This window comes from Cottoperca gobio, chromosome 7 (genome assembly GCF_900634415.1).
Source record: "Cottoperca gobio chromosome 7, fCotGob3.1, whole genome shotgun sequence".
NCBI classification, from domain to species: domain Eukaryota; kingdom Metazoa; phylum Chordata; class Actinopteri; order Perciformes; family Bovichtidae; genus Cottoperca; species Cottoperca gobio.
In genome coordinates, this window is record NC_041361.1 from 1708488 (window position 1) to 1779593 (window position 71106).

A 71106-nucleotide genomic window follows, 5' to 3' on the forward strand; every position below is an offset into this window, starting at 1 on the left:
GCTGAGTCCTCACTGCGACGGCCCGAGTTCAAAATGCCCCAAAAAACATCTTAAAAAAAACCACTAAATTCACTCTTCACTGATTTCAGCAGTTGCAGCTCAACCGACACTTCAAACCCTTCGAGTGCTTCATCGTCAGCTGGCACTTCAACAGCTTTAAGTGCTTCAACGTCAACTGTAACTCCCATACAACCTCTCATTTGCAGATATTTAATGTTTTGCAACACATTAATTTGTGTGTTTGCACGTGAACTTCTCAGCGTAATTGAACTGTCTCTTCCTATATTGCCTTTTCTCTAGTTGAGGTTCAGACCTCTGTGATTCCGCAGTAATGATTCTCATTTATAAAACATTAACTGATCTCCTGGGCCACGTTGTGTTTGGGAAACAGCCGGATGAAAAACTAGATGAATTTAGTTTAGTTAGTTTGTGTGTCCTTTCAGACACTTGTGTTGCCGTCATGTTAAAGACCTGCGTCCACTCCCTCGCCAGAGACGTGGTGTGTGTTTATGCTGATTTATCAAAGTGTGTGTGTGTGTGTGTGTGTGAGGGATCAGCCTGATCATCTGACGCAGCAGAGGAAACCAAAAAAAAAGAGTTATTGTCTTATATGGTCTGAGCAGCTTAATGTGTAAACACGGCTTCAGTGTGACCGCTCACACTTCAAGTGTTTTCTTTTCTCAGCGTCAAATATCTTTTTGTCACACACACGAGGATCAGACAAACCCAAGAAAATAGTAGCAGGAGCAAAGCCATGCCCGAGGAACTGAAGAAGTAACAACAATAAAGCCCTTAATAGGTTTGTGGTCGCTCCGAGGTTTACTAGAAGTTCTGTGTAAGCAGACTCGTACGGTGGGTTCACTGTTGTGTGTGTCCGACGTGCTGTTTCCCTTCGCTCTGTGACTGCAGGTCAGGCAGCGTTAACGACCCCACAAGGTATTCTCATTGTTTCTTACATGTATTCAATATCACAGAGGGCAATGTAGACATTCTGCTGCCCATCTGATTTGACTTCATGCTGCTTTAGTAAATGAAACGATATCTCTTGCTGTGTTCAGGATGAGTGTGAGACTTTGTGTCTGTGCTGTCGCAGTATGTAGGCTTCTGTCCCCCCGACCCACGATCATCACTGTCGCTCGTTCAGTGGCAAGTTATGCATATGTCTACGTTTTCCTTTTTGGATATTCAGATTGAGATATTCCTGGAGCACTTCAGTTACAGAGTTTATCTTTATATTTCTTTGATTTCTCAAACTCCTCTGAAACTTGACTGACTGGCGCTTTCTGACACTTTCAGGTAGTCGTACCATCATAGCTTAGTGGGACACCTGAATAGTAGTATTAATAATAGGTAACAACACATATTGTATGTAAAATGTGCACACCTGTGTGACGACACATTATAAATACCAGCACACCACCCAAACCTGACCGGGCCACCTGTAAACGTGACCTGGTTGACAGCTGCAGGAAAACCAGCAGCTAAGTCCAGCGTGAGTTCACAGTGTTAGCAGGATGATAAAGAAACACAGCAGCTGACACTGTCATTGACAAAACTTCCATCTTCAGACGTCAAACGGCAGCCTGCGAACTGACGGACCTGCTCGAGTAGACGCACGAGTACGATCATCTCGCCTCATTGCTTGAAATACTTTAGGAACAATAAGTCTCGAAGGTCATCTCTGATAACGTGTGACGTGTTTGGTGCAGTGAAATGAGTTTCCTCTCTGCGTTATTGTGTCGTTGATGAATGGACTGTCTCTCTGGACTGCGCCTCCTCGTCGGTTACAAGAAAAACTAAAAGAAGTCAGACCACAAGTGACCACTTTCTTTTAGCAAGCGTGTACGCGATGGCGCCCCGGGTCACGTTTAAGAACCGCCTACTGACGTGTCGGGGGAAGGAGGCGCCCAGTCCCCGGCTCTGTCCACAACTTCAGCAGCTCTGTGTATTTCCTCCGTTTCTGTATTTTTAAACATTAGTATTTGGAATCTATGTCACAGGAAGCATGGAGAGTGAACGTTGTGCTTTTGATGTTATTATCAGACTGTCAATGAGAGTCAGTGTTTTCTGCACTGATCTGACAGCCGCCCTCTTATCCCCGGCTCTCTGGGGCTCTGCGCGCCTCGCCGGTGGCACGGAGGTCCCCGGGGAACAATGTGTAGACAATAATATATATTTTAGTTTCAGAAAATCTACTCGGAAAAAGCTCACACGCATACAGCCGTCAGGCAGAGAGAAGTTCACCTGTAGGCAGCACTTTGTCATGAGTCATCACATGTTTCTGTAATAATATATGATCTTTAGTAGCAACTGTGTGAGCCGACGTGTGTGTGTGTGTAAGCCCTGTCCAGGGTGTTCCCCGCCTCTCGCCCAATGTCAGCTGCGATTGCGACCCTCTAAAGTACGAGCAGCTATAGCTAACGAATGGAGGATTTCATGGCCTTCTTTAAATCTCTGCTGGAGGTGGAGATGATGTGTGAAATGGAAAATAGTTCAGCAGCAATCAGCTGTTCAGGATTATGGACCAAGATTACATTTCCCTGCCTGTTTGGTGTAGACCAGGCTGGTCCCTGGAGGGAGGAGGAGGAAGCAGAGGGAGACGTTCTTGTGGGACAACAGGCTTCTCATTATCACGTCTCCCCCCCCCCCCTCCTTTTGCTCTCCGTTCCTGTACCTCCTCCCCCTCCGAAACACATCCCACCTCCCTCCAGCATCCCTCCTCTTCCATTCTCACTGTCTCCCCCCAGACACCCCACCCTGTTCTCTTTTTCCTCCTCGCCTCCCCCCCATCCCCTCTTCCTTGTTCAGTTTCTCTCTCCCCCCCGAAACCCTTCCTCTTTTCCCACAATGCCTCTTTCTCAGCGCTGCTGCCAACAATGCCGGGTAATTAGCTCGAGGCTCCTTATATTTGTGTGTGTGTGTTTTTTTTTTTGTGTGTGTGTGTGTGTGTGCTTATGTCAAGTCGTCAAAATCAACAGCATCATCAACATCATCCTTATTGCAATCATCATTATCACTATCATTGTTATCATAATAACAACCCTCATTAGTACCATCGTAAGCATGTCGTGTCGTCAAAGCTTCCTCTGAACCCACACGATACAGCACCGAGCTACAACCTTCTGCCGGTTGTTTCGCACCACCATAAACATCTAGTTATTAATACTCGGGTGTCAAATATGGTCCAAGAAATCTACCGAAAAGCATGACATTTTGAAACAGCACATGTGCAGGTGGGATCTATAAATGAATAAGTGATATGGTTGAATGATATTGATAAACACATTTTATAACGTGTGTGTTGTATCAAGCAATGAATCAGACACAATCTTAGTTAGTGTTTAAATGCAGCCTGGTAACATGTGTACCACAGCTTGATATAATATGATCATATGACAATATGATTTTAAACACTAATATCAAATTGACTCTCACGCTCGATAAAGTCACAACTCAGTTATACCTCCTTGCTCACTTTTATTAAGTTAAAGTATTCAGAAATGCTCTTTACCTCCAATATCTCCTTAATCTGGTTAATATTGTTGTCCATGATGTCATAAGGACAGGGCATCTTCCTTGATCTGCAATCTGTCCTAACTTGTGGACCACACCGAGGAGGAGGAGGAGGAGGAGGAGGAGGAGGAGGAGTGGGATAAGACGATGAGAGGAAGGACTACAGGCAGAAAAGGAGAGAAGATGTGCAGCCTCTGGGTGTTTGGATTGTGGTATCAAATCCTCTGGAGAGAGAGATGGAGACGATGGATGGAGAGATTGGACAGAGTGATGGGATGCTCCTGTATATAGAGAGAGGGATAGAAGCAGGTCACAGTGAGCAGGATGGATGGAAGTGAGGAGAGGTGGAAGGGGCGATGGGGGGAGGAAGTGTGTTGGTTTGTGTCATGGCCCATTTAACCGCTGCCTCTCCTGCCTGCTGCTGAATGTGAAGACTGTTAGCAGGATTATCACCGACTGTCAGACAGCAGTTCCTTTTTTATTTATTTACAGCTTGTAGAAGCAGCCTGTACTCGGCTCACAGCCCCTGCTCACACAGCTTCAGCTGCGTTAGGACTGACATTAGCAACGCATGAAAGACTGCAGCCTCCTCATTCATTTCAATGAGTTTTGACCTCAACACCACCATCCAGCAAGGAACTGCGTTGGCCAATCGAGTGCATGCAAACACACAGTCCTAGTAGAATATTGAATAACATTTTATGGTTGCAACTCACAGAAACAATCATTTTAACTCAACAACAAGGTGGAAAGTAGAGATTTGTTGACGGGAGTTAAAATAATTGACCTGTTCATCATAAGAAAATATCATATTGTGAGTGTGTGTGTGTGTGTGTGTGTGTGTGTGTGTGTATATATTATTTCAATTGTTACCTGGTAATGCGCATGTTTACTAAAAGTGTCAGACCAAAGAAATGACTTTATTTGCTTGTACTTTAGTAGTTTAATTGACAGATTGTTTGGTGTTTTGTCAGCTTCACTCGTGCTGCTACAACAGTGTTGGCAACAGGAGGAGATGAGAGAGGATGTCCTTAAGTTTTTAATAAAAGTCAGTGAAACTTATTTGAACCATATACTAACTTCATGGTGCTTGGCAACAGATGATTATGTGTCCATCCTTTCCGTCGTGCTGGAGGTAATTACCCATCAAACAATGGCAGAGTTGTGTAACGGCAGCGTGACTGATGCGGTTAACAAATGATTTAAGATGACGTTTACTGTTTTTAATAGTCTGCCTTCACAAGAAAAAGTTATATAGCATATGTATGTTTTTGAAGGCACTAATAATTGGGAAGAACTGAAGTGTTCCCTCTCGCGCTGAACCACATGGAGGTGAACGTGTTTGTCTACATTCTGACACGATTTTCCTGCAGTTCATTATTCTGCGTTTGTTTAAAGTCAAACTGGGAAAAACTAATATTTTAGATTGTTTTCATTGTCATTTCATCTGGTTTATTATGTGTTATTGTCTAAATATGTTCCTGATATGACATACCTATGAAATATTAATGCCGACTGGACTGATTGTCGGTTCTCCTGCTGCACTGGCGCTTTATCTACTGCATTGCATTATGGTACCTCAGGGCTGAAGTGGTGTGTGTTTCTGGCCTCCGTTTGTGTGTTTGTGCTAGTCAGCATGTGCCCGTGGCTACAGATTGCAGCGCGTTGTGTGAAATCTGAGGGGGATCCGCTTCGGTCACCAGTTGGCAATCGTTATCCAACCCAGAGATATTCAGCCCCGCACTGCGATAAACAATGGCTAACTATTTACACCTAACAACAGGCAGGAGTAATTACCAGCAGATGATAAAGCTCAATCAGTCGGACGGTTTCAACCTGCCCCAACCTCCTCCTACAGCTCCTGCTGATGTTTGACGTGCGGGTTTGTTATTTAATGGGAATGCGTGCGAGACAGAGAAATTCATGGTATTTACGTGCAGCGGATGGATTATAGTCAGTGTTACTCATTGGTGTAATTCAACCACTCCAATATCTATTTGTTTCAGACATGTTAAGTCATACAATATCTGAAAAAATACTCAATCTCAGTTTTCCACAGCTTGTTCCGACCAGGATCCATAATCCGCAAGTATATCAAGGATGTTCAATAATGACAACGATATAAAAGATAACATCCGGGTCTTCTCACATTTCAGAAGCTGGAATCAGAAAATGTTCAACATTTGTGCTCAATGAATATAAACATAAATGATAAAAGAGTTGCAGCAGTTCACTATCATCAAAGACGAGCTGCGGATTCTCAAATTAAACTTTGAGAAGCTCAAACCAGTATATTTAGAATATTGTGGGAGACTTAAATGATTAATTGATTATTAAAATAGCTGCCGATTTTAATTTACATCGATTTTATTGTCTATTATTTAAACTATATAAAACATGTCAGCAGATAATTATTTCTTTAAATAAACATATTACATTAAGAAACATTATTGTATAGTCTGATATATTAGGATCCATTTAATTTAGAGATTAATAATGTTTATTAATGTCTGCTGTGTGGGGCATTAACTCTTTCTTTGGGAACAAAATATAGAAATGGCGATATTATTCGTTAATTCCTGCAAACATATTTCTGAACTGCAATTTCTCGTCTCTTATTGGCCGTATATGCACCAACCAATATATTCATGATAAGCAAATATAGGCTGAATAATATTGGTTTGCAGATTTATTGTTTGGACTCTGCATGAGGTTATATCCTTGCGGGATGTTGATGTAAACTGCATTTGGATTACAAACTCATAAATACTTATTTCATTAATATACTAAATTATACTATTAAAATGCATATTTCATGTTGAAATACTTTACGGACAGTTGCTGGTGTTGAGTTTCCCGTGCTGACTGCTCAGTGTGACTGAAGCCTTCTCACCTACACACTTCCTGATGTGATGAATTTGGCCGTCGTCAGATATGGTCACCAGTCACGCTCTGTTTCACCTCTCTGTCTGAAGTCCTGCCAGCCAACTCATCAGCCGGCCAACTTGTTCATTAGTCTGCGAATAAACACCGACGTACATCACAGTTTAGCTGTTTCACTGATGCTCTTATGAAGTGAGTGAGGACACTTGGCTGGTGGAGTACACACTTTGGCTGCTGTAGAGATTGAACTTGGGACCTTTTGAGCGTCTGTATCTTTTATTGTGACATTTCTGTGCAATTTTAAAATGAGGACAACAATAACAAATTAGCATCAGCACTAAGGCTGCTCAGTTTACAAGAAGCCTGACGATGTTATGTAAGGGTTTCATGTGTAAGAGAAGTGCTAGAAAAAGAAACCAGAGAATGCACAGTTCAGGAGACGTGCAGGATGTTCTTTTGTCTGTTGTACTGAGTCGGTTTTTACAATTTGGGGCAATGAGATGTTTCTACTAAACTGAACATTGAACATCCTTGAGGTTCATGAAAATTACAAGAGCCTCAAACATTTTAGAGGTATTTTAGAACCATAACCTTCAAGGAAAATGAGCACAGGTCGAACTTAAAGTGATCACGAGATGAGGTGCGTCAAGATCTGCGTGTCTTACCACCCTGGCTACATAGTTTCCTTGGAAAATCTTGTACAAGTGTGCATTGTGCAGCTTTATTGTTACTGATTATTATTATTACTGTATGTAGAGAAACTTATAGTAAGAAGGGCGTTTCCATAAGTGAAAAATGAAGCCTGTATCCGCCCTGTGATTTGCATTTGCTCCCAAGTGTAATGGGTTCTTCATTGGCCAAAGCTGATTAGCCGACAAACAAACCCAAACTAAAACATAATCTCCTTAGCGGAGGTAAAAATCAGATACGGACCGACAAAGGTTGTTTGTATCCAAGGAAAGTTAATCTGTGACTGACGCAGCAGATCTGTTTCTGTGCCAGGGGAATGCACTAAAACTCAGCTGACCTGCCTGTCAGCCAGGTCTGTGTGGCTGACCTTCCCCCCCCCCTGCAGGGGTCATGCTTTCCCCGAATGACGTCATTGAGTCTGTGACGTAGACTGTGAAAGACTCGACGCTGATGTAACGCGGGTTGTTCCTGGTTTAAATTAGGATTTGGCATTTTCCCTGATGACATCACCAGGCTTTGCTGGATAACGTCCAGGTTCTCTCTCTGCATCAAGGTTCATTGCTACTGGGAAATAAAATGTAAGAGAGGTTAATGTCTGAACTTATAAAGAAAGAGAAGGAAGAGCAAGATGTGAGTCAGCATGACTGAGCTTCTCCGTAAACAACGACCACATGAGTAACTGAATCACAGTTTTCCAGGTGCTGTGATGGTGTTATAATTATCCCCATGATTTTGTCCTCATTAGTCACATCATTCATTTTTACTGACTCTGAGCTCCTTCACGCTCCTGCGTTCTACCTGCTGTTAAATGACCAGTAAAAACAGCTTATTAACTCAGCGAATACTAATAACCCCAAACTTTAAAATGTGTATCTTTATGCCCTCAAACCTGCAGGGAGGAGTGCACATCTCCGATGAGTCAGCAAATAAGTACAATGAAACGTTAAAATGACATGCAGTCGAGACTTCATTAAATAGTCTTTCAATTATAAAAGTGCATAATAATCCATAAATAACGTCAAGCCTATAAAATGAGCAGCGAGTTGAAAGAAGTCGCCTCGTCTGTGTCGGAGTAAATCATCACAAGCTTCACAAAAGCAGGACAAACTGCAGGACAGTTGGTTTGGATCGGGAAAATATGTCATGTCCATGTTTTGCATTTTAAGGGTCAGACGCATCTCAGGTTAAAAGGTCTTTGTGAAAAGGATTTTAGAAAATGTACAGTAAACAGTTTATCCCTTTTTACTTTATTGCTGCCAGCAAACGGCTTCATGCATGTAGCACGTAGTGTTCAGACCTGCTACACGTGCGTCTTTTGTGATCTGATCACAAGCTGACAGCTTGAAGTGCGTCTGTTCACATCTGGCATTAGAATGCGCTGGCGTGACGACTTGTGATCGTATCTCACTTCCCCGCTCTATATGCAGATAAACACGTACGTCAGGCGTTTTCATAAAACTGAATTATGACTGCATGCCAAACAACAGCGATGATTGGCAATGTTTTTCCTTCTCATCTTTCACTTTTCTTTATCTCTCCTCCTCGTACACGGGGTGAACTGGTATCATAGTTGAAGTTTGATACCTGATGATGTAGGTCATTGACCCAAAGCTTCAAAGTTTTGCTAAGATTTGAGTGTGGATGCTCTTTTTCATTAACTATTTTCAGGCTAAAACAACCTTGAAATATGTAGCAACAAATGCTGTGACTACACCACCGCTTCAGTACGTGCGCAGCACTGTTTAGTCTTCTAAAATAGCAATATGAGCGTGGTTAATCAGTCTAATACTTGTGTACAAGCAGACACATTTTGACTTGATCTTGGCATTTACTTGCACTTACATTTTTTTAAATCAAAATCCTTCCCCTGTCTCACTCAAACACACACAACACATATACATCAAAATGAATGTAATTGGTGTATGTAATGTATGTTACAGCACTGAGCTGCTTTTGTTCTAAAAACTTTGTACTGAACTTGTTGCCTGAAGCATACAACTTATCAGATTCAGCCCGAAACAGTGACACACCCTCTGGACACGCACACACACACACACACACACACACACTGACAGACCAACGAGGCAGCCTGGAATTCTGTAGCTCTGCAAATAATTTGCTGTCCAAGCACTGCTGGCACTTCTCCATTCAATCCCTGTCTCTCTGTATGTCTCTCTGTATGTCTCTCTGTATGTCTCTCTGTATGTCTCTCTGTATGTCTCTCTGTATGTCTCTCTGTATGTCTCTCTGTGTCTCTCTGTATGTCTCTCTGTATGTCTCTCTGTATGTCTCTCTGTCTCTCTGTATCTCTCTGTATGTGTCTCTGTGTCTCTGTATGTCTCTGTATGTCTCTGTATGTCTCTGTATGTCTCTGTATGTCTCTCTGTGTCTCTCTAAGGTGGAATCTGACTGACATCATCTGTATGTCTTGGGGTGTGTGTGCTTGTCTAAATGTGCATGCCTTTCCAATGAAAACAGAGCTGAACCCCACTCCCCTCCACACCCTTAACAAACACATGATTTATCTCTTTATTTTACTCTGTTCAACACTCCTTCAGACCATGCCTTCGTGGATGTGGATAAATCATGACGACACATTTAACCTGTCTATTGACTGAAACACCAAAAACATAAAAGCACTGTTGAATCTTTTGTTGGTTGACAAATCCTTCAGAAGGAGTAGGACAGGTGGGGAAGTTGTTTAGATCGATATGGTTGTGTACCTTTCTTCTTCTTGTTATATTATAGGCAGTCACACAAGCAAGGTTTTGTCATGACTTTGTGTTTCTGTTGCCAGACTCCATATGCATAAATGTCGCGTTACTGAAGCTCTTAAAAGCATCAAGCTAGCCCAGGCTAACTGTAAATCCATGGCTCCTCTGAGACCCTCCATCTTTATTGTTTTGAAACGAAAGGTTTCCTTATGATTATGAACCCCTGATGATGATGATGATGATGATGACCCTGTCTGTAAAGGTTGACGAACTGTATGATCATGAGAGTTCATTGTGGATTACTTTAGAAAACAGTCTGAAAATTCAAGTGTGGGAGTTTTTCAAGTGCGCCCTCAGTGTAAACTGACCACGCACAGGTCTTCCTGTGGTTGTGTGTAATGCCCTTCTTCATATTCATACAGCTTGTTTACACACTCAGATAATTCCATTATAACCAGATTAAATTAATCTGGTCAGTCACGTAAACACCTCACTCGGGTTATGTCACATTAGGATTATAATGGTGGTGACAACAGAGCTGGATTATACACAATAATCTATCAAAGATACAATCTGCCGGTACACAGCTTAGTTTGGTGTCTGTCAGTTATATACAGGTCAGAGAGTAAAGATGCAGCATTATGTTTGACAGCAGAGTGAATAATACTCTAATATAATAGTTTAGTGTTCTTTTAAAACGATGAAATGTTTATCGATCAACAGAAAGTGAATTCATCAATAATGTACTCGTAATGTATTCTTCAATTAAGTCATTTATCAATCAAAAATGCTTCTTAAATGTGAGAATCGGCTGTTTTTCTGTTTATTATCGTTATCGTTATCGTAGACTGTTGGTTTTAACAACCAGCAAGTAGAAGATGTCACCTTGGCCTCTGGGAAATTGCGATGGCCACTAGGTCTAGATGTATGTTCTCTACTCTATACTAGATATGAATAGATTAATCCAGAAAAGAAACTAGCACATCACTTGATAATGAAAATATTCATTAGCCCTAACAGTACTGTGGGTGGATGCCAGTAGACTCACGTCTCATATCATATAACATGTAAGCATTATGAGTGTTTTTAGTAACATTAGAATGCAAGTCGACCGCTTGTTATGATATAAACTGAACCAAACGGGTTAGGTGTGCCAGAAACATCAACAGAAACAAGTTCAGCTTTGTTTCTATGAAGAAAGAAATCTGAAGAGGGGGAGAAATGTTTGCTAAATCATGCAGAAGAAGAAGCAGAAGTCTGTTAATCTGGTGACTCAAGACACACAACTGTCTGTCTGTGTGTGTGTGTCTGTCTGTCTGTCTGTGTGTGTGTGTGTGTCAGTCTGAAGTCCATGTAGTGTAATCTGTGGAACGTCCAGCATCCGCCAGTCAATGTCAGAGTTGTGGACAGACTGTTCTTACACACTGTTCTTACACACTCTTGGTGTGTGTGTGTGTGTGTGTGTGTAGGATGAGGATTTAGACTACAGAACATTTAATCTATGGTTGATGATTGGTTAATGACAAAGTCTGTGCATGTGTGCGTAGTAAGGATTTAAGTGTGTGCACAGACAGAGGGTGAGAGAGCACAACACACAACTTCCCTAAAAGCCTCTCTGTGTGTGGAACTGTTCAAAGCTTAGCAGACTCTACAAGTTTTAATCATTCTTGTACGTTTATTAACGCACTACTACACATTGTAATAATGCTTTCTGTACAGTCAGAACATGGGACTGTTATGCTCACACTGTGCGGATCAGTTGACCGTTCAGTGTCGTTGACAAAGTGAGAAAGGCAGCGTTGCTTTGTGCAATTCTTCTATGAACTGAAAGTAACCTGTTCTGGCAGCAACCATGTGGCAAATTGGAACTGCTGAAACAGTAAGACGGCTGACTACATTTTCTGGCATGCCAAAAATCTAACCGATTTGTCCAAAAGCATGATTACTGATCCGATCTGGCAGTAATTTGGCCTGATCCTGTCTGCCTGCTGCAGTATGTGTAAATGAATGTGAGGCTGTGACTACACGACTACGTCTTAACTCTAAGTTATAAACCAATATCCTTTTTATAAACCTGTGCAAATCTTAATTAGGCTACATAACCTTTGGTACCAATATTATCCAACAAATTGAATCTGTGCATTTGTAGCTCTTTTCCAATGAGTTAAGAAAGTTAATGTGCAAGACATGTATGTAACTTCAGATGGTATTCTCTCTAATCTCAAACATGTACACGCTACAAGCTTTAATATCTGTCAACATTTGCTCGCTAATGTTAGCCTCAAGGGCTACCGTTGACCTTTTGTTTGACAACACGGTCAGCTGCTCCGGCTTGTCTCTGTCATTGGCTATTTTTGGTCCGGCTCGGCGAGTAATGACGTAATCGTCCAGATTTTAACTCGTAAATATCAAATATGTTTAAAATTATCGGCCACAATGAGTCTGCGAACAGTTCGGGAGGCTTACGACTCGGTCAACCCATCACATTACCGGATAATCTGTGCCGAACATCTGTGCAGAACATCTGTGCCGAACATCTGTGCCGAACATCTGTGCCGGCCGAGGTCCCGGACAAGACACTACTGCGAATGTCGGGAGTGGTGATAAAACTCCTTTAGTCCGAGCCCGTCTTTAACTGATTGGTGGAACTAGTCTGATCATGGGTCAGTGACTACAGCCACACTTTAAAACATGCAGGACAGAATCAGTATTTCTTTACAGGGTGTTAGGGGTTTACAATTGTGCATTGTTACCATATTCAAAGTGGATAAAACGGCATTCAAAGATTGCAACTACAACAACTTCTGTGGTGTCTAAAACAAACATGGTGGCCGACCTAAATTAATATTGATTCTTGTCCCTCCAGACAAAAAAAACTTAAGAGATTTGCAGATAAAGATTAGGCCAGTGTGTGTTGATGTAAGCCAGTGGTGTCTGTCTGTGTGTGTGTGCGTGTGTGTGAGTCTATTCTGAGCTAAACCACTCTGCCTCTCATCAGTGGAAGCTGTATGTGAGGAGGAAGCAGCTGTCAGTGCGCTCCTCGAGGTATAGCAAGAGCTAATATCATTGATCTTGGAGGACACAGCAGGACAGAGACTTAGTGCGACACCACCCTGCCATCACTGTATGGAGATCATCAGCACAGAATTTCACTTTCATATTGTCATTTTAGGAAGTGTGTTGTAAAAGTGTAGGAAAAAAGGAAGGAAGTGGGTTTTTGAAAACCTATAACTCTTTTAATTTTAGAATGAAATGAAGATGCTAGTGAAGAGTTAAAAGTGACATTAAGACGATTATTAGTTTCCTTTGTAGTGTTGTGACAGCCGAGCGAGAGAGAGAAATGAATGTAGGAAGATGGTAGTGACATCATGCAGTTACACTTTTTAGCTCACTTGATTTGTCCAGGTGATGAAGAGGCCACGTTGTACACCTGGTAAACTTATTGTGAACTCATAATAATAAATTAATTTGTGGTGCGATTTGATACGAGGAGAGATGAAATCCATCCCATTGACGGGAAAGGAGCCCTGGTGATTCTGGAGGATTTAAGATCAACACTTTGGGAGTAGAGGATTTATGTCTTTATGTAATTACCTCCAATCACCTGTTTTTAATGTGCATATTGCACATTAAAAATGAGTAAAAACTCAAATGGAAGCAGCTAAAAAACGCTTAATATACGTATGTTTGAGCTAGAAATGAGACATTTTTATAAACATATATAGTTCAGTGTGGTCAGTCTTTAACTGTGCAAAGAAATAACAATATTACGGATTTAAAGAGACGGGTAGATGGACTAGAAGAGAGAAGGAGGAAGAAGTTATGATTTATGCGAAGGAGAAAATGGAGCAAGTGAACAAAGAAAGAAACAGGAAGAATAAAAACATCCCACAAACGTTGTTATACTATTTTAAGCCTACAGTTCTGACAGTGCGCTGCCCTGGTTTATTTTAAACTAAAACAACACCAGCTATTATTAGTGTAACTCTGGGTGTTGTTCATGACTCAAACTGAATCTGCGTCCTAGAAAAATCCGTCACTACAGTCCCCAAAAACAGGCCTGCAGCTGGTTCTGGGCGCTGACATGCAGAGTCACTGTTTCCAGTGCGATGTTAACGGAGCTGTTGATGGTGTTTGGAAGTCCCTGCAACATGCAGTAGGTGCTGTGCTCTCTTAATATTTAAATCAAGTACTATTAGTCGGTGGCGCAAGAAGTATTCACATCTTTTAGTGAAGTTAAAGCAGGAATACCATGTTGGAAGTCCTAGTACAAGTCTTAGCATCACAATGTACTCTAGATGCTGTCACGCTGGGACTACTTGTCACTACTTTATATACTGCTTCATCTATACATCATTTATTCTGATTATATTTTTAATCTAGACTCTCAATGTAACTAAAGCTGTCAGATAAAAGTACAATATTTGCCACCAAAATGTAGTAAAGTAGCATGAAATATACAATACAATTTGTATTTAATTTAAGTAGCTGAGCAAAAAGTTCTATAAAAGCTATTAATCCAACACCGACACACTCACGCCCGTAAATAACAAAGGTTTGAATCATCAGCTCAGGAACCCCCGATCCACAAATAGTCTCAAATGACCTAAATGGAAAACGAATGGAAATACAGAAGAGAGATGTAAAACGAGGGCAGCAGAGGGGAGCGCCGCCCGACGCACGCTTTGTTCCTTCGCCATCGTTTCTGCTCACAGCTCTGATACGATCAGCGGTATGTGTCCCAAACTCTAGGTAAGGGGTACTGACAAAAATGCATCCATAGTAATAATGAAAACAACATCTGTATGGATAACTAATAAAATAATAGATCAGTAAAATAGAGATGCAGTGAAGCAGCATTTCAATCAATATAAAAACTTTATTGTCATCTCGAGCTATACAATGTACAATTTAAACGTTTGTACTGGCTTACTGTAACACGGAATAAGTGGGCATAAATATTTAAAGGTGTCGTGGTGCTGATGCAGAAATATAAAATCTTAAAATATAAATGTACTATATATAAATAAGATATATACTCTGTATAAAATATATACATTTAGGAGAAAAGTTATTATTATTTATGACATTATCCTCTAAATGTATATTATGTGACAAAGAATTAAGTTTGAAATGTGTTTTGTATATTTGTCAGTTTTATAATTTGTGATGATCAGCTCATGATAAAGTGAATAATCCCGTGTTATGATTCATAAACACTAAATACATTCAACAGCATTCGTTAACTAACACAACTTCAGATGTAATATCACAAAATCTGAACATTAAAACATTAAAGGTGTAGGTGTTGTTCGTTTAAAACTCTCTTCTATTCATCTTTCACCAGTGTGAGAAGAAATGTAGTATTCATGTATTCATTCTTTTGTTTGTTGGTAGACGGGACACGCTTCTGTGGAAAGGGCCATCAGCTAAACCCAATGTGACGGCAGTGTAGAAGAGGCTTTGCTGTTTTTGTTACGGTCTGTTGACCTTTTTTAGTTTAGTGGCAACAACATTCACAGAATAATGTCATATATTCAGAAAGTCCTTCCCAGTCTAAAAGTAGGGTGTCCTCATCATCAGCATAGTCCTACTCTGCAGCGAGGGAAAGGGCAGACTGGAGTCTTCCGTTCCCACAGAAGGGAAACTTCCCACAGCGTCCCAGAGAGACGTCACAGGCTGGTTCTCATGGAAATGGGCCACTGGTCAGATAATGAGGCTGCAGATCCACAGTTCAGATACTGGGACACATTCTGTAAAGACTGCACTGACAGCAGACATCACTCTTATCTAGACACTGTTTATGACTACAGTGTTTTCCTAACGGAAGCCTCCAAGCTAAGAAAACAGGGATGCTCAAAGGCACTTCAGCAGAGCCCGGTGTGCTGGCTGCAATAAGGAACATGTGTCCCTGTCACCACCTGTGCCGCCATATTGGTCTTTAACTTAAACTCCACCATCGTCATCCACCCGGGGTATCGTTGACCAATGGGTTCTTTCCATTCCCACACCATAGAAACATTCCACAACTTTCCGGAATGGTTCCTGTGTGGAAATGGTGAGAAGATCACGTCACCGTGGTTACAGTAACTACAGAAGATAGAATCATAAGGCTATAAATAGATTTCTCTTTTGGTGTAATAACACTAGTGTCTAATACTAAGTGACAGTTGGGACTGTTGTGCTCTGGGTCTGGTATTTGTATCCAGAGGAGGCTGAATGATCAACATTTACTTCTATTTAATCTTAAATATTTCCCACATTGCTGACAATCAAGCAATGTGGGAGCACAACGGTTGTTCTAGGAAGAAGCCCCCACTCTTTGAGTCAGAGGGACCTGAAGTGAAGAGGCAGAGCCTTGGTCAGCTTTCGATGCAAAGCAGAACTCACATGCACGTGTCCATCACAGACTGAACTATGTTCTGTGCTCACAGCTGCAGGCTGCGCTGCTGCTGCTGCTGCTGGAGTCATTTTAGACCATGTGCTGATTTGATCACAGCCAATGAGATGACATCTGTCAAAAACATAGTCCAACAATATTATTGTTGCCTTATTGAATCATGACACCTCGGTAATGTTACGCTTTGCAATGTGGATTTAGTGAATTGTAACACTAATTTTAAACAACTAAATTACAACTGTTTATAAAAAGATCAATATTTTAGCGAGGAATGTGAACGTTAAAGAACCAAAGGGCTTCCTGTTAAAAAGCCTGAAAGTCAACGTCACTGAATGAGGAGACTCATCTCACTACCCAGAAGTCACTAGTGCATCGCATCACCGACGCACACAGCTCTCCAACGTGTGTGTGTGTGTGTGTGTGTGTGTGTGTGATATCACCAGGTCAGCCATAAAAATGAAAAAAGCAGCAACAGATGCCGTGTGTCTTTCTCAGTCTGTAAGCATGTGTTTGAGCGCATATGTGTTCCTACTGTGTGTGTGTGTGTGTGTGTGTGTGTGTGTGTGTGTGTGTGTGTCCCCACAGTACAGTTGTATAACAGTTCTGTTTCTCAGCAGAAGGTCTCTGTGTTCTGGTTCCCTCCGGGGTTTGGGTTCCAATCTGCTTGTATTGTGTTTGTTTAAAACTACATGTTGTGTTATTATTCACACGTGCCTGTGCAATATATTGATTATAATATAAAATAGTGATGACTTCATTGTTTCGATAAAAATATTTGAAAAAGTAAAATTTTGATTTAGGGGCAAATCTATTTTGGTTTGTCACATAAATGGTTTCCTGTATACATTTACAACATATGCACATGAAGGGCTGTGTTTAAAATGCACACTGCGCATAACAGGACATTTTAGGGTGTGTGTGTGTGTGCGTGTCTCTATGCTGATGTCTTAATGTTTTATAACTAACTGCTGTGAGTTGAGCTCTTGGCCTGCTTTCACGTCGTGGTCTGTTTTAATCCACAAGGACACAATCTGGCTTCAGGAGAGACACACACACACACACACACACACACACACACACACACACACACACACACAGCCTCACTGGGTGCATGTGTGTGTTGATGTCTGCTAACACGTGTAATGAGAAAGTACTGACGTGTCTGAAAGAAGAATGGTTCTATGCCGCGTGTCTTTTTGTTTGTTTGTTTTTGTACAAGTTATGTTTTATGAATGTTTTACTCAAATGTGTCCTCTGGCATCCATTTCATGGTTTACTGAGATGAGAGCGATGCCCTTCATTAATCTGTCCGTCTCTTTGTCTCTGTAGGACTCGTAACCTCTCTGGCTCTCCCAAACCTCGACACACCAAGAAGATCCACTTCATCAAAAACATGAAGCAGTACGACACAAGAGGCAGCAGGTGGGACACACACATTCTTCTGTAGTTGTTGTCTTTAACATCCCAAAGGATCAGTTTAATATTAAAGAGTAAAAGCAGTAATATAAACATGATCTATCTATTTATAGGTGATTGTTTTGCTGGGTTTTCTTAAAGGTCATAGGGGTCATAACTCTGATCAGCTGACACGCTGAAGTGTTCGGCCTTTACTCCTCGGGTGGAGGTAAAGGTTTGTCTTGTCTGTGTCATTCTGTGCAATTCTTCCTCTATTGTATTCTTGTCCTTCCTTGACAGGTATGTGACTCAGACCTCTGGGTAAAGGGAACACACACATACTCATCAGATAATTATAGACTGATTGTTTTAGAATAGACCCGGCTGAGAGCAGCAGAGCTGTAGTTTGTCGCTCAGCCAAGTTACCGTGTCATCAAGGAGAAGCGCCAGCAGCGTCCAGAGGAAAGTAAAAGTGACTCTGGCCTGAATCCTCGTTGGGTCATGGGAGATTTTCAATGGGTCACCAAGTATGACAAAGTACCACTTGTGGAATTATTGTTTTTAGGATAAATCCCACATTTAGACCTACTGTGACTTTGCCTTAAGCCTGTTAATAAAGGGAGTAATTACTGAACCAAAACAGCCTTCGGTAAACAAACAAACAAACACACACACACACACACTGCAGTAGAGCATTCATCCTGTGTACTGAACTTTCTCCAGATAAATAAAATCACTTGTCACAGTTGCTCCGTTGGTCATGGCTGAATGTTTTCTGCACCGTCGTAGAGTTTATTTAAAAAGATAACTGGATGTTTGACTCTGTTTTTGTGGGCAATTAGCTCAGTAGCTCCAGTTCCCAGTGGAATTAGTCTGGTGTTGTTCTTTAAGGTGACCGTGGTATAATGTCCCCGCAGTGTTATGAAATGTGTGGTGACGGATGGCTGTGTGGGGGCGACCGAATCCCCAGCAGAGTCATGTATCCAGCAGGTCTGTTGGGATGCTGTCCGCTGAACTCCCTGGCAACTTCCTGCTCTTTACTTTCCCATGGATCAGTGTGTGTGTGTGTGTGTGTGTGTGTGTGTGTGTCAATGTCACACACAACCAACAACAACATTAAATCCAAACTGTCCTCCTCTGTCTCATGGGACAGACAGAGGAGGACAGTTGGAAGTTATATTAATGTAGTAATAATATATTCACATTGATTTTTCCAGCACACTTCTACATATTAGGCTCTAAACGTTAAACCACAGCACTTAATTTAGTGTCTCTTTTTAATGATGAATCACTTTATCAAACACTTCAACCTCCCGGGATGATGAGTAACAGCCCCAAGATAAGATTATGTCTATTTATTAAGATTAAAGTATAACGAATCCTAATTAAACATGCATGTGTGATCAGACTCACTGCTCATCCACAGCTCCTCAAATCTAGTTTCTAGTTCCTCTTGCATCCTGTCCTGACCCGGCCTTACATCTACAGGGGCCGTACAGCCAATACCATGTTCCACTCGGAGTCCAACCCCCATCGCTGTGCATCTCGTTCCACGAGTCTCACCTTAGACAGAAGTAAGAAACCTATCTGGGAAACTTGTTCTTCAATGATGTCCGTTGTCCCTGCCAAATAAAGCAGCATGGGATGAAAATGAAGTTGTGTGTAAGAGTGCAGTCTCTGTAGCGGGTTATAAGATTTGGCTTTCCTCTGCCAGTATTGTGATTAAGTGCAGAGCCGCTCGGTGTCTCGGCGCCGACAGCCTCAGGATTGACTTGATGTTATTTCTTTGGTCAACCTCTGAGGAGCTCAAACTGTCTTCAATGTTTAATGCGTTCAGGGGGAACTCGAGGGCGATGATGAGGTATTCTAGTGGCTGCATTTAGGACAAGTGTGTATAAATGTTTCATCGTCACAAACACGATCCACTCAAAGATAAGTGTGTTTATGTTTTCACACCCTGTGAAGCATCTTCCTGTCTCTTTGGTGCCTGAGCCAAAGATAATGACTGTAAACATGTTCCTCTGAGACACGAGCCAGGCGAGCGACGTGCGCTCTCTGCTTCACGGGGAGTTACACTCCAGAGGATGTGCAATACAAAATACACCAACACATACTCTGATGCATAGAAAGCCCATTATAGCACTTAGATATTAAACCTGGTAAAGGTGCATGTGGAACACTTGGCTCGATTTTAGGAAAGTGTCGTGTGCGTGCGTTTAACATTTTTACATAAAACATCTGTCGCTTCATGTTTTAACTGCTTTAATATGCTCGTGTAATAACACTGAGGTACTGCCAGATGTCTCGCATGTTGGAACGCTTTTATTAAGTGTCGACCTGAGAAAGAAACCAAAGTTCACTTCACTAGAGATTGTTACAGATGTTACTCACGTGTCAGAAACAACAGTTGAGATTGAGATCGGAACACAAAGTGAAAACATCGATCAGGATTAATGTGGAGTCATGTTGTCCTCACTAAGCAGCCTGTACCAAGGAATACGTTCTTCACCTGAGAGACACGAGTCTTAATGTTGCTCTACTTTAGAGAATGTGAAAAGCTGCTGCTCCCTGTTCACCTTGACAATGTTGCCAAGTTGATCCTGCTCTTTTTCATCCGTAAACAGTCAACATGGCAGATGTTATAACAACATAACCACTAATGTGTGCGTTTGTCTGACTTTCAGGATCGTGCTGATCTGTGCGAAGAGATCTCTGTGTGCTGCCTTCTCTGTTCTGCCCTACGGAGAAAGCTTCTACCTCAGGTGATACACACACACACACACACACACACACACACACACACACACACACACACACACACACACACACACGTTCAGGTGTCAGGCTGGAGGGAAGAAATCATGTGATCTCCTCACTGGGAGATTAAGAAAAGGGAGAGAGAAAAAGGTTGCTTAGGGAGGACAACATCACACACATACACACACACACACACTTTCCCATACATCTTCATAAACATATTTATAGATAACCTGAAGCAGGACACACACTAATAATGTTCTGCTATTCTCTCTGACTCACACAAATACAAATACAGATACTGTATAAACAAACAGCTTAAAATACAGATGTTAGTTATATAAACTTCTCCTAATCCCTTTCTCTCTATCACACACACACACACACACACACACACACACACACACACACACACACACACACACACACACACACATTCAGTACTTGAGGCAGCGACACTGATCTTCTTGGTATTGTTTCTTCTCCCTCAGAGGAAGTGAGCTCAGGCATCACATTAAAAATGTTATCTTGTAGCTGAAGCTTCAGCAGAACATGTGGCTGTGGTGGGAAGTGACCTTTCACTCACAGGACACCACACGTCCTAGTCACCTCGAAATGCTCCGCCCTGGGGGACGTAGAGAGGATGATAACAATTTTCAAAAACATGTGTATCTGCATAGTTGTGTCTGTGATTATCTCCGATAGGTCATATGTCTGTGTTTTTAGCCAATACAAGATCAAAGCCATTGTAAAATAATGACTTGGTCTTCAAACTAAGCTCCAGTAGCAGCACCCAGAGTCTGCAGAGGTGGGGTTCAAAATGTAAAGTTTGTCTTGAAGGTGGTGCTAGAGGACAGAGCTGTTTATCTTCTGGAGGACAAGAATCTGATCAATAGGCTTTATTTCATTTTAATCTTAGCTTTATCTTGTTATGTCTCCGCGCCTGCATGAGGCGTTATGTTTTTATGTTTGTCCGTCTTATTCTAGTGAACACGACATCTTAGGAACGTCTTGACGGAGGTTCTTCAAATCTGGCACAAACTTCCAACTTGGACTTAAGGATGAAATGATTGGATTTTGGTGGACAAAGGTCAAAGGTCAAGTTGTGACAACTTCCCACAAAAGTGTAATCGGATAAAATGATGAACAATTTTGACAGACATGGATGTAAACTGCAACTTGTCTGGTTGTTCATCTTAACTTTTGGTTGAGTAAAATATGATGATTTATATTGTTTATTTCCGTCCTTCTGATTGAGTTCACAAGATTTGAGATTTCAGTTTTGTAAAAATGATCAGCTTTTCGACGTTCGCATCACTTTGTCAGTCTCTCAAAGCGCTGCAGTGTTCTGAATCCTGATTCCTCACGTTGTGAATCATCTGAGTTGTCCTCAATTTAAATTCCCGCTGGTTAACCTGCTGGAACGACTCCAGTGTCTGTAACCAGCACCGTCTCTCTCTGCAGCGACCCTACATTAAACCACACCAGGAGAAGGCACTCGTCTGGAAACATCTCCACCACCCTGGAGATGCTGCCGGGGCTGGAGGGCTTTCAACTGGACACCTACGGCAGGGTAGATAAACACACAGCGTACACACACACACACACACACACACACGCATGTAGATGTTGTTATGTTCATGTGTTCAGATCCTAATGATTCGTCTCTCTCTTTCTGTCTCAGTCGGTGTCGTACGCCCAGTTCCTGTACCCCACTAACGCCCTGGAGAGGCAGAAGCCGTCGTCGACCAGCGACCTGACTCTGCAGATTCCTGTTTCCAGGAGCACTCACAGCATGCCGGGCAGGAGCTGCCCCCCCAGCAGACTGAACAGCACCGTGGGACTGGACTTAGGTATCACACACACACACAATAATATAGCATAGTATATATATATAGCATTGATGTACCTTTCCATTCCCCTAAACGTTAGATTTATTCTATTTCATCAAGTCATATTTAGGGTTGATGGTGTCCCTGCATTTAGACGAAGTAAGAGAGCATTGAAGTCGTTACTGTCAACTTGCAGGATAAACACATCTGGAGAGACTGAAGATAGTTCAGAGAGAAAACTGCGCTTTATAATGTAACTATCATTCTTTCTTTTTTATTATTGGTGCCTTTTTTTGTTCAGTTCAATAAAAAACGTTGGAAATAATTTCCTTTTTTTTATCCAACAAGCAGTTTGTTGTATTTCTGCAGTTTACTGAGTGCAGCAGAACTGAGAAGACTTTAATATCTGTAATATCATTATCGCGATCTTCAACAATGTTCTCGCATACGTCAGTGGTCGTACGGCCCTTATGGATACAGGAAGTAAAGTCAGAGTGGTGCAGAGAGAAAGAATGAAAATGTAGAAGAAGAGGAAGGATGTAAAGAGAGGAAGAGAAAACAAACACAGGTTGGAGGGACGAGATTAGAGGACGAAGGGATGAAGAGAGTTTGCAGCTGTGCTGGAATGTCATCTTTATATGTTAAACACGTGTGTATGTACACACACGCAGTGACGGACCCTGTATTAGCCTCCAAACCTCTCTGTAATCCGGAACCTTTCATTAACACAACACGTGTGTGTGTGACATCTGTGTGTGTGTGTGTGTGTGACATCTGTGTGTGTGTGTGTGTGTGTGTGACATCTGTGTGTGTGTGTGTGTGTGTGTGTGACATCTGTGTGTGTGTGTGTGTGTGACATCTGTGCAGTGCACGTGTGTGTGTGTGTGACATCTGTGCAGTGCACGTGTGTGTGACATCTGTGCAGTGCACGTGTGTGTGACATATGTGCAGTGTGTGTGTGACATCTGTGCAGTGCACGTGTGTGTGACATCTGTGCAGTGCACGTGTGTGTGTTACATCTGTACAGTGCACGTGTGTGTGTGTTACATCTGTACAGTGCACGTGTGTGTGAGTTACATCTGTGCAGTGCATGTGTGTGTGTGTGTTACATGTGTGCAGTGCACGTGTGTGTTACATCTGTACAGTGCGTAGTGCACGTGTGTGTTACATCTGTACAGTGCGTGTGTGTGTGAGAGTTACATCTGTGCAGTGCACGTGTGTGTGTTAAATCTGTGCAGTGCACGTGTGTGTGTTTGTAGCAGTTTTGTGTCTCGTGACGTCTCTCGGTCTCGACTCTCAGAGCCGCCGTGTGTTAGTTGGCGAACGCATCACAAAAATATCCGATCACGTGGTTTTGTTGAACGTTATGAAACCGTGTGACGTCGTCAACTTCACTGCAGATTCCGGGTGTGTGTGTGTGTGTGTGTGTGTGTGTGTGTGTGTGCGTGTGAGAGCTCGCGGCTCATCACACAACGTGTAGTTTTATTTATTTCTCCATGAGTTAAAGGCGTTAGCGTGAGGCAACATGAACTGAAGAGACTTTGAAGTGCAGCCAGGCCGGCGGTTTCCTCCCGCGTCCCCTCTTTGTGCTCAGCTCAACACATCACTGAGATGTTTGTGGTCTTCGTATAGAGCGCTCAGAATGGGAGCAACATCTCTGGGGATTCCTTCTGCATGACATCTGTCATAAGGGACAATAATATATTTATACAAATCAAATCAATCAATAGATTGAATGAATCCCACCGACCTCAGTACTTGTTGACATCTTGTAAAACACGGCTCCACTGATTGAGCCGTAAACATCCAGAACAGACTTTTAGAAAAACATTTATTGATTCCTTGAGGGGACGTTCAGTTGTTGTAGCAGCAGAAAAACTGAAAGAAAGTTCAGATAAATAGAGAAAGTAAAAATAAATAAGAAGTATATATGATAGATAGATAGATAGATAGATAGATAGATAGATAGATAGATAGATAGATAGATAGATAGATAGATAGATATGTAGTAGTGATATAGTATAACATATTAATAGTGACAGAATATCAGACCAGCAGACCTTTTTTTGTTCCACATATTCTACCTCTTTTTAAAACTTAAGTGCCTACATCAGCTCTCACCCACTAAACAGGGAGGTCTCTGATTATTATATTATAGTTCCACTGACTTGACTGTGTGTGTGTGTGTGTGTGTGTGCGTGTGTTCAGCTCTGGAAGATGTGACCGACTACGACCCTAACCTCCTCAGTGACCCCCAGTGGCCATGTGGGAAACACAAGCGGGTGCTGATCTTCGCCTCCTACATGGTGAGACGCTGAAAATAACTTTTATAAGCTTCATTCTAATTATATTGTTGCTTCTATGTTGATGCAGAACAATGAGCAGAATGACAAAGTGAAGGAGAGAAAATAAAGAAGAGAGAGAGAGAAGGATTATAGACCTCTGAGGACAGAAGAATCACTACTCTGAGAAGACACACACACACACACACACACACACACACGTCTATGTAATTATCCTATAGGCATCAGCTTAGTTTCATCCCTCCACTCGGATGAATTAAAAACCTTTGACACGCACGATATAAATCCATCAGAGAAGATCGTGTGTGTCTTTACTCCCCAACATACCTGGAAACATCATTTCTATACTGCCACTATGACCTACATTACTGCAGGTTGTGCACAGACACCATCTCAGCACTGATTAGTGTTTTACATACAGATGCAGAACATGAACAGGCATGAATGTGCTCAGAGTGAAGCAATGTCAGTGTCCCCTTTTTATTGCACCTTCTCGTGTTTTATCCTCCAGACGACGGTAATAGAATACGTCAAACCCTCTGATCTGAAGAAAGACATGAACGAGACGTTTAAGGAGAAGTGTCCTCACATTAAACTCACCCTCAGCAAGATACGCAGGTAAACTCGATGCTTCTAAGGACTCTAAAACTCAGCAATTGTAATATTATGACAATAGAATAAACTTAATGTGTGTGTCTGCACTTTGCAGAAACTGTCACAATAAGAACTTTGACTTTGTGACTCTTTGTCTCGCAGTCTGAAGAGAGAGATGAGAGTAGTCGGGGAGGATTGCGACATGCAGCCCGTCACCATCGCGATGGCGTTCGTCTACTTTGAGAAGTTGGTGCTGCAGGGTCGACTAAACAAACAGAACAGGTACTTCATCATCTGATCCTCGAGGAACGTCTCTGTACGCAGGAACAGACTTCTGCTCTCACCAGACCTTCACACTGAATACAGATATTATTCTTGTGACGCCACATGTATCACTATCATGGACAGTTTAATCTAAATGAGAAGCTTTAGGACGAAGACGTGGGAATAAGCTTTAGGTGTTGTCTGTTAATATTGTTTAACTTCATGTTACTGTTGGATACTAAATAGTTTTCATCATCGCGTCTCCTGTTACTGTTGTTGTTTTACAGAAAGTTGGTGTCAGCTGCGTGCATCCTACTGGCTGCAAAGATCAGCAGTGACCTCAAGAAACAGGAGGTCAAACACCTCATTGATGTAAGTCACACACACACACACACACACACACACACACACACACACACAGTAGGATCATGGTGGTTACCTCTGCCTGTCAGTCAGCTCATGTTGCTCTTGCTCAGGTGTTTGTGAAGCTGATCTACCTCAGCAGGTTTAACACGACTCTCAGACCTCAGCAGTGTTGTTGTCATCACATCCCAACTTGTCCCGCATATATATCTGCGTATACGTCGGCTGATATGGAAACCTCTGAGTGATCACGTCTCTAACACGCCTTGTTTTCCACGAGCTGCAACACTGAAGACTTTATATTTGTGTTTTGTAAAGTGTGGCTCCTCAGAACTTGACTTTAGCATCAAAGCTACACAATTAATCAGAAAGATCTGACGTGTAGAAGGAAAGCGTCATGTCCGTCTCTCACGCTTTGTGTTTGTGTGTCTCCGCAGAAACTGGAGGAGCGTTTCAGGATCGGCAGGAGGGAGCTGATCACGTTTGAGTTCACCATCCTCGTCGCCCTGGAGATGGCGCTCTACCTCCCTGAGAGCAAAGTCATGCCACATTACAGAAAGCTGGTGCAGCGGTCGTAGCTAGGGCACGGACAGGTCCTCGTGATGCCTGGCTCAGAGCGACTAAGGCACTGGTACCCCCCCCCCTCCCCCCCCTCCCTGCTCACAATGCAGTCACCAAAGCTCAGCTACACTGTGACGGCAGTACGACAGCAGTGCTCCACAGCACGGCCACACACAGAGCATCCTCCCTCGATGACGACACACTGTGCTCGATGGTTTCAGTCTTAGGACGATCGCTGAAGGTCAAATTCATCACAACGCTCAAAACCTTTGTCAAAGGAAATGTGTATTTCTCTCTCTGTTAGTAAGTCTGCTGAACTCTGAAGGATCGCTGGTTCAAACTTGACAGATTTAGATCCTTTTAGATAAATGTAAGTTTACGTGAAGCTGTGTTCAGCAGTTCTGAGTCGTGCGTTGTATAATCGTGAGTGATTGGCCGACGAACAAAAATCGAACTAGAAGTGCGTTTTTTAAAAGACATTTTCAAACTCTCACCCAATCGACTCGCTGCCACGGGGCAAGATGTTCTCCAGACGTCTGTGTGCTTCAGGTCTCCTGTGTTTAGGTTTCACTGCCTCTGCAGCGCCGTGAGCCAAAGTTACTGAGACTGTGATCGTTGAGAAGCTAGACATAAACGTAACGTTTCTTAATTTGATGTAAATGTGCCGACGCTGACTGAACACAAAGTTTTGTGCATTTGACAATCACTTAATTTGAAAGCATCCTAAATATAGTAATAATATTAGTGAGTGTTTTCAGCTACTACAGCGACGATATCGCCAACGTCGTTATATTTTTGTGGAATTCAATTTAAGCCGGCTGCTTCTGAATCATCAGCATGACTCTCGGTCTCGTCTTCACTGCTCTGATTCTGTGGAGCTTCGTCTCAGCTCTTCACTGTATCACACGCGTAGATGTTTAAGTGCCTTGCCTCAGGGCCGCTGTCAGAACAGCAGTTGGAGACTTTGTCTTGACCCCTCTTCTCTGTTTCGACCTCCGTCTGGCTCTCATGTTGTGGTTCCGGCACCTCGCTGCTTTGGTGTGAGCGATCAGCTGGTGCGTCCTTTAAGCTGCGGGGATGAGAAGCTTCCAGGTCGCCCTGAAACAGATGCAACCATCACTGTTGTTGTCGCTGCTGCAGCTTCTCGTGTCTTCATGTTTCTTCATGAGTTTCCCCATCCTGTTTGCTTCTTTAGAGGTCACAGAAGCACCAGTGTCCCATTGCAAGAGTCTATGTCCGCGATGGTCTGCATTCCAAGCCTCTTCTCTTCAAGGCTTCTTCAGATGCAACCTGTAAAATGCTGCCGTCCTTTGCCCGTTCGTTCGGGCGACGCAAACGGTGTTTCAGTTTCATTTTGAGCATCTTTAACGTCCCAAAGACGTGGAAACCTTGTGATATTATGATGGATCTGGAACGCAACTCTGCTGACGTCACACAGCAGCAGAGGCTCGATGGTTTGATTAGTCAATTGATGGAAAATTAATCTAAAAAAAAAAAAAAAGCTTCACGTCGCTGATTAAAGCTCCTCAAATGTGAACATCTACGATATTAAATGAAATATCTTTGCGTTTTGAAATGCCGGTTGGACATGTTAACTTGAGCTTATTGATGGTTATTTATCACTTCTTTACAGACCAAACAATCAAGAAAATAAATGACAAAGTGTTAATAATGGCAGCTGTAGAGACGTGATGTTGTGATGTTGTTGTGATGTTGTTGTTAAGGTGACTGTAAAGGCATCATGGTTGTTTCTCAGAGGAACTCGTAGCTACAGACTCCCTCGTTCTGTCTGCACTGTGAAACATCGACTACCAAAAAGATCTTTCTGTTCATGAACTACCTTTTAGAAAAACTACCTTTCACTCAAATATTATTTATTCTGTTTTTACTGTAACAAATATTTAACCAAACGGAGACTTCTGACGAGATGTTTGTGTCTGTTGTTTCTCCGTGCAGCAGCTGTAAACCATCAGGACACAGTGGAACATTTTATCCGTGCAAACGACGGCACAAACACTCTGCAGAGCCTCTGTTGTTGTTTTGCACTTTGCCTTTTTGCTTCACAATCCTGAGTCTTTATTTTATGACTAAGTAACGAGGGTAATAGTATTTTTCTACGATAAATGTGTGACATTAATGTATTGCTAATAATCCTCCAGATGAAGAATCGGAGAAGATGATGCAAAGAAGAAAAATATTTTATTCTTATTCTTCATCTTGAGGTTTTTCACATCAACGTTCTTCCACTGATGTTGTTTTTCTCTCGTGTGTTAAAGGGACTTTGTTGTATTTTGGAGTCTGGGTTCCTCTTCTGCACTGCAGTGATGGAGCAGAAGAGCTGACGGTGCTCACTCAGTGACGGGTCTGACGTGGTGTTTCAGGTCGTCTTTGTCCCTTTAAAGTTTAGGGTTCAAGTTCAGGGTTGTTTCAACAAAATGTATCTGAGCCAATCATCTGCATGCATGTGCATCTAGTGCTGCAGGAAGATGCACAACGTCCAGTAGGAAGAGCTTTCATTCGCCTGGGGAGCTAACTCGTGTCAGGAATGAAGGAAGGCCAGTCTTACGGCACTGGGTGGAGTTCAGGTTCATGAGGACTTAAAGCATAAAGCTGGTGATATTTAGATTTTACTGTAAACAAATTCCATGAAAAGACTAAAATCAACCATGTGTCTCTCAAAACTTTGGTTTCTACTGAATATGTAAATGTGAAAAAAGAAACGGCTCATTAATGCTTCTCAGATATGAGGACTTGAAAATGTTTTAGACAGTTGGTCAAACACAACAAGCAATTTTCAATACAGGGACATTTAAAATGAGCAAATTTATCTATTTTATTGATCAAATAAATAATCCAAGAGAAAATAATCTGCAGATTAACGGATAATAGAATTATATTATTAGCTGCAGTCCTCATGTGGAGTTCGCTGTGACGCTAGTTTATTGTTGTTCTGTTCTGGTAAATGAAACCTGAAAGATGAGAAAAGACTCGATCACAAACATTGAAAGATGTTCAGCAGAAATATAAAATGATTTGTAGTTTAGGAGCAGAAACTGTATGTGCTTCTTCTAAAGACCGGGGTCTGGGTCTCCGTTTTCTCTCCTGCTCCAATTTAAGGTAGTGAAGAAGAGCCCATGCTTCACGATTTGCACTGAGACACTTGAGAACAGAGTCGCATATTCAAACTGTTTTCTCTGTGAAATCATTTTGTCAATAAACAGCAGAGCTTTTGTTAACGTTGGGGAAATATGGAAGACGTTAATGAACTATAACAGAAGTATGAGACTCTGCTTGAGAGCAGAAACGATCACACGATCTTCCAAAGTCGTCTTCTCTACATTAGAGATTTGTGGTATTGATTCTATGCAGCTTTTATACTGTCAGCTGACCTGCGTCCTCCGTTTACCTGTGATGTGCCACAGCATTCATTTCCACCTCTTTTCTTTTTTAAAGCTCACATGTTGTATCAGTTTATTGTTTTGTATTCATTATTATTTTATTCTTCTTTGAGCACTGTAAGGCTGAAAAAGGGAAATATTAACCGAGTGTTTGTCTTCCATTTCTAATTATAGTTTTTTACATTTTAAATTAAATTAATTTGTTTTTTGTACGTTTTCGTCTGATCATTTTTATGGAACATGCGGTCGAGTCATCACATAAAGTTAATCTGTGGAAATATTATTTATGTTGTTTTGGGTTCAGCTGTGTAGCGATGCAGATAAACACAACAGAGGTTGGGACATCAACTCGTGACGAGAGTAGTTCATATATTTTGTAATGTGTTTGCAGTGTCTTGTACCGACTATATTGTCCACAGCTGCTGTTTATAGTGTAGTCGTTACACTAGGACAGTTTGCTATTCAACTCAACACTGGAGGAGATCAGTGGATGGAAATATTTAATGAAATGTTTTGTAAAAGATGACCATATACTGTGTAAACTGCCAATGTTCAATGTCAAGTTTATTTTCATTAAATTATGTAAATGACTGTTTCTGAAGTTATTGTCTTTCACCTCAAACGGATCCTGGAAGTTTTATTAAATGAGAACTTTTGAAAGTAAAGTCTGGATTATCCTTTAAGATTACAGTAACTGAGACAGTAGAACACGTTATGTGAGGTGCTGTGGAGCGACGCAGACGTTCATCTCAAAGTCACTTTTACATATTTATATATATTTATAAAATAGGAATGTTTTTATGGCATACTACACTATTAGATATTGTTGACAGGAGCTTCACAGTAGTAGGTTCGCAAGTAGAATTAGTTTGTATTTGTGATTGATGAGGTGATTAACACTAAAAAATAATAATATATGGTATATTATTTTAAAACTAACATTGTATTCTTGTAATTTTTCATATTTTTTATACATACTATATATATTGTGTTTTATGACTTTATGAAGTACTATACTGTGAATTTGTTTGACTTTTTATGACATTTTTAATGACACTATACTATGACTTTATGGTTATTTTACATCCTATACAAGAAGTTTTTCATGACAAACTGTATTTTATGGCCTTTTTCAACATGCTATATTATGATTTATAAAACGGACATGTCAAATCAAGCAATCTGATTGGTTCTTAGCCGTGGTATAATGAGCGTATATCACGGGTAGAAGTCAGTATCCCTCCGCGTCTGAGAAAAAGCTACAACCGTTACAGCTGTTAAATTACGTCCGTTAGTTAATTGAAGTACAATTACACACCTAGTACAACCTTACAGACTTGGTACACTGTTCTAAACAAGTCACCACGCAATACAAGTGTTGATTTACATACCGTCTTGCTTCCATTTTAATTAAATCCTCTGTTTTCCGGCTCCATTTCTCCGCGGTGTTGTCAGTGTCTCCAGCGCTGTGCGTGTATTCGCTCAGAACAAAGGCGCTGTTTCGCGGGCTTCCGGGAGGGCCGTAAGTGAAGTTACCGTAATGAATCAATATATGCTGTAAAGCGCAGAGTCTCTGCTTTCAGAAACCGTTGAAATCTTTTCGATTGCGCAAACTATGACATAATTACGGTAATCAAAGATTATGTCGGCGACGACACATTCGGTGTTAAAGGGAAACAAATTTACAAAGCTTTACTCTGGAGGAGTGGATCGATCAGTGCGACTATTTTATTTTGAACATCATTATTTAATAATAAAAACTATTTGAATTGGAGTGTGTATTTTTCTTTCATATTGCCACACTTGGTAACCACTTTATAAAAGCAATAGCTCACTTCAGACCGTGATATATGCTCATTATATCACTTAATTATCTGACATTTTTAAACGTACTATTCTATGACTTTTTTTTTTATGACATACTGTATACAAAAACAATGTAATGACATTTTAATGACAAAATAATAATGTCATGCCTTCAGGTGGCAGCCCCTGGTTTTGAAAATGACTTTCTATGACATTTCTTTTCAATCTTTTTATGACTTCTGTCGTCAGAATATACTATGACTTCTTTTATGACATACTTTACAGCAACAATATAATGACATTTTTATTTATTTTAAATTTGGAAGCCCAAACACAAGACCACTCATTTTATTGATCATTTTTCACACCCTATACTATGACATACTATACTGTAACATTTCTATTAAAGTTTTTAGGATATACAATACTATGACATTTCTTAAAACATTTTATAGGACATACTAAAGTATGAAATTCTTTCTTAAATACTATGACGTTCTTTATGACATTTGTTATGACTACACTATACTATGACACTTTTTACAACACGTACTAAACTATTATATTTTTATGACATACTATACAAGAATCAGAATTTAGTTTATTTCATTGCCAAATATTTTTGCACATTCAAGTCATTTGTCTGGATGATTTGGTGCATAACAATTAACACAGAGAGATGAGAGAGAGACGTAACATTTACAATAGAAAATATGAAAAACAGAAATACTTCATAATATATATATATATATATATATATATATATATATATATATATATATATATATATATATTTGTACATACTATACTATGACATTTTAATGACATGCTATTCTGACTTTTTTTTTACTTTTTAAAAAAACTTTTTAAGACATTTTCTGACATAACATATAAAATATTATAGCATAGGCAAAGTTTTTCTCTACAATTACAGATTTGCATTTATTATATAGTTATTCTTCTTTGAGCACTCTCAGGCTGTAAAAGGGAAAAGTGTTTGTCTTCCATTCATAATTATCGTTTTTTACATTTTAAGTTCAATTTCCTTTTAATTTAAATTAATTGGATTTTTGAGACATATCTTAAGACATACTGTACTATGCTATTTGTATGACATCCTATAATATTATCTCTTTATGACATACTATATTATCACAAGTTTATTTTCATTCAAATATGTAAATTACAGCTTCTGTTCTATTCATTCTTAGACAGTGTGAACCCCAAAGTATAAGAGAAATACCTTTCAGTAAGTTATAATTTATGAACAACAAATTAACGCTCCGAACTCGCCCCTACCCGAGGAACAGAGTAGACGACGTAATCTGCGTCACCACAGGGGGCGCTGTGGAGCGAGGCCGCCGTCCTGTTGGAAAGACTCACCTCAGAGCAGGTGAGTTTACTCGAGTCTTCAGTCTGCAAGGGAACAAAGAAAACTTCATCAGTTGCACAGAAATATCTGTATTTCCGTGCGGCACCTTTTCCTCCCGCTCTGTTCACATCTCAACTATCAGTCTGTGGACTTCCTCCTCAAATTAAAAGAAGCTTGTGGCTTGAGATATGATCACAATCTGGCATAGTTCCATTTTTTTTCCGTATTTGGGGACATGTCCACAATCTAAAATATTTCCTCTGCTGTAAAATAATATTTTTAAAAAAGGACACATCCCGAAGCCTGAATCCAAACAAAGAAGACAACTGAACAATTAAAAAGCTCATTTTAATACTAAAGATCCGAACACACTCTCGACTTACGTTGGCTGCAGTGGCTAAACTGTACTCGTCTGTGGTCTCGACTCCATTTGGTTTGATGTGTTCGATGTGAGAGTAACTGTAGACATTTCTATACTTCTCATCTCCTCATACACTTGGTTGGCCTGCAGGAAGAAAAAACAGGTTTGTTTTAGTATTAATTTCACAAACATCAATAATGCTGAGATGTCCCAGATTTACTCAAACGCACCTCTGCGAAAACAACATGCTCAGTTTCCTCAGGAGGTTCTGTAACAAAAGAAAGAGCAGGTCAAAGACAACTTTTAAAGATTCCTCTTGAAGAGAGTCACCAATGTGGCTCTCTGGACCGACCGTGTTCAGTGAGTGACGGAGAGACACGAACACGACTGAGCTGTGAACCGACCTGTGTGAGACTTTAACCCCCAATCACTGATCCACGATCCACTGATTAGATTTAGATGCATATTGATGAGATGATAGCAGCTTGAACAAATATTAATAACTGATGATGAAGCTTAAGAGTCGGTTAAGTTTACTTGACTTTAACGTACATTTTAAAATCTTGTCTCTATTGTATGTAAATGGTTATGAACACTTCTTTAAGTCCCTTTTGCACATTTGACGTGTGTGTGTGCGTGTGCATGTGTGTGTGTAGCCTCACCTTCAGGTTTACTGGCCCTCTTCCAGCAGAATATCAGCAAGGCTACTGATAACACGATGAACATGACGACCCGAGTCAGATTCACATACAGCACCACGCCTGTGGTGAGCAGAAGAAGAAGAAGTTTGTTTTACACTTCCTGGTCCGTACATACAAACAACAAACTAAATGTACCTGGACCAGCTGAGGTTGTCTGTTGCTGTTGAGTCTGCTTGGAGGCTCCAGAGGAGGACGATGAAGATGTGGAGCTTAAACTCTGAGTTGTCGTCAGTGTGGAGGACGATGAAGATGTGGAGCTTAAACTCTGAGTTGTCGTCAGTGTGGAGGCTGATGAAGATGTGGAGCTTAAACTCTGAGTTGTCGTCAGTGTGGAGGCTGATGGGGCTGGTGTTGGTTTTGCAGAGGTTACAGCTGTGACACACAAAAGAACAAAGAACACAAAGAACTCTGAAGTAACATTTCATTGAAATAACACAAATGTTTCTGCAAAAGTATCCGTGCATTTCTAATCATACAGCTAATGTGCTTGGTGCAACAGTATTCACATGAACTGAAGGGTGTGACAGTTTATCAGGTATTTCACAGAGGAACTTCTGAACTTCCTCTTTTAAAGGAGCATTTATCAGTGTTCACAATGATCTAAATATAATTGTTACATTAAACTTATTGGGTTATTTGAAGCAGCTGTCAGGGAACGGTTTATTCTAAGACTCCCAATAAAACTCACCATCAACTCTGATCTCAAACCCCTGGTATGAAGAGGAGAGAATTCTGACCAAACCACATCCGTACCGTCCTGCGTCAGATGTAGTCAGCTTTGTGATGCTCACATACATAATGTGATTAGAAAATATATTCCCTCCTTCATACACGAGGCTGTATCTCCCTCTCTGAGCTGTGTCATCAGTTGTTTCAACCAGAATGTTTCCTTCCTCACAGTTTCCCTTACAGAACCTCTTCCTTAGTCCAGGCAGAGAGAAGGAGCATGAAACTGTGATGTTCCCTCCTTCAGTTCCTGTACGGACAGGGTTTTGTGCATTGATGAGACCAGTGTCTCCATCCCACAGTGCTGTTGGAAAGATGACCAATCAATAGTTACCATCTTTGTGTCAGATACTGCAGTCTGATTTATTCCACATAGATCATTTATAGATGCACAGACTCATACTGCCCCGTTCTCCCAGTCTGTGACGAAGGCGGAACAATTTAATTCAACAGCAATTTGATTTGATGAGATAAACAATTATTTATTCTGAGGGAAACTGCGGCGCAAAAGTTGCAATACAAAGAGGGCAAATATAAAAAATATAACAAAGAAATAAGGTGCTTAATAAGGGCGAGCAGGACTCGGGTGTTGAATCATTAATTTCGCAATAATTTCATGAATGTCTCATCAAGAGGTGACAAAACAGAGAAACTGTTTCACCATCTGCTGCAAAGTTTATCTGACCGATTATAACTTAAAAAAGAAGTAAGAAATAAAGAAATAGTAAGAGACTCACCGAGGAAGGAGAAGCAGATCAAACTGTGATGGAGGTTCATGTTGTAACGCTGCCTCTCTTCCGTCTTCACTGGCAAACGAGGAACTGCTTACTTCTCTAAATAATGAAGTTCGTCCTTCAAACACTTAACACACCCTGAACTTTCCTAATCAAGTTTTGTTTCTACTGCAAGACAATTATTGCAGTTTTTCTCTACAATGCAAAAAAAATAATTCATGAAATAAGTGAAATTTTCCAATAATGATCTGAGGTAAGGCCCATTGATAAAGTTGATTAGAATATAGAAATATTTACCTTTTATTAATTTTGCACTTACAATATAATTCCTGTAACATAAAGCATGGTACTGTATAATCCCTGAAGCAGTTTCTTCCCACATTTCAATGGTTGAAGCCTTGGTGGTTATTCAGACCTAACACTAATCAATAAGACTTAAGATAAGCACTTAATATAAATATAAATATAAACTGTCATACTGCAGCTCTCTGCACCAACATCGTCAGTGAGAACTCAAAATTCTGTCACTTTAGAAAAGAAATTAATAAAAACTACAGCTCTGACGAATAGTTAATTAATGGATTAGTCGACTGACTGAAAATGAATGTAAAACTATTTTTGTAGAAGCCATCCATCCATCGTCTACCGCTTATCTGGGGTCGGGTCTCGGGGTCAGCAAGTCCAGTAAGGAACCCCAAACTTCCCTTCTCCGGGCCACATCCTCCAGCTCCGACTGGGGGATCCCGAGGCGTTCCCAGGCCAGTGAGGAGATATAATCTCTCCACCGAGTCCTGGGTCTTCCCTGGGGTCTCCTCCCAGCTGGACGTGCCTGGAACACCTCCCTAGGGAAGCGCCCAGGTGGCATCCTTACTAGATGCCCGAACCACCTCAACTGGCTCCTTTCAACGTAAAGGAGCAGCGGCTCTACTCCGAGTCTCTCACGGATGGCTGAGCTTCTCACACTATCTCTAACGGAGACACCACCCGTCTGAGAAAACACATTTTGGCCGCTTGTACCCGCAATCTCGTTCATTCGGTCATGACCCAGCCTTCTTTACCATAGGTGAGGGTAGGAACGAAGTTCGACCGGTAGATAATATCATTTTATAATTTTGGCTGTTGGTTGTGATTAAGAGCAGTTTGTCTGTCTAGGCATAGGTTGGTGAATGTTTTCCTGAGCTGCTATTGGGGAGTTGAGGGCTGGTAAATAATTTGGAACCCTTAATGTATGTTAGGCATAAGCAATGTGACACACTGGCTGTCTCTATTGTTCTCTTTTTTATTTTTGTTTGTTATTTTTGTGCAGTAAGTGGTTAGAGCATTGCTCAGGAGCACTTCTAGGACTGTCTAGGTGATTTTCAGCATGCTGGAAATTAACAGGGTTGCTGGTTTTTGTGCTTAATCCATCCCGCCACAATCCTGCATGAAGACTCGGGTTGGGTGAGTCAGTTAGTATTGGTTAAATAGGTAGCCAGAGGGATTGGGTTCCATAGTTAAAACAGCCGTTAACCCTGTTGCATTAGTGTTGGAGGACTTGGTGTTTGTAGTTATGGCTACTGTGGCTAACTTTGTTCAGTCTCTGTCTGAGGAACTGTTGGATAGTTGTACAAAAGAGCAACTGTTGAAGCTTGTTGAGCATTATGATGTTGATGTTGGAGAAAAACGGTTAAAAAAGCAAATTAAAGGGTCATTGAGGGATACCTTAACGGAAATCAGTGTTTTGCCAGCTACACTACAAAGTCCAAGTCACAATGTTGGTGAGTCTGTGGTTTCTCCTACAATAGCTTTAACGTTCGCGCAACAAAAAGAGCTATTGCTGTTGAAGATAGCGAGGGATAAATTGGGCCTGGAAAAGGAATGACAGTCTTTGGAAAAGGGAAGATTGGAGTTAGAGCAGTACCGGTTAGACCTAATTAAGTCAGGTAAAGCTGATACTAGGGATTCAGGTGAATACGGTTCACAAAATTTGAAAAGGTTTGATGTGATGGGACACTTGCGTCTCGTACCGGAGTTTGATGAGAGACCCAGACACTTTTTTTTCTCCCTTTTTGAACGTGTTGCCAATGGGAGAGGGTGGCCCGAGGCTGACCAGGTAGTGATGTTGCAATCGGTATTGACAGGAAAAGCCCAAGAAGCTTATTCAGCGCTTAGTGCAGTTGAAAGCCAGAAATATTCTACTGTTAAAGATGCTGTTTTGAAAGCTTACGAGTTGGTACCAGAGGCCTATCGGCAACGATTTAGGTCTGGGAGGAAGTCTGACGAGCAGTCACATGTTGAATTTGCGAGGGAGTTAATTAAACATTTCAATAGGTAGTGTTCGGCATTGGAAGTTACTACTTTTAAAGATCTGTATGATCTGATGGTACTAGAGCAGTTTAAATAATCAGATATCAGATATCAGATAATGCTACTGCTAAAGCTGTTCACTCCGCAAAATTCTCATTTTGATCATGCGTGTAACTATTGCCATGAGAGGGGATATTGGAAAGCAGAGTGTCCTCTACTGGAAAGTAGGGTAAATCGCACGGGTGGTAGATATATTAGACCAGTTGCTCTCAGTGCTCCAGTTGTTTCGGAGGAGGTGCTGGATTCAGTTAAATCTGAAACTGAAAAATATTCTGGTTTTGAAGCTTTTGTGTCAGATGGGGTGGTAGCTCTCACTGGTAATGATATTAAAGTGCCTGTGAAAATTCTACGAGATACCAGATAAGTGTAAACAGGAATTCCCTGAGGTCTTCACAGCTTGTGCTGTGACGCGGGCAATGACTAGTGCTAAGTCAGATTCTTCAGTTCACGGAGGAGGAGTGTGATTTGGAAAGAGAGTTGCATGTACCTGAATTTCTTCGCATCGCACTGCAGGTTCTTATTGGTGAACAGCGAGCTGATGCTGTTTTGAGTAAGCGGTTTGACCAGGTGCGACCTAGCAATGACGTTTAAAGTGCAGCCTTTGGTTATTTCCTGCATCGTGAAGTATTGGTACGCAAGGGTGCCCCAGGGTTTTGATTCTGTGGGTGAGCCGGTTGTCCAAATAGTGGTTCCAACTAAGTATCGAAATAAAGTGTTGAAATATTCTCATGATCAGACGGGGCATTTGGGAGTTAAGAAAACGTACCGTCACATTTTGCGTTACGTTTTTTGGCCTCGTCTTAAGCGTGATGTGGCAGCTTACATTAAGACTTGCCATACATGTCAGGTAACGGCCAAATCAGTCTAAGCCTGCCCCACTTGATCCAATCCCTGCAGTGAACCACCCATTTGAACGCTTGATCATAGTACTGTGTTGGGCCTTTGCCAAAGGCTGAGTATCTGTTGATCAGTAAATCTGAGTTCTCGGATTCTTCTTCCTCAGAAGCATGTCCCATTTTGACTGTTGCTACAGTGGCGCAGTCAGCATTTAGTTGGGGGGAAGCAGTGGCAGCGCCTGATGTTTCACAGCGGGGGCGTTTGAAGAACTCTGACTTACTTCAGAGGTTGGATATTACCGCTGTTTTTGCCGTAGTTTCTCAACGGTGGTCACTCCTCTGACTTGCTGAAGGCCAAATCAAAATTTATTTGGTTTGCCTTATGTCAGCAAACTTTTGGTAACGTGAAAGCTTTGTTGTGTTCTGCACCAGTCCTGTTAGCTCCCCGATTGGACCAGCCTTTCAAGCTTCATGTGGATGCAAGCCATATTGGAGCAGGGGCCGTACTCCTCCAAACTGATAAACAAGGGATTCAATGTCCAGTTAGCTTCTTGTCCAAAAAGTTCAACTCCTGCCAGCTGAATTACTCAGTGATAGAAAAAGAAACACTGGCAATGATCTTGGCTTTGCGGCACTTCCAAGGTTGCAGAGTCTGGAGAAGGAGTGTTAAGTTGTGTTTGGTAGGGGGGTTGTTTCGGCCAAGCACCTTTTAGAAAAATAATAATGTGTGGTTAGTTGTTGGTAGGGTCCAGGGTAGGAACACTGTCTTATGGGGAGGGAGTGTGACGGCCTCAGAGGTGGCCTTGTCCTTCCCATGTTGTGTGCTTAACCTGTGTTTCAGGAGGTTGATTGGTGGAGCTGAGACCTCGTCATCTCATCACTGATTCAGCACACCTGAGCAGGCTGGGCTCAGGCTATAAAGAGACCTGCAAGATCTTCTCTGTCTCTTCCCTCTGGCCTGCTATTTGTATTGTGCTTGTGCTTTGTGTATTTTACTTAAATTAAACTAAACCATATAGAAAAGTTATTTGATTGTGTGGTCTCCCGCCTTGTCACCTCCTCTCGAGCCAGGTCATGACTATGTATATAGAGAGATATATATTTGTATCTCTATATATATTTATAGATATAGATATAGATATATGTATAGATATATGTATATATATATATATATATATATATATATATATATATATATATATATATATATATATATATATATATATATATATATATGTGTGTATATATTTTAGTTTAACTATAGGTGTATATTTTAGTTTAACTATAGGTATATAATTTATTGGGATTAATTCAGTCGTGATGTTTGTGAATCTGGCTGCATCACCACCAGGTGGCGCCATCGAGTAAACACGGAGGTGTTTGGACCAGAAGAACTCAACTCTCTCACTCATTCATACATCCAGTCACAGAGCAACACAAGCATTCACCTGATGAATGTCCAATATTCATTCTCCTTTTATATAATAACAAAACAATAAGATCAATGTTTTGTATAATAACATGGTGAACGTTAAACCTGCTAAATATCAGCATGTTAGCATGTAAGCATGAGCCTGTTAGCATGCTGACATTAAATACAGCCTCACAGAGCTGGTAGTGAGGCTATAGAGCACATGTCATGCTCAAGGCCCCCCCGCCAAATCCAGCCCCTCGCAAATTTTGATCTGGCTTCCACATCAAGTTAGGATTTCAATACATTTAGGCCCACCTCTTTGTAGCTGAAGAACAACTGATGACAGAAGATGTCAGGTGGCTGGATATTGGCCGATCTATGTGGCTAAATAGCATGCCAACATTGATGTTATTTTTAGTTTGAATTTGAATTTCTAGGGTTTTATCTACAGATGCTTGAAGAACTCTAGGCTGTATGGGACATGTGAACTACATGATCAAAGATCTGTTTCTTTGTTTTGTTTTTATTGTTAACTGTCTCTGTAAAAACAACTATTCCTCAGGGGGAAAGCACACAGGAGAAGCTACCCTTCAGGGCAGCATAAAGCTGGTGATATTTTTATTTTATTTTATTGTAAACAAATTCCATTAAAAGACTAAAATCAACCATCTGTCTCTCAAAACTTTGGTTTCTACTGAATATGTAAATATAAAAAGGAAACGTCTCACTAATGTAGTTACCATTTTCTGGTTTTAGCTTCTCAGATATGAGGACTTGAAAATGTTTTAGACAGTTGGTCAAACACAACAAGCAATTTCAATACAGGGACATTTAAAATGGACATTGTTTCAAAATTATCTATTTTATTGATAAAATAAATAATCCAAGAGAAAATAATCTGCAGATTAACGGATAATAAAATTATATTATTAGCTGCAGTCCTCATGTAGAGGAAGCTGTGACGTGTTATACACGAGTTCTGTTAGTTTTATTTTTGTACTGATCTGGTAAATGTCCACAGCTGCTGTTTATAGTGTCGTCGTTACACGACAGGACAGTTTGCTATTCAACTCAACACTGGAGGAAATCAATGGATGAAAATATTTAATGAAATGTTTTGTAAATGATGACCATATACTGTGTAAACTTCCAATGTTCAATGTCAAGTTTATTTTCATTAACATATGTAAATGACTGTTTCTGAAGTTATTGTCTTTCACCTCAAACGGATCCTGAAGTCCCCAGCTGAGCGCCGCTACGTTGGAGTTCACCCCGGTGGACGAGAGGGTCGCCTCCCTACGCCTTCGGGTTATAGGGAACTAAAGAAGGTTATCGGGCGGTGGAAGGAGCACTTTGAGGAACTCCTGAATCCGACTGACACGCACTCTATGGTAGAGGCAGAGCTAGAAGCTGATGGGGGATAATAATAATAATAATAATAATAATAATAATAATAATAATAATAATAATAATAATAATAATAATACATTTTACTTATAAGCGCACTTTTCATTTGCGTAAACAAAACTCAAAGTGCTACAGAGTAAAAACGATGAGCAAAATATACATTTAAAAAATAAAATAAAAACATTTGATAGACAGACAAGACAACACTTTAAAATGGTTAAAGTCTAGCAAAACGCTCTGTTAAAAAAGATACGTTTTTAGGCCTGTTTTAAAAGCATCCACAGTCTGTGGCGGTGTGATGTGTTCGTACTTTCACACTCTCATCAGGATCCTAGCAGTGCTGTTCTGGATGTATTGCAGCATCTGGATGTTTTTGCTAGGAATCCCGGTGAGAAGTGCGTTGCAGTAGTCAAGTCTGGAGGAGACAAATGCGTGGACAAGCTTTTCAGCATCTGACAGAGAGAGTGTGGGGCGGAGGTTGGCAATATTTTTGAGGTGGTAAAAGGAGTTCTTGCATGTTTGTCTGATGTGGGCCTCAAAGGTCAGGTGAGGATCCGTTTTAACACCCAGATTGGTGACTGTTGATGAGAGTGGAATGTTCTGACCGGAGAAGGTGATGCAGGTTATGGAGAAGGACTGGACCTGATGTGGGGTACTAGAAGGGCTTCGGTTTTAGTGCTGTTTAATTGGAGGAAATTGTGCTTCATCCACGCCTCTATCTCCTCCAGGCAGGTGGTTAATGTGGATTATGGCAGAGGTGCAGAGGGGGTTGGGTTAGTGCTGATGTAGAGTTGTGTGTCATCAGCATAGCAATGCAATGATATTTCATGCCTGTTGATGACACGACCAAGGGGGGGACTTGTAGATGGTGAAAAGAGTGGGGCCGAGGACAGATCCTTGAGGGACACCACAGATGACAGAGTGTGTTTGTGATCTTGACACTCCCAAGGTGATATGCTCAGACCTCCCAGTGAGATATGAGGTGAACCAGTTTAGGGCCGAGTGAGAGAGTCCGATTGTGGAGTGAAGACGGTTGAGGAGGATGTCATGATCAACGGTATCAAATGCAACTGTTAGATCAAAGAGGATGAGGAGAGATGGAGATCTGCCGTCATCTGTCATCAGCAGATCGTTGGTGACCCTAACCAGGGCAGTTTCTGTACTGTGGCCACGGCGAAAACCAGACTGGAATTTTTCAAAGAGGTTATTGAAGTTGAAATGGTCCTGAATCTGAGTGGCAACTACTTTTTCCAGCACCTTGGTTAGAAATGGCAGGTTGGAGATGGGTCTGTAGTTGGCAAGGACATCTGGGCCTAAGGTGGGTTTTTTGAGGAGTGGTTTGATGACAGCAGTTTTTTAAAGGGAATGGAACATGACCAGACTGGAGGGAGTGGTTTATCACTGTAGTGATGAGGGGACTTATGGCACAAATGTTAGATTTGACCAGGGCTGTGGGAAAGGGGTCCAGGGCACAGGTGGAGGGTTTCGTCTTTTTGATGATGGCCTCAACCTCTTGCTGCGAGATGTCAGTGAAGGGGCAAAGAGGCTGGGTAGGTCCGGGCTGGGGGTTGACAGTCGGGACTGGCAGAGCAGTGGAATTGGAGAGGAGAGATTTGTGGTATCTACTTTTTTTCTGAAAAATGCGATGAAATTGTCACACTGCTCCTCTGTGGTGTCTTGGTGTAAGGGAGTTTGAGATTTGAGGAGATGATTTACTGTGGAAAAAAGTTGCTTGGAGTTGCCAGGGCTATTGTTGATGATGTTGGAGTAGAAAAGTGACCGTGTGTCTCTGAGGGACTTTGCGTAGGCCTTTTGGTGGTCTCGGTATGCCTGTCTGTGAACAGTGAGTCCTGAAGGGGGTGTCAACGTGAATATTTATATCTCCAAGTATTATAATATTTCCAGAAGTAGTGCAGAGAGTAGTTAGAAGGTCGTGCATCTCTGGGATGAAAGCTGAGTTGGGTTTCGGTGGTCGGTAGATGAGAAGTATTGTCAGGGTGAAGGGTGGTTTGCATTTAAATCCAAGGCATTCAAATGAGGATAGTACAGGCAGAAGCAAAGGGGACAGTTTCAGTTATTTTCTGTGTATTATTGCTAAGCCGCCACCACGACCAGTGCTGCCAGTGATTATCGTCAATTTCCCTGATGGAAGTCACTGAGGTAGTCAAACAACTCCACAGTGGCAAAGCCGCAGGGGTTGATGAGATCCGTCCAGAAATGCTGAAGGCTTTGGGTGTTGAGGGGCTGTCTTGGTTGACACACCTCGTTAACATTGCGTGGAAGTCTATGACAGTGCCTAAGGGGTGGCAGACCAGGGTGGTGGTTCCCCTATTCAAAAAGAGGGACTAGAGAGTGTGTGCCAACTACAGGGGCATCACACTTCTCAGCCTCCCTGGTAAAGTCTACTCCAAGGTGCTGGAAAGGAGGGTTTGGCCGATAGTTGAACCTCTGATTGAAGAGGAATAATGCGGATTCCGTCCTGGTCGTGGAACAACGGACCAACTCTTAACTCTCGCAAGGATCCTGGAGGGGGCCTGGGAGTACACCCATCTGGTCTACATGTGTTTTGTGGATCTGGAGAAGGTGTATGACCGGGTCCCCCGGGTGATACTGTGGGAGGTGCTGCGGGTGTATGGGGTGAGTGGGTCACTTCTGAGGGCCATCCAATCCCTGTACGTCCAAAGCGAGAGTTGTGTCCGGATACTCGGCAATAAATCGGACTCGTTCCCAGTGAATGTTGGCCTCCGCCAGGGCTGCACTTTATCACCAATCCTGTTTGTGATTTTCACGGACAGGATATCGAGGCGTAGTCGTGGAGGAGAGGGGATGCAGTTCGGTGGCCTGGCATCGCTGCTCTTTGCAGATGATGTGGTCCTTAGGGCATCATCGGTCTGTAACCTTCAACAGTCACTGGATCGGTTCACAGCCGAGTGTGAAGCGGTTGGGATGAGGATCAGATAAGCGGTAGACGATGGATGGATGGATAAACAAGATTCAGAATTTAGTTTTTTTCATTGACAAGTATTTTTACACATTCAAGTCATTTGTCTGGATGATTTGGTGCATAACAATTAACACAGAGATGAGAGAGAGACGTAATATAAGAAAAACAGAAATACTTCATAATGTATATATGTATGTTTGTACATATTATATTATGACATTTTATTTATTTTTTTACAGGTTTTAAGACATTTTCTATGACATAACTTATATATAAAATATTATATAGCATAGTATACATTTCCTTCTACAATTACAGATTTGCATTTATTTTCACTTCTTTTATTTAAACCTCACATGTTGAATTATTTTTATGTTATTCTTCTTTGAGCACTCTCAAGCTGTAAAATATCAACCAAGTGTTTGTCTTCCATTCATAATTATCGTTTTTACATTTTAAGACATAATACATTACAGTTAATTTAGCTGACTTACAATAAGTGCAAAATACACAGTTACAGTTTGCTATTCAACACAAAACTGGAGATTAGTGGATAACAAAATATTTATAAATGTTCTTTGTAAAAGATGAAGACTTTATACTGTTTAATCTGCCAATGTTCAAGTCATGTCAAGTTTATTTTCATTAAAATATGTAAATTACAGCTTCTGTTCTAGTCATTCTTAGACAGTGTGAACCCCAAAGTATAAGACAAATACCTTTCAGTAAGTTATAACTTGTACCGGCGTTGACGCTACAGCTCATGTGAAGTAACAGTAGAGTACAGAGGAGGTGAAGCGTCTTCTGCGGGGCTAACGTCCGAACTCGCCCCTACCCGAGGAACAGAGTAGACGATGTAATCTGCGTCACCACAGGGGGCGCTGTGGAGCGAGGTCGCCGTCCTGTTGGAAAGACTCACCTCAGAGTAGGTGACTATACTCGAGTCTTCAGTCTGAGAACAAAGAAAACTTCATCAGTTGCGTTGGATTGTGAGATGTTGAGCCTGTTTTGTCACATGAGCATCATTTCAGTGTACCGCTTCATGTAAAGTGTTTACAGCTTTCTATCTCCAAATGTCATTTTTAATGTTAAACTTATGTTACACTGGCATAGTTCCGGTTTCCTTTCCATATTTGGGGACATGTCCCCCAATCTAAAATATTTCCTCTGCTGTAAAATAATATTTAAAAGAAACTCCATTTGTCTCAGGACACGTCCCGAAGCCTGAATCCAAACAAAGAAGACAACTGAACAATTAAAAAGCTCATTTTAATACTAAAGATCCGAACACACTCTCGACTTACGTTCTCCTGAGAAGTGGCTGCAGTGGCTAAACTGTACTCGTCTGTGGTCTCGACTCCATTTGGTTTGATGTGTTCGATGTGAGAGTAAACTGTAGACATTTCTATACTTCTGATCTCCTCATACACTTGGTCGGCCTGCAGGAAGAAAAAAACAGGTTTGTTTTAGTATTAATTTCACAAACATCAATAATGCTGAGATGTCCCAGATTTACTCAAACACACCTCTACGAAAACTTCATACTCAGTTTCCTCAGGAGGTTCTGTAACAAAAGAAAGAGCAGGTCAAAGACAACTTTTAAAGATTCCTCTTGAAGAGAGTCACCAATGTGGCTCTCTGGACCGACCGTGTTCAGTGAGTGACGGAGAGACACGAACACGACTGAGCTGTGAACCGACCTGTGTGAGACTTTAACCCCTGATCACTGATCCACGTTGTTTGTCCAGAAAACTTCAACTTGACTGCTTACGTTTGATCTTTTCTCAAAATGTAGAGTTTATCCCAGTGTCTGAATCCTCTCTATTCATGACACTTCAGTTCCACAGTCTATACAACGGCCTTTTTAAAAACTAATTGAAATTAGAGTTAGATTTAGATGCATATTGATGAGATGATAGCAGCTTTAAGTCTTGTCTATATAGTATGTAAATTGTTATGACGTCACAGTTATAGCAGTTATAACTTTTGTGTGCGTGTGCGTGTGCATGTGTGCATGTGTGTGTGTAGCCTCACCTTCAGGTTTACTGGCCCTCTTCCAGCAGAATATCAGCAAGGCTACTGATAACACGATGAATATGACGACCAGAGTCAGACTCATATACAGCACCACGCCTGTGGTGAGCAGAAGAAGAAGTTTGTTTTACACTTCCTGGTCCTTACATACAATCAACAAACTAAATGTACCTGGACCAGCTGAGGTTGTCTGTTGCTGTTGAGTCTGCTTGGAGGCTCCAGAGGAGGACGATGAAGATGTGGAGCTTAAACTCTGAGTTGTCGTCAGTGTGGAGGCTGATGAAGATGTGGAGCTTAAACTCTGAGTTGTCGTCAGTGTGGAGGCTGATGGGGCTGGTGTTGGTTTTGCAGAGGTTACAGCTGTGACACACAAAAGAACAAAGAACACAAAGAACTCTGAAGTAACATTTCATTGAAATAACACAAATGTTTCTGCAAAAGTATCCGTGCATTTCTAATCATACAGCTAATGTGCTTGGTGCAACAGTATTCACATGAACTGAAGGGTGTGACAGTTTATCAGGTATTTCACAGAGGAACTTCTGAACTTCCTCTTTTAAAGGAGCATTTATCAGTGTTCACAATGATCTAAATATAATTGTTACATTAAACTTATTGGGTTATTTGAAGCAGCTGTCAGGGAACGGTTTATTCTAAGACTCCCAATAAAACTCACCATCAACTCTGATCTCAAACCCCTGGTATGAAGAGAAGGAGAAAGTTCTGACCAAACCACATCCGTACCGTCCTGCGTCAGATGTAGTCAGCTTTGTGATGCTCACATACATAATGTCATCAGAAAATATATTCATTCTTTTATACACGAGGCTGTATCTCCCTCTCTGAGCTGTGTCATCAGTTGTTTCAACCAGAATGTTTCCTTCCTCACAGTTTCCCTTACAGAACCTCTTCCTTAGTCCAAGGCAGAGAGAAGGAGCATGAAACTGTGATGTTCCCTCCTTCAGTTCCTGTACGGACAGGGTTTTGTGCATTGATGAGACCAGTGTCTCCATCCCACAGTGCTGTTGGAAAGATGACCAATCAATAGTTACCATCTTTGTGTCAGATACTGCAGTCTGATTTATTCCACATAGATCATTTATAGATGCACAGACTCATACTGCCCCGTTCTCCCAGTCTGTGACGAAGGCGGAACAATTTAATTCAACAGCAATTTGATTTGATGAGATAAACAATTATTTATTCTGAGGGAAACTGCGGCGCAAAAGTTGCAATACAAAGAGGGCAAATATAAAAAATATAACAAAGAAATAAGGTGCTTATCCAAAATATGAACAATATGTCGGAGATAATGTTCAGTGAGTGGGTTCATCATTTCAAAATGAACCCCGACAGGGCGAGCAGGACTCGGGTGTTGAATCATTAATTTCGCAATAATTTCATGAATGTCTCATCAAGAGGTGACAAAACAGAGAAACTGTTTCACCATCTGCTGCAAAGTTTATCTGACCGATTATAACTTAAAAAATAAGTAAGAGAAATAAAGAAATAGTAAGAGACTCACCGAGGAAGGAGAAGCAGATCAAACTGTGATGGAGGTTCATGTTTTAACGCTGCCTCTCTTCCGTCTTCACTGGCAAATGAGGAACTGCTTACTTCTCTAAATAATGAAGTTCGCCCTTCAAACACTTAACACACCCTGAACTTTCCTTATCAAGTTTTGTTTCTACTGCAAGACAATTATTGCAGTTTTTCTCTACAATGCAAAAGAAATATTTCATGCAATAAGTGAAAGAAATCTGCAAACTGAACGTGTTTCCAATAATAATCTAAGATATAAGAGTAAGGCCCATTGCTAAAGTTGATTAGAATATAGAAATATTTACCTTTTATTAATTTTACACTGAATAAAAAATATAATTCCTGTAATATAAAGCATGGTACTGTATAATCCCTGAAGCAGTTTCTTCCCACATTTCAATCGTTGAAGCCTTGGTGGTTATTCAGACCTAACGCAGAAGAAAATGTAGACATTAAAAAATGTAATATCTAACAGATTTTACATTTTTATTCATCAATAAGATTTAAGATTAGCAGTTAAGATTATAATGAAATTGTGAGATGGTAACAGTAAATGTATTTATTTATATATATATATATTTATATAGACACATATATATTTATATAGACATATATATATTTATTTAGTTTAACTATAGGTATATAATTTATTGGGATTAATTCAATCGTGAAGGTTGTGAATCTGGCTGCATCACCACCAGGTGGCGCCATCGAGTAAACATGGAGGTGTTTGGACCAGAAGCAGAACTCTCAACTCTCTCACTCATTCATACATCCAGTCACAGAGCAACACAAGCATTCACCTGATGAATGTCCAATATTCATTCTCATTTTATATAATAACAAAACATTAATAATAATAAATACAAGAAGATCAATGTTTTGTATAATAACATGGTGAACATTAAACCTTCTAAATATCAGCATGTTAGCATGTAAGCATGAGCATGTTAGCATATAAGTATGAGCATGTTAGCATGTAAGTATGAGCATGTTAGCGTGTAAGTGTGAGCATGTTAGCGTGTAAGTGTGAGCATGTTAGCGTGTAAGTGTGAGCATGTTAGCGTGTAAGTGTGAGCATGTTAGCGTGTAAGTGTGAGCATGTTAGCGTGTAAGTATGAGCATGTTAGCGTATAAGTATGAGTTTGTTAGCATGTAAGTAGGAGCATGTTAGCATGTAAGTATGAGCATGTTAGCATGTAAGTGTGAGCATGTTAGCGTGTAAGTGTGAGCATGTTAGCGTGTAAGTATGAGCATGTTAGCGTATAAGTATGAGCATGTTAGCGTGTAAGTATGAGCATGTTAGTGTGTAGGTGTGAGCATGTTAGCATGTAAGTATGAGCATGTTCGCGTATAAGAATGAGCATGTTAACGTATAAGTATGAGCATGTTAGCATGTAAGTGTGAGCATGTTAGCATGTAAGTGTGAGCATGTTAGCGTGTAAGTGTGAGCATGTTAGCATGTAAGTATGAGCATGTTAGCGTATAAGTATGAGCATGTTAGCGTGTAAGTATGAGCATGTTAGTGTGTAAGTGTGAGCATGTTAGCATGTAAGTATGAGCATGTTAGCGTGTAAGTGTGAGCATGTTAGCATGTAAGTGTGAGCATGTTAGCGTATAAGTATGAGCATGTTAGCATGTAAGTGTGAGCATGTTAGCGTGTAAGTGTGAGCATGTTAGCATGTAAGTATGAGCATGTTAGCGTATAAGTATGAGCATGTTAGCGTGTAAGTGTGAGCATGTTCGTGTGTAAGTGTGAGCATGTTAGCATGTAAGTATGAGCATGTTAGCGTGTAAGTGTGAGCATGTTAGCATGTAAGTATGAGCATGTTAGCGTATAAGTATGAGCATGTTAGCGTGTAAGTGTGAGCATGTTCGTGTGTAAGTGTGAGCATGTTAGCATGTAAGTATGAGCATGTTAGCTCAAAGCATAACTGTGTCTAAATACAGCCTCACAGAGCTGCTAGCGTAGCTATAGACCGACCCCTCACAAATTTTGATCTGGCCTGCACATCAAGTTAGGATTTAATACATTTAGGCCCACCTCTTTGTAGCTGAAGAACAACTTTGATGCATCATATTTCGTTATAATTTGAATTTTTAGGGTTTTATCTACGGATGCTTGCAGAACTCTAGGCTGTATGGGACATGTGAACTACATGATCAAGGATCTTTTTCTTTGTTTTGTTTTTTATTTTTAACGGTCTCTGTAAAAACAACTATTCCTCAGGGGGAAAGCACACGGGAGAAGCTACCCTTCAGGAGTTTCTGCACATATTTAGTTATAGTTAAAGTTTTGCTGCCTAAACCTTTTTCTAAAATCAAATTTGTGCGATCAGGATGATTTAGGGAATACAAATTCTACACTTTGGGGAGTTAAGAAAAGAAACCTTTTATTTGGAATTGATCAAACTCATCTGAGGTTTATTATTGTTTAGATTAAATTACAAAACAACCAAAGTGGCGTGCATAAAGTACTGCAATGCTCTGAATGATGTACAGACATTTTTTACACACTTTCTGTCACATTCTCACACATAAAATTGATCAAATGTTAGTCATGGTTTATATTTACTATAGAAAGCTTTCTACAACAAAATTACACGATGCAAAAAAACACAAGAACACTCAGACATCAAAAAGTTCTCTTATTCGGATGAAGGTAATCAATGTGACCACACGGCGTCCGTCTCAGGGCTGCATGCGAATAGCTCCGTCCAGTCTGATGACCTCTCCGTTAATCATGGGGTTTTCTGCCAGGGCCAACACCAGGTGGGCAAACTCAGCGGGGTCTCCCAGGCGGGAGGGGAAGGGCACCTGGCGGGCGAGAAAGGAGCGCACCTTCTCTGGAAGACCAGCCAGGAGGGGAGTGGAGAACAAACCTGGAGGAAGAAAGAGAGAAATGTTACTTTCCAACAGTCATCAAATCTCACTCTGCATTCAAAATCCTTCTGCAAATAAAGTTTTAGACAACTTGTCTGACTGAGACGCTGACTTTGAAACAACAGCAGCATTCCAGTACCAGTACCAGTACCAGAAGGTCCAGTATGTCAGCCAGCATGCTTTTCTGACCCACAATCCTTTGCGCAGCAGATGTATGAGCAAGAAGGTTCAAGGTGCCATGTTGGCGCGAAGTCAAAGTTGTATTCATACTGCATTAAACAGTACATACTTTGTAAGCTGCCGTATGTACTAAAAGTTTTAAAAAGTATGCGATTTGGAACGCAGCCTTTATATCCGTACAAAAAAACTAAATGTAAAAGCTGTGGATGGGATTAATGTTTAAGCATTAAGTTTGTACACTAACCGGGTGCTATGGTGACGACTCGGACGCCCATGGATGCCAGATCTCGTGCGATGGGGAGAGTCATTCCAACGATGCCTCCTTTAGAAGCTGAATACGCTGCTTGGCCGACCTGGTGAGAAAAACAAAAAAGTGGTTAGACGGAGCGAACACTTTGTTATTTATTTTATATCTGCGTGTGTCAAATGACCTGTCCATCAAAGGCTGCCACACTGGCTGTGTTAATGATGCAGCCTCGGTGTCCGTCTGCATCCGGCTCGTTCTTCCCCATCTCAGCCACAGAAAGACGAATCACATTAAAGGTTCCTGTAATGTTCACCTGCGGAAAACACAAAAGGTATTCAGATCTCTTACTCCTGCATTCAAAACCTTACAGAAGTCATACGTTTTATCTCTAAATGTACTGGAGTTAACAAAAGTCAAAGTAGTGGAAGTGCAGTAAAATGTTCCCCGTCAGTGTTTTACTGTTATATATGATGTTGTTGGATTAATATCACCGCTGCATTAATGTGCACGTTGCATTTTACGTTTCTCTAAAAAGTCAGTTTTCAGCTTTGTGACGATGCTTCTTCCATCTGATCCAAGAGGCTTTTTAAAGACTTCATTTAGCTGAAGAACTAGGAACATTTATTCAACATGAAGAAACACTTCAGTCTTGAATTCATCATAAAAATTCAGAATCGGCACATCTGGAGATACGTGGTTTTCACCGGACAGGAAGCAGATGAGCTGAAAGCTAACTAAAGCTGTCAGACAAGTGTAGTTGAGTAAAAGGTGCAAGATTTCCCTCTCACATGCGTATAAAGTGGCATAAACCTTGAGCTGCGACTTGTATTGATGTTTCTACTAATGCTGCGTCCCGTTCACCCCGACTCTTACATTGATGACACGCTGGAAGTCCTTCAGGCTGTGAGCGATGCCTTTATTAAAGTTGTAGGTTTTAGCAGCGACGGCGATGCCGGCACAATTAACTGCCAGGTCCAGCTTCCCAAACTTCTCTCTGGCCATCGACACCTGCCGACTGCACGTCTTCCTCCGATGTCACCTGACAATCGACAAGACCCCAAGATAAATATCACCACGCGTACATGTGTGAATGCACAAAATAAAGATCCCATTTTTAGACATTATCTTTATTATCTTACTACACAATAATTAAATATTACATCACTACTCAATCCATGCATGCTGTAAGAACATGAGCCTACAGTATTGCACTTTGGTGTACATGCATTTTGATTTTGGACGATTGATTGTGTCTGGTGAGTTTTGGACTCACGTCTGCAGGAGCAAAGGCACATCGGACCCCCAGACTCTCTGCCAGAGCCGGTCCATCAGAAGAGGGCAGGTCCAGGATCACAGCAGACGCTCCGTTCTGGATCAGACGCTCCACAGTGGCCCGACCCAAACCGGACGCACCGCCCGTCACCAGGCCAACCATGCCCTACTCAACATGCACGGACCAGAGGGAGGAGGGTAGAACAGGAAACAGGAAACAAATTCAATTTTTAAAAAGTTTTTAAATACACAGGAAGAAATACAGCACATTTGTTTTGTGAAGTAATAGTAACTCTGTAACTCTGTACCGGAGTGTGTTACATCATGACTTTATTACAGTTTACTCATTTGATTATTAAAACATTAAAAAAAAAAGATATTCTAACTGTTAAACCCGTTTCATTCAAATATTTAAATAAAGCCTGAACCTGAACTTGTTTGTCCCCCGTCTCTAACAGTCCTCTTATGCGCCCCTCCCTTCCCATTTCTCCCTCCTTTTCCTTCAGTCTTTCTCTTTCCACACTGAAAACATCCTAGTAACACATGTTCAACAGTTTCCTTACAGCTACTAGTCCCACATTTATCTGACGCTGTCTTTTTCATGGTGTATCAAGTAGCATTGAGTCTTGTCTTAACCTAGAAAAAGTAACATCTTCTTTTCTACATTTACCTTTATTATTACAGACTTTTAAATGTTGTTAGAATCTCTATTCCTAGTATTGTTCTTCCATGTTCAATAAGGATATACATCACTTAGAAGATCCTCTCAAACTGTTTGACCTGATTATGTGCTTTGTGTTGCAGCTGCAGAATCTGAACACTTTAGTTGGTGTGACCTCCTCTACCCACTGAACACTGATGATTATTGCTGTTCTGCTGTGAACACTGATAACCTGCTTTAAATTCTCTTAGCAATTCATTTGTGTCATTTGCAAAATATTACATACATCTCTTTGATCCCTCTGAATCCCTTCTCTCCACTTTCCACAATGAATCATTACATCACGTCTTCCTGGTTCAAATGATGTGCTGTTTAAAATAGGCTTGATTCTTTAAATATAAAAAGTAAAATAAATAGTAAATCAGTTTTTAGAGTGTAATAACTCATACATACCTGCCTTTATACAATGGAAATGAATGGGAGTTCCTTTAATAGCTTTAAAGTACTGCTTATATATTAAAACATCAATTCTTCTTTCACTTAGAGAAATCATTTTAATAAGTACCTCGATGTAATACTTAAGTAGAGCACTTGAGTAAAAACTACCTAGATAACACTAAATGTAAGCGATAAACTACATTATTATTTTTGCTCATTTACGTAGAATAACCCTTAAATAAAAATGTATAAACTCATATCTCAAATTATTGGTGTCGCAACAATTTGGACTCATTGAATCCCAAACATGTTAGCTACACAATTAAACTTCTGAACTACGAGGAAAACAAACAACAGGGTGAAGAAGGAAAAGTCACATGAATCCCAACACACGCGTATTATAAGTTTAACTCATCATATAGTCTCAGAGTAAATAATGTCTGTGATAAAGTGTGAAGGTTTATCCTTTTCTTTCCTCACCTTGACACTCCGAATGTTCGCCATGTTGGTTTGTGGCGTCTTCTTCTTCTTCTGTGGTTTTAATGGCAGACTACAAACCAACGTTGAAGGTGAATGTCGCCACCTACTGTACCAGAGTGTGTTACATCATGACTTTATTACAGTTTACTCATTTGATTATTAAAACATTTAAAAAAAAAAAGATATTCTAACTGTTAAACCCGTTTCATTCAAATATTTAAATAAAGCCTGAACTTGTTTGTCCCCCGTCTCTAACAGTCCTCTTATGCGCCCCTCCCTTCCCATTTCTCCCTCCTTTTCCTTCAGTCTTTCTCTTTCCACACTGAAAACATCCTAGTAACACATGTTCAACAGTTTCCTTACAGCTACTAGTCCCACATTTATCTGACGCTGTCTTTTTCATGGTGTATCAAGTAGCATTGAGTCTTGTCTTAACCTAGAAAAAGTAACATCTTCTTTTCTACATTTACCTTTATTATTACAGACTTTTAAATGTTGTTATAATCTCTATTCCTTAGTATTGTTCTTCCAGGTTCAATAAGGATATACATCACTTAGAAGATCCTCTCAAACTGTTTGACCTGATTATGTGCTTTGTGTTGCAGCTGCAGAATCTGAACACCACTTTAGTTGGTGTGACCTCCTCTACCCACTGAACACTGATGATTATTGCTGTTCTGCTGTGAACACTGATAACCTGCTTTAAATTCTCTTAGCAATTCATTTGTGTGTATACGCCCAATCCTACATGCTCAGTATTTGGATGTTTTGATCCATCAGTAAAAATATGTAGATCATTATAGCACCTCTTTTCCAAATGTACCAAATGTTTGATTTCATCTCTGTCCACTCTCTCCTCTTTTCTAACATTTGAATGTTTACCTTTGGTTGTGGATCAGGACTCTAATGACATGAAACTAAATAAAAAATAATAAAACAAACTTGGAAAAAAATCAAATCAAATAAAACGCAATATAAAGTGAAAAAGAATAGGATAAAGGTTAATACTTAAATATGGAATCGGAGTTTCGGGCTTCCGGTGGAATCGCAATGCATGCTGGGGTGGCGGGCGTAGAAAAGTGAGCACCAACTCTACAAGGGCCTGTACAATTAAAGAAAATAAAAGAAAATATAATAATGTGAACTAATTAGAATACAAATAAAAGAAAAATTCAATACATATAATACAAATAAAATAAAGATTAACAATAAAAATAAATATAACCAAGAACGCAAAACTATTATTTAAAACAGATTTGTTCTCCTCAGATAATAAAAGCCAAATAAATAACATTCATCTCCTGAAATTCTTTGCAAAATATTACATAAATCTCTTTGATCCCTCTGAGGCTCTGAATCCCTTCTCTCCACTTTTCACAATGAATCATTACATCACGTCTTCCTGTTTCAAATGATGTGCTGTGTTTTAAAATACAATACATTAGTCACAATGATAAACAGTGATAAAAAATAATATGTTTTGCTTGTTGAATGGCTGGCACCTTTATGGAATCGCATTCACCCGTTGGGGAGAGGCCCGCATTGGTCTGGTTTAACCAATCGGTGTGCGTTTTAGGGACCGCCCCACAGATGTTGTCCAATCAAAGCAGCTCTACAAGGTCAGCTCAGGCAACCAACTGATGCTTCAGGAGGTTATGCTCATTATGCAGAATAGGCCGTTTAATTATAATTACTTTATATACTGCTGGCTAGCTTGTTAATTTCCCCCAAAAGTCAGAATTTGTTGATGATAATGTGTATTTTTAATCTGAGTCTGCAAAGTAAATAGCCATAAAATAAATGTGGAGAAGTTTAAAGTAGCAGAAATACTAAGTAAAGTACAAGTACCTCAGAATTGTACTTAAGTACAGTACTTTAGTAAATGTATTTAGTTATTTTCCACAATGGTATTTCTTTCACATCATACATATTTTACCCAACATGTTTCATCCTTTCAGTCATTAATCCTTAATTTGACTCACTCACGCTAAAAAACACAAAATAAATGTAGCAAAGCACATAAACAATATTTACCGTGTTTGGTTTTATCTCCTTTATTTTAAAGTGGATGCAAAAAATACAGCATTTAAAAATATTCAATCCTCTACAATCAACTTAAGAATCCAACACTAGAACATATTAAATCAAATTAATTATGATTTCAGGCACAATTTCACCTTCAAGGTGAATCAAGGGAAATAAAAGGCAGTGTCATTTTATTTTCTTAATGAAGAGATTAATCTTTTTGACCAACCAACAGTCCAAAACCCAAAGATATTTAGTTAAAAGCAGGAATGTGTCACTGATTTTAATAATCGATTAATGCTTTCAGTCATTTATAAACATTAACTCCCACAATTCTCTGTTTGCAGCTTTTCCAACGTGAGGCTTCACTGCTTTCCCCATTTCATATCATTGTAAACTGAATATTTTGGGTTGATAGATTGTTGGTTGAATAGACAAACTAATCTATAAAATACTCTGCAGATTAATCTGGTTAGTTGCAGTCCCTAATTTAGTTTAATATCGGAGGCAGGGCAGCAAACACAGACATTGTAGAAGCTGGAACCAATACATTGTTGCTTTAAAAAAAAAACATTAACACAGTTTATCAATCCTCAAAATCAAAAATAATAATTTTATGACAAAAGAAAAACTAATAATGCAATACAGTTAAATCTAACCATTTACTAGATTACCCAACTCCTTCAGTAAGGGCTGTCAAAAAGGTAAAGGATATACAGTACCTGTCTGCACACATTGCAGAAGCTGGAGGTTACTGCCACGTTGTGGAAGGCAGTAAGTTGTACAGTTGTATCTCCAAAATAGGGGTTACAATATCCCACACCCCACAACAACACAACTTACTACCTCACCACAGCACAGCTACAGACACATCTGCCCCGGCACGCCGCAGAAGCGTAGCAACAGCAAAGCAGTTCCCGTGGATTTGTGTCCAATTTGTCAACAACCAGGGACAGAAAATAACCAGCAAAATGAAGCTAGTGTAATTTTGGAACACTGTTGGTCACCGATGGCAACAGAGGCTTCAGTCACCGTGGCAACTGAAGGCACGATGTGGATAGGCTGCCGGCGGTCTCCATCATGCAGGGAGATGGTTTAGGTTGCCGTGAGAAAGACAGTAGGCTGTATAGTTATCTCCCAGATCTGGTGTGATCCTAAAACTATACAAACTACTACCTCATCCCACAGCTCCCCCTTCTCCTCTGGAGTCAAGATCATTAAATATCTTTACATTTAAAACTGCACAACAGCAAATATATATATATGTTCCCCTGTTATGTAGTAGTAGTAGTAGTAGTAGTAGTAGTAGTAGTAGTAGTAGTAGTAGTAGTAGTCATTTATTTGGTCCTAATGAACAATTTCCCAAAGTAATTGCACATAAAAATAAATAAATAACAATAAACAGGCACTAAAGGGATAGTTCAGAGTATGGGCACAGAAGCTAAGCAATGCACTGCTGTGGACAGGGCAGCAGCAAAACGTAAGCTGCATTTAGAATATTTTCACTGCTTTATCTTGCCCTCAGACTTTCCAAACGGTTACTGAAGTCGTCATATATGCTCTCTTCAAAGCCACCAGACTCCATTTCTGTTTCTGCAAACTGGGGGCGTGCTGACCGCCATCTACTGTACCTCATAACAACCCACACGCAAAAAAAATCTGAATTATCCCTTTAATTAAGTTAAGCTTATTATACCTACAATTTAACATAGCATATTCTAATAGGCAACCCTTTCACTACTAGGTTTAGGCTATATAAAGACTAAAAAGAAGCAAAAACAAAGTCCCAAAGCATTTCATACACAGTAATCAGGTTTAGATATTCAAAGTGAACGAAACATTTTTAATTCCTTGTCTCAACTACTTCTCAAGTTAACCCCTTTCACAGATATACATCTATTCATATCTGTCCTTACCCTTTTTATTTATTTTTTTATAAACATACATGTTCTCCTAAACTCATACTGGCTCTCACTAATTTCAAATAACTTCTGAATACAGTTAGGAAGCACATTATGTTGAGCTTTCTACATTGTATGAGCAGTTTCTTGCTCATTTCTGTTGAAACATATCTGACAAGGAGGACAGCAGTGACAGAATAAAGATGTGAGAGAACAGAAGAGGTGACCAAGCATTCAGAAAATGATGTAGCCTACTTCTTACAAAGCTTCCTGTCCTTGAGGGTCTCCTGACGAGTACCTAGGGAACAAAATAAAAACACATGCTATAAAAAGGAGCAGGACATCTGGCCTGACCACCAACGCAAATCAAACAGCAATCAATGAGCGACCGCGAACATGTTCTGCTGGTAGCTTGTATCCTAAATCAGGTGAGGCTAAGAGGCTAACCTGGGCACCATCTCAGCCTTTCAATCTCTTTAGCTAACAAGCAAAAACAACGTTTGTTGACATTGAAACGACCTCTATTCAACGAGTAAGAATGAAAGCTTGTTGCGAGGTAGTTAATTTAGCTTGTAACTGCAGCACCAGCCTTGGAAAGTCAGCTAGCCAGCTAGCTAGCCCAACAGTTATAACAAGCTAGCTGACAGCTAGCAGGAATTGGCGGTTGTCGACTTCTCAGTCCGCGCGCTGTCACATCCTCCGGCCCCGCGCGTGCGTCCTTCTCCCGGGCCCGCTGCGGCTGCAGTTGGTTCGACTGGATCAGTACCGATTAGTGACGTAAAGCTCGAAGCGGACGTTACCCGTACACAGTACCGACCGTCCGTAGCAGGAGTATCGCAGCGAGATGTTTCGATGCCTCGCTTCACCACGCCAAAAATCACGTGACCACCCCCAAAACGAGGCCTCGCGACGTCACGCTCGTGTCAGAGAGGGGTGGGTTTTTTCAGTTTATTGAACACCCATTATATTACAATAATGATAATAATAAAATACAAACCATATAAAATAAAAAAAACAAGGGGGATTTTATACAAATACATATATAAATTAATAAAATAAATACATAAAGTCCCTTTAAATATATTAATGTCTTAATCACTCGACAGATAAGTAAATTTTTGGAATGGAAATACTCAAATCAAGTAAAAGTACCTCAAAATTGTACTTAAGGATATATTAAATGTAGGCTATATTAAGTAATATTCTTAATGCAGGTCCTTCATTTGTTATGAAGTAATTCTTTATTTTTTATGGAAAAAATAATCTTCATAATGTGTAATTTTGATACTTTAGTTACATTTAGCTGATATTATGTTTAATATTGTATTTGAGTTAGGTTTTGAATTCAGGACTTTTTCATTTTATGGAGTATTTGAAGTTTGGTAATAATACTTTCATATGAGTAAAGGACATTCATAATTTTTCCATCAAAGCTAAAGTAATTTTACAGTGTATATATGTATGTATGTGTATATATATATATATATAATATATATATATATATATATATATATATATAGATATAGAAATAGAAATATAGATAAATAGATATGAAAGAGAGAGAGAGAGAGAAAGAGAGAGAAAGAGAGAGAGAAAGAGAAAGAGAGAGAGAGAAAGAGAGAGAAAGAGAGGGGGGAGAGAGAGAGAGGAGAGAGGGATAGAGAGAGAGAGAGAGAGGAGAGAGACATAGAGAGGAAAGAGAGAGAGGAAAGAGAGAGAGAGAGGAAATATTAATAATATAAATATATATATAATATAAATATATATAGAATATAATATATATTTATATCCTAAAATATATATAAATATCATTATATCTATAAAATCTTTATCTAATATATATATATTATATCTATCTAATATCTTCTATTCTATATCTCTATATATATAATTCTATATATCAATATATCTATATATATCTCTTCTCTATCTCTCTATCCTCTCTCTATATTCTCTATTTTCCCTCTTCTTCTTCCTTTATTTCTATATCTTTCATCTCTCTCTCTCTCCCTCTCTCTCTCTCTCCTCTCTCTTTCCTCTCTCTCTCTTCCTATATGTATATATATATATATTAATATACATATATATAAAATATACATATATATATATATATATTAAATATACATATATATAAAATATATACATTTATATATAAAATATAAAAAAATCATGACACCGGAGACAAGAAATACTTTTTTTACTAAAAGAATAAATTTTATTTCAGCACTGTAAGTCATTTCCCAACCAGTACAAACATGACTGCCATCTTTGTCTCTTTCTGAACCATTCCTCCCCTCCCTCTGAGATCAGACCACCAACAGCCAGACAAATTAAAAAAAAAAAAAAAAGCTTTCTTTTTTCTCGTCTTTCCACAAACAGTCCGGTGCTTCCATAATGCTAACAATGATGACAAATTATACCAACCATAATTATAACAGCAATAATGATGATAATATTTCTATAACAATAATATTATGGATAAATTTTAACCCTTTTCGTTGCACAGGTAGTTTTGGGTGGCCCTGTACTGAAGTACATGCGTCGGTACATTTGTGGCTGAGGGCCCGATTGACCAATGTGACAAGAAATAGCCCATAATGATCAACTTGAATTCCTAACTGGGACTCAGTCATTGGAGGGGGAGGGGGGGAGGGGGTTATACTGGAGCTTGGGGGGCTGTTGAGGGAGGGAGTGGCAGTGTAGAGAGAGACAGACATAATAGGGACCTTTATTCAAACGGGACAAAATGCTGCGAGAATCCTGCAAATAGATCAGAACAGGTACAACACAGCTGATGACTCCTTTCCACATTCTGTATGACAGACAATAACACTGTTTGACTTCTACAATACAACATAGTACATTTCTATTCTTTTGGGACTTTTGGTTCTCTTTAACATTGTCGAGCTCTTCAGAGGCTCTCCCAGTGCAGTGAGGCAGGATGCTTTTATTACCCGCTGGACAACTCTTTATCATTTCAGTCAGAGAGAAGGTGAATTTTCCTCACAACACTTCAGCTGAGATTTAGACAAAATTAATCAGAAATACATTTGTATGGATTAAAAACAGGAGCTTGAAATTTGACAACGGTGGTGAGTCTTTTAGGGCTTCAACGATTATTTTCTCAATTAACAGATTCATAGTTAAAGGAATAAAATGTCACAATTTCCATAAGCCCAAAGTCACAACTTGTTTTTATATACAAGATACATCGTTTACTGTCACATAAACAAATGAGGGCAGCGACTAATTATTTCCATTATGAATTTAATCTGCCTTCTCAATTCAACGTTTTGTCTTAATGTCAGAAAATGGAGAGAAATACAAACACCAGTCCAAAGATAAAAATATAATTCTCACATTTCAGATGCTGGAGGCAGCGAAGGTTTGCCATTCTTGCTTGACAAATAACCAATTATTACGCTAATTGAGTAATCGTTGCAGCTCTAAGAGAAATGCACCTAACTGAAAAGCTGGGGCATGTTTGCCGTTTCTTCTTAACTAAAGCGTTTTAGTTGCAGATTTATTAATTCATTTCTAATCTAACTCCACCAAGGAGGTTGTGTTTTCATTTGTTTGTCAGTAGGATTACAGAAAGACCACCGGCCCAATTCTCATGAAACTTGGTGAAAGGGTGTCACATTTTAGAGCAGATCTGAAGACACAAATTATTTTTCAGTTATGGAACCGGCCTTGGATGAGGTCTACATTCTCCCAGTGCCCATGGTTTACACAATTCATCAACATACAGAAGAATTATTTCTTGCTCGCACGCCACATTTTTATAAAACATGTATTTTGGAGGCCATCTAATCTCAGATTTGTGTTTTGAGGAAAATTCAGCTACTTTCAGAAACCTCCGTTCCCACACATGAAGGGACTTCAGTGCAGCAATGAATTTCTCTTTCAATCCGAGTCTGGGAAGTTAAAGGCAAGTTTGAGAGAGCACAACAATTGCATGTGAGAAAAATGCAAAAGAGGGCGCCAAAACCCCGGCGTGACTGAAAGCATATTTGTCGGGTGTCGTTCCTTCTTGTGTATTAGTGTTGATCTGAGCGCGTGCAGTGGTTCACACACAGCCTGAATTCAGTCAATGAAGAAGTTACAAATAAGCGCGAGCGAACAACAGGAGTGGTGATTTTTACCCACAATGCCTAAACCTGCCTACTCACTCACTGTCCACACAAACACTTCCTTCTTTCCCTTTCTGTCTGCGTCTCCACGAAAACCAGTGTTAAAAAACACCGTTACCTCACAGACTTATCAGATAAATCACACGTGCTGTAATGTCAATATATATATAATCATACTCATCAGAAAACTTGTTACTCAGGGGCAAACCGTCGATGTCGGGGGGGGGGACGGGGGGACGGGACTATGGGGGCTTTATATGGGGTAGAGGGGGATGCTAGGTGTACTTTGGTTCTCAGGTGTTTACAAGAAATAATTTGCTGCTTTGTGCAAGTTCAGCTTAGATTGATAATGAGTCGACCACGAAATTGTTATCAGGGATATTATGACAATCGTAACATAGTGCAGACGACAATTTTCATTTTGAAAACGGGCAATATTTACTTACGTACATAATAAACGGTGGTCTAAAGATGCCATATAAAATACAGGTAAGGAAAATCGCAATCATTACAGTTCAAATCTCTAGGTTGGCTAAGCGTATTTCAGTACTAACTGAAGCAATGGTAGAAGGATTAGATTAGAAGATGTAATAACATTAAAAATAGTAAGAAAAAACACATTTGCACAATTGAATAAAACCGTTTTGATTTTTTTTTTCTGATTTTTTTTCCAGACTCTGGCTAGATACATACAGAAACTGATTATCAACGTTAATATAACCTTTACTGTTAGTTGGGTTGATTAAGGGGCGGGGCAGCCCAAAGAGAAAAAGAGAAAAAACAGCCAATAGAAACGGTCCTAAAGGGGCTAAAAGGAGAGGCAGAGAGGGAGGTGATAAGAGTGAAAGAGAACTGAAAACCCGGACAGGGGGGGTTAACCTGTGTGTAAAATATGGGAGTGTGTTTTGTGTGTGACTGCAACTTTTAATGGGAATCAGTGGCCATGGCGTGTGTGTGTGTGCGTGTGCGTGTGCGTGTGTAAACTATGAGGAAGATTAGGGGGCAGAGAGAACAAGTGAATGAACATTTTTGGGGAGGGAGGGGGGCGAGAGAAAGTGTCATAGCAGGGGGGGCGGGGTTAGGATAACAAGCATAAAAATCACTGATCAAATATCTATCGAACTAAAACAGACAAGGACGAGAGAGGGACACTACATCATGTATTGTGTTGACTTTTTTTTTTTCATACTAGCTACTGTGTAACTCAGGGTTTAACATCTATGTATGCTGTGTGTGTGTGTGTGTGTGTGTGTGTGTGTGTATGTGTGTGTGTATAGAGATGGTTGTATTTCTTTTTAATGGCATGTATTTTGAATCCGTCCATGCAAAAACTTGAAAATGTGGGATTTCTTTTTTTTTAAGACTCAGTCGAATGTGTTACCAAAAATGATCTCTGATGAACTGACGACCACTCCACTGGGAACTGAAACTGCACAACATCACTTCAGCACAAAAGCAGAGAGAATGCTGCTGGTAACAAACGCAACTGAATACCTGTTTGTGTCATGTGTGCATTTGTGTGTGTGTGTGTGTGTGTTTTTAACTGGCGAGCTAATCGAGAGGGCATCGTATACCAGATCACGCTCTGGCTCGCCGCAGAAAAGCCATCTTCTAACAATGTACTGTTGCGATACACATATTTGTACTAATGTCAAAAGTTGAAAAGCAGTTAAGTATATGACTCCTAGTAATTCTAGACTTTCGGCCAGTGGAGCTATATTCTCTAGCCTAGTCTTGGTGTCTGTGTATTACAGTCCCGTGTTAAGCCCAACGCTGTTTACCTACTCTTAACCTATTAACACCTACAGCACTCGTATGCTTAATCCCTACCAATAACGGCTAACAGGTCCGAAACTCTGATTTCATTTGGTGTTGGTGTAAGAGACGGCGGCGCGGCCCAGCCCTGTGATAACGAGCGTAGGCCTACACTCACGGCTGGGTCAACGGTCATGGTTGAGTTCATAAAGTGAGGGGATGTCTGACGCGACTACATTAACACTTACAGATATAGTCAGGGTTTGTTCCTTCAAAACGGCGTTTCATAAGAGCTTTTTTCCATGTCAATTTTGTGGCACACGATAGAGCACAAGTCATCAACATAGTAAGAAAATAAGGTGCTTCTTTGTTGACTTGCCTTTTTTTTTAAACATAGTGAGCTCATTTCTACCTCTTAGTAAGTTTATAGAGATTACAATGTTCATGGCCAGCATCTCTCAGGCAGTGACTGTCGGTCTACTGCGTCTACATGTTGCAGTTGTGCTACCGACTATTGGTACGTTGTATTTCTGTAGTCAGATGAAACCTACTATGGGGGACACATCTCATTCTCTACAAACATAAGTGCTCTAATAAAACAATTATCTTAGAAGTCTCAGATTGTGAGCGGCACACTCGGGTCCGCCATGAGGCCTCCCTCTCTCCTGTCATGTGATCCGACCCGTAAAGCCTGCGCCGAGTTCGGCGGCGGTGCTTCAGGGCAGGGAAGTGCTTCCTGCTGGTCTAAAGTGACACACCAGAGCGCTGCGGCTGGGGCAACAGCTCATGGTGTTGGGCTATCGTCATGACAACCATTGCTCAATCACCACCAAAGGGTGGATGGGGGGGGTCTCTTTGAGGCTTTGTCACTCGCCACACCCCTTTTATATCACTGGCTGCCTCAGTCGGCTAACCTTTCTTTAAAATACACTTTGGAAATAACTTTTTTTAGAAATCTGAAAAGATTCCCAGGATTACTCGACGTGGAATATCAAGAGTCCTTTCAGCTTAATTGCAAAGTTCATGACTGAACGTGCGAGTCTGAAGGGAACTCTGCCTGGCAGCAGTTACCCAGATCCTCGTCGTTCGTTTCCATCTTTTGTCTGGCAGCATTATTCTTTTCTTTTTGGCCTTAAACTCCAGAAGGTGCTTCGGAGTTTTATCATTTCTCTATCACCGGGTAGAAGACTGTCCAGTGTGGTTTAGCATTTCTTTTTTTTTTTTTAAACAAAGTGCTTCGTTGTCAGAAACCACTCTGTTCACATTCTGACGTCTCTCAAATAGATATCTACCTTTAAACGTAGTTCTACATGTCATAATGATTACTTAGGCGCAGGGGACACCCCTCTCAGACTGTCAATTCACCTGTATAGGGGCTTTTTCAAATTTATTATATTTAAATACAACATTAAGTGCTTTTGTTGGGGTAATACAATCAAAGCTTTGGGAGAACGGGACAAGGTGGGAAGATAATATTATAATAAACTTTGTTTTGGAGGAGCGGGGTAATATCTTGCATACTTTAGGGCTTAAGGTGCATAAATTCATGGGGGCTCTAAGCACAGCTAAGCACTAGACTATGCTACATGGGTCAAAGTAAGATAGCACGCTAATACCATGGTGGTTCAGAAGTGCTCCTGTGATAGACAACCAATCAACCAATAAAAGGGTCCTCTGCTAGTAAGTATACTAACATTGTGAATACGGGGGGGGGGGGGGGGGGGGGGGGGGGAAGGGTCACTGCACAAAATAATGGTACATCACTTTGTTAAAATCTTACTCGCATATCTTTCTGAATTCATGCAAGACAAACCTCACACGAGACGGCTATGGTAACAAACCACATCAACAAACAACCACCGACCAGGTCTAGATGCTGTAACCATGGAAACCACATCCAATCTGTCACCGTAACCGCACGCTTAACATCTGTGTGCAGAGATTCAAACAATGGGACCATTAAAAACACAAACTGTACAGATACCCATACTTAAAGGGGGGGGGGGGGGGGGGGGGGGGCTTGTTTAAGTGGTGGGTCGTAATGGGGGGGGTAGGGGGGGCTGAGGCTTATTTTACTCTGAGTGCGGGAGGGAGTTATTTAGGATTTTTGAGGGGTGGGGCGCTTACAGACTCATGGAGAAAAACCTCTCTTCGTAAAACAATGTAAAACCATATGAGAAAACTAAAAAGGAAGTAACAGCTAACTGCTTCAGCGCATCACAGGGCGCAGCGGGGAGGACGAGGAGGAGCCTCGCTGCGCCTGCTGCGCCCTGTGATAATGTGCACAGCTGGCAGGCGGGGCTACAAAAAACAGGGGAAGGCAGTCAAACACAGAGAACTCTCTCAGAGCAGTGCATCCCGGAGAGGACGCCGTCACTCCTCCTTCTGTAGCGGTCCGTCTGACGGGCAGTCGTCAAGGCAACAGGGGGCCTCCACTTCCACCCCATCTGATTGGTTGTCTCTGCTGGCTAAGGCACACGGGATTGGCTGGGCCAGGGGGGCCAGCTCCAAGGGCTGGCCGATGGCGGAGGTTGCTGAGCTGCCGTTCAGCTGCTGAGTCGCAACCTCTGGCGTTGTGGCCGCCTCCTCTGAGGGCTTTGGGGGGCTGCTGGATGGGGGGGGTGGCGACGTCTGGAGGAGGACAGTTGGACAGAGTTTAACAGAACAGCAGGAGGAAAGACTGGAAGTAGGAACGTGACCAAGAGGGGATTCATAGATGTGATCACTATTCATGTAGGAAAGTGTGCAACTAGATTAAAGGGAAGGTTTGGATTGTTTGAAGTGGGTCTGTATCAGGGCGGCCGGCACACCCCAAAGCAGACAGGAGTATGGGCATGGAAGCTGAGCAATGTACTGCTGTAATTTTAGCCTCCTAAAAGTGTAAGTAAGTTTAAGTATTTAAGTATTTTTCATCCCTTTATCTTGCTGTCGGACAGCTCTTTCAGGGAACTGAAGCGGTTATCTCTGCTCTCTTCAAAGCCACCAGACTCCATTGACAAAAACAATCATTTTACCTCGCAGAACACAAAAGTTGCTGCTCTACCGCTGCCTCGATCAGTTCGTTTGTGTTATTGTGTGACTTTAGTGAATCCAAACGTACCCTTTAAAACACCAAAGTCACACAATAACAAAAACCCTCTATCCAGTCGAGGCTGCGGCGGAGCAGCAACTCCTGTGTTCTGCGAGGTACAATGACTTTTTAGCGAAAGGAGTCTGGTGACTTTAAAGAGACAATAGATAACGGCTTCAGTCACGACTCAAAAAGGGCTGTCTGGTGGAGAAGCGGGAGAAATAATACGTTTTGCTGCCTTGCCCGTTTCACAGCAGCACATTGCTTTGCTCCTGTACTCCCATAAATACATCATGCAACCACACTTCTAGAAATGTGAACTATCCCTTTGAAGAGCGTTGTGTAAGTGTACTCGTGTCATACCTGTGTTCTGTTGGTAGGTGTCCTTTTTCACCGCCCTTACTTTAGATGGAATCTCTTTACCTCTCCTGCGATAAAGAAACAAAGACTCAGCTCAGATGTGGAACACGAGTATAAAAGGGCTCAATTACACCAGCGATTCAGACAGAATTAATAGCAAAGTAAATCTGTATGATCAGTTCACTTCAATTTCAACCCTGATGATCAACAACTGAATGACAGATTCATAATAATTCAGTGCAAAAGCCTCGTGAGTTTAAAGTGACTCATAATCGAGTAATTGCAACAAATTCTGCTCTGCCACTGACCGAGAGGAAACATTTTCTTTGCCTTCGTCAGTAATTAACGACAGCCTGTTTGTCATTGAGGAAACATTTCTTGAGTGTGGACTTCTAAACCAGGGTCATAATTACAGCATAATGTGTTGACAACATTGCAAAGCTGGTGGTTTCATGCTTGTGGCTGCACAGGAAACTACACAAACAATAACTTAATTCTCAGCTGTATTGATTGAAATATCAACATCTTACTCACCCTCTCCCTGCTCCCACTGACACCACCTGCATGTTGAACCCCCCTCTCCCACGTATTGGTTTGTTCCCAGCCCACTGGCCAACGACCATACCAGCTATCTCCAGTTTCCCTCCCTGAGGGGGGATGGACTGAAGGCCTGGGGAGGGGAAAAGATTCATCTTATTGTAAAGTCTCAAATAAGAAACTATGACATACCAACTGTATACAACACGTACGATATTGTATTCTTTATAGGGTGTTTTTTTGCAGTTAGTATATAAGAAATCAGGATAAATGATCCAATACTTGTGCCGCAGTATTCATTTCTATCTGGAACCATCTGTACCAAATGTATTCCTCAATCTGAATAACTGGCCCTGCAATATTGAAATCTTCCAAACGGGCAAATTCTTCAACATTCTTCTACAGTCGGTGGTACCAAAGTGATGACAACAATATAAAGAAACTTGATTTGCCTTCCTGTGCCGAGGCAATCAAAGCTGAGTTTACAGTGACTGACAATCAAACAGACTGATTTGTTTTCTGAGTGTTCCTGGAGCCCTTTTATCGCCATCTACAATCAGTTTGAAGTATTTCTAGCTGTCAACAGCTCATCCTTTTCCTTTATGCATTGCGGAACAGCACGCTTGTTTATTTTCTTACTTCTCCAGTGTGAACACAATATGCACTGAAAGGCTGCTTAGAACTGTGTAGTATGAAAGTCAGGACAGAATGAAGCGAATGTCTACATCCGTTAAAAGATCAACGGCCAGGTAAAAAGAAAGTATCTGTACCTGGGAAGGCTCTTGGTCTGTGCTGGGCGGGGTGATGTGGATGATGCGGGTGATGATGATGAGGCATGCCCATAGGGCGAGGTGGGTAAAGGTGAGGCATGGGGTAGAAAGGGGGCACCATGGTGGGCGGGAGGAAGGCAGGAGGTGGAAGAGGAGGGGGGAGGAGGAGGAGGGCGGGACAGGTTGATGCCCTCGAGGATTGCCTGACGCATCTTCTCCACCTTGGACACCAGCTCCTCCTGCAGTGAGACAACTGCGACTGAGTCTTTGAGCGACAGAGTTATTGAACCACCACACGGCCGAACGCCGGGACGCTAAAGAGTGATCTTTAAGTTCCCGATTGAAACAGCTAGCAGAGGAATATATCAGTCTGCATATTTACAAAGCAAACTGTAAAAACATTAAGCTAGTGAGGGACTTGTTGCTGATATTGATTGGGAGTCTCATTCTCCCAGTTAAACTTTAATTCATGTCATATATGAAGCAGTACGGTGGGATACATTTAGAAAGCTACAGCTTCAATGTGTAAGATACATATTTATTCAACATATCAGATCGGACTGGGAACCGGCAGATACCCAATATTGAAAAGGACTGGGATCGGTACGTCCCACTTACTGCAGCAACTTGTCTAGAGGCCCTTAAACCAAAGCACTAAACTGCTTTATGAACTAAATGTAATTCATTTTTAACTCACTCAGACACACATCCATCGTATCCTCTGTTCATTCCTGCCCCAGGGCTACATGTGTACATACCTGCCCCTCACACATGTCCAGCAGGGCGGCCCGGTCGCGAGCGGCCCGGGACAGTTTGCTCTGAAACAGTTTGCCGTCAAAGAAACCCCAGGGGCAGCAGTGTTCCCATGGCAACGGCTGGCCGCACACATCGTTGATGAACAGCGCCGTGTCAACGCCGGCCATGAAGAGAGAAGCCAGCTGCACGCCGCGGGCATCCACCTTCTCCACCTAACAGCAAACACAGTAGTGTAACATGGTGAGAGCAGAAGAGATGCGAGCCATGAGTCTGTGCGTCGCTGCAACACCATCACTTAGTCTTATGAGCAGTGCAGTATATTTCAGTGTCACGATTTCTGGAAAGACACTTTGCTGTTGAGGTTTTCATATGCATTTTGTTTGCGAGTTGAGCACCACAAGCTTAATGCCATCTAGCTCCATCATACACGAGAGAAGGCCGATATCTCCAACACATTTCAGGTAAGAGGGAAAATGTTTATTATTCATTTCATGCGGTCTCAGCCCAAACAAACCAACCAGGGAAAAGCTCCAGGGTTTGGTGTGAAAGCACCCTGAAGATGCAAAACTATATTGTGTTGTGTAGAAAAACCCTCATCAATGGCGAGGACTGGAGTCTCACCTTGAGCTCCTGTAGCTGATCGGGTTCGTAGAGCTGGCTGGAAACAGCCTGAGCCAGAAAGGCATCTAGCTCATGTCTCTGGAGGATCCTTCCCCCAGGCCACTGCATCATATACCTGAGAGAAGGAAAGCAACGCTCACTTTACAGCAGGAACACAGAGCTACTGATGTCTACAAGTTACTGACAGGATAATCACTCTACACAAGGTAGAAACATTACACTCATATACAGGAATGAGAATTGTGCACCATGATGTGATTTTTTTTAATATTACAGTCCAAATGCTGTTATGATCAGAGCAATATTAAATATGTCAACATTACTCATAATAAGAAGGCCGAGCCTTTGGATTAAAATATCTGCAGCGAAGATACACAGTGTACTGCAAGAAAACTCATATTGTGAATTACATTCAATCCACTAATAGGTCTTTTTCACAGAAGACATTTTGACATGTCACAGGAGGAGAATCACAGGTGTAAATGGCTTCATGCAATTCAGCCGCTTATGTTTCAGGGTCCTGGTATTGTGCATGCTGACTCGGTGACATTTAATAGAATGGAGCCATCGTTAATGTTATTAGTAACACCTGTGCCATACCCAGATTACTATGACAACTCAAAATGTGTTAAGGATTGGAGCAATGTCACACCTGAGCACGCAGCACATGAGCAGCAGATGCTGTGGGACCTGTGCTGGGTTGAGGAGGGCTGGACAGTCAGAGCGTAGGCAGGCCAGGAAGGCCCTGGTTCTCCTGGAGCGGTCCTCACTGGCACGACCCAACCACAGCCTCCGCAGGTTGGGGCAGGTCCACTCCCGGAAACACAGGGCCGGGACCAGCTCCGGAGTCAGGGCCGACTTGGCTTTACCGCTGCTCCACTCTTTGACAATCACTGGAGGAACTGTAACGCAGAGGAGAGAGACGTGTGTTATGCCGAGCTTTGGAGCAGGCTGGTCTATTAAAAAAAGGCACATGAGTAGATTTGTTGGCTTGTAAACACAACATTCGAAGTTGGCCCCCCCCCCGTTCCCGGCCAAACGAGGGTTACGGTGTTCGCCAGCAGGCGAAACCTATCCCCAGAGTCACCCTTTGGAGCGAGCTGTCAGCTTCGTGTTTCACCACAATA

General features: G+C 41.0%; 5 protein-coding genes across 9 annotated transcripts in view; 1 reads left to right on the top strand and 4 right to left on the bottom strand.

The window, feature by feature from the left end:
* The first annotated feature begins 15838 nt into the window (after window positions 1–15838).
* LOC115010963 (CDK5 and ABL1 enzyme substrate 2-like) lies at window positions 15839–30258 on the top strand. The gene is made up of 10 exons (XM_029435895.1): window positions 15839–15858; window positions 17530–17622; window positions 20280–20357; window positions 21817–21925; window positions 22037–22205; window positions 24393–24490; window positions 24999–25105; window positions 25244–25363; window positions 25633–25717; window positions 26146–30258. Exons 1-10 carry the CDS (start codon window positions 15839–15841, stop codon window positions 26284–26286), a joined length of 1020 nt encoding a protein of 339 aa, XP_029291755.1. The 3' UTR covers window positions 26287–30258.
* Window positions 30259–32300: 2042 nt separating this feature from the next.
* On the bottom strand, window positions 32301–35531 carry LOC115011162 (cell wall integrity and stress response component 2-like). Of its 3 annotated transcripts, none has more exons than XM_029436177.1 (8): window positions 35371–35531; window positions 34596–34937; window positions 34207–34279; window positions 34043–34110; window positions 33869–33967; window positions 33437–33474; window positions 33229–33350; window positions 32301–32889 (listed from the first exon to the last, which is right to left on the bottom strand). In XM_029436177.1, exons 1-7 carry the CDS (start codon window positions 35408–35410, stop codon window positions 33243–33245), a joined length of 768 nt encoding a protein of 255 aa, XP_029292037.1. In that variant the 5' UTR covers window positions 35411–35531; the 3' UTR covers window positions 32301–32889; window positions 33229–33242. The 3 variants fall into 3 exon arrangements, with proteins under 3 accessions (XP_029292037.1, XP_029292036.1, XP_029292034.1); XM_029436176.1 differs by having other exon boundaries at window positions 32302–32889; window positions 34159–34279; window positions 35371–35528; XM_029436174.1 differs by having other exon boundaries at window positions 32302–32889; window positions 34043–34279; window positions 35371–35530.
* Window positions 35532–44221: 8690 nt separating this feature from the next.
* LOC115011169 (A-agglutinin anchorage subunit-like) lies at window positions 44222–47959 on the bottom strand. 3 transcript variants are annotated; one of them, XM_029436189.1, is made up of 8 exons: window positions 47874–47959; window positions 47025–47370; window positions 46520–46708; window positions 46349–46447; window positions 45841–45878; window positions 45619–45753; window positions 45034–45266; window positions 44222–44280 (listed from the first exon to the last, which is right to left on the bottom strand). In XM_029436189.1, exons 2-7 carry the CDS (start codon window positions 47359–47361, stop codon window positions 45069–45071), a joined length of 996 nt encoding a protein of 331 aa, XP_029292049.1. In that variant the 5' UTR covers window positions 47362–47370; window positions 47874–47959; the 3' UTR covers window positions 44222–44280; window positions 45034–45068. The 3 variants fall into 3 exon arrangements, with proteins under 3 accessions (XP_029292049.1, XP_029292050.1, XP_029292048.1); XM_029436190.1 differs by lacking the exon at window positions 44222–44280 and having other exon boundaries at window positions 44472–45266; window positions 46520–46587; window positions 46636–46708; XM_029436188.1 differs by lacking the exon at window positions 44222–44280 and having other exon boundaries at window positions 44472–45266.
* Window positions 47960–50261: 2302 nt separating this feature from the next.
* Window positions 50262–55085, bottom strand: hsd17b10 (hydroxysteroid (17-beta) dehydrogenase 10). Its single transcript, XM_029436630.1, is given in 8 exon segments — window positions 50262–50772; window positions 51198–51306; window positions 51385–51513; window positions 52074–52208; window positions 52210–52239; window positions 52474–52638; window positions 54052–54157; window positions 55060–55085. Coding segments are annotated over 7 exon segments (783 nt in total). The 5' UTR covers window positions 54076–54157; window positions 55060–55085; the 3' UTR covers window positions 50262–50581.
* Window positions 55086–65877: 10792 nt separating this feature from the next.
* The window catches only part of fam120c (family with sequence similarity 120 member C), a 17539-nt gene continuing 12310 nt past the window's right edge, over window positions 65878–71106 (bottom strand). The window contains 9 exon segments of the mRNA XM_029435041.1: window positions 65878–66496; window positions 67299–67319; window positions 67321–67363; window positions 67830–67965; window positions 68603–68762; window positions 68764–68841; window positions 69361–69570; window positions 69980–70094; window positions 70632–70881. Coding sequence (XP_029290901.1) covers window positions 66239–66496; window positions 67299–67319; window positions 67321–67363; window positions 67830–67965; window positions 68603–68762; window positions 68764–68841; window positions 69361–69570; window positions 69980–70094; window positions 70632–70881 — 1271 coding nt within the window. The 3' untranslated portion in view covers window positions 65878–66238.

Excerpts from the sequence above, each read along its gene's own strand:
- LOC115011162 (XM_029436174.1), bottom strand. The coding sequence starts at position 35,410 with ATGAACCTCCATCACAGTTTGATCTGCTTCTCCTTCCTCG. Across the intron at positions 34,938-35,370 it reads GATCTGCTTCTCCTTCCTCG|CACTGTGGGATGGAGACACT; the intron begins GTGAGTCTCTTA and ends TCTTTCCAACAG. Across the intron at positions 33,475-33,868 it reads GAGGGCCAGTAAACCTGAAG|AACCTCCTGAGGAAACTGAG; the intron begins GTGAGGCTACAC and ends CTTTTGTTACAG.
- LOC115010963 (XM_029435895.1), top strand. The coding sequence starts at position 15,839 with ATGGTTCCTGTGTGGAAATG. Across the intron at positions 17,623-20,279 it reads TACGACACAAGAGGCAGCAG|GATCGTGCTGATCTGTGCGA; the intron begins GTGGGACACACA and ends TCTGACTTTCAG. Across the intron at positions 25,364-25,632 it reads CGACTAAACAAACAGAACAG|AAAGTTGGTGTCAGCTGCGT; the intron begins GTACTTCATCAT and ends GTTGTTTTACAG.
- LOC115011169 (XM_029436189.1), bottom strand. The coding sequence starts at position 47,361 with ATGGAGACACTGGTCTCATCAATGCACAAAACCCTGTCCGTACAGGAA. Across the intron at positions 46,448-46,519 it reads GACAACCTCAGCTGGTCCAG|GCGTGGTGCTGTATATGAGT; the intron begins GTACATTTAGTT and ends TGCTCACCACAG. Across the intron at positions 45,267-45,618 it reads CAGCCACTTCTCAGGAGAAC|ACTGAAGACTCGAGTATAGT; the intron begins GTAAGTCGAGAG and ends CTTTGTTCTCAG.